The sequence below is a fragment of the Eucalyptus grandis genome, chromosome 10 (genome assembly GCF_016545825.1).
Source record: "Eucalyptus grandis isolate ANBG69807.140 chromosome 10, ASM1654582v1, whole genome shotgun sequence".
Lineage (NCBI taxonomy): Eukaryota > Viridiplantae > Streptophyta > Magnoliopsida > Myrtales > Myrtaceae > Eucalyptus > Eucalyptus grandis.
The window spans coordinates 6,590,997-6,658,121 of NC_052621.1; the positions used below are offsets into that span (position 1 = coordinate 6,590,997).

The following is a 67,125-nucleotide window of genomic DNA, read 5'->3' on the forward strand; positions in this document are numbered from 1 at the left end:
TCAAATTGAAATGTTTCGTGTGATTTCGAAAACTTACTAAATTGTTTCCCTCATCATAGGAAAAACCTAATCTTTTTATAAATCTCATTTGACTCTTCGCGGGAAGTTGACGTCTACAGCATTTTCTTTGAGTGCCATTCCTAAAATTACATCTTTGAGCGTGTGAACACAGCAATATTGAAAAGCAGGACATGCACATTAAACTTTATCGAATTTTCGCATATATCCTAGTGAATTTCCACCAAAGTAAAGAGTGCTCGTTATATTTCTCTTATGAAAAAGAAATTGAGTACAAATAGGGAAGGTCTATACTTATGAAAGGGGCGTTATTGATTCGTGATTTTTCTCTACACACGTCTTAGGCTGGCTCGAATTCTTCGTGAACTTGATTAGAAGCGAGGAAAGCGTTCGGAGCTCAACTCCGGAATTCTGAGTCCCTTAAATCAATAAATTAACACAGATGGAAAGAAAAACACGATAACCATGAGAGCGAACCCATCTTGTAAGAGAGTCAAGGAGGCGGAAAATGAGGGCTTACGTTTTAAGGTTGTTGTCTTGTGCTTTTCTCCTCCTTCGGCATGCTCGCCAAGTAGAGAGTGCGAGAAAAGAGTCCGATATCACGGACTTTTCCCCCATTCAATGCCGTAATTTTGGCAAGGGTCACACACCTTGTATATCGTACGTAGTAACAAAGAAATATTTGGAAAGAGTCTGAAATTGCTGAAAGATTTAAAATATTGATTTACGATCAAATAATGATATAAAAAAAAAAAGGCGATCGGGCGATTATTGAAAGGGAGATCGAGGGATGATAAAAGGAAGGGGGATCGACATAGGAAGTCGCTTGTATTAAAAGTAAACTAAATCAAATTAATGATCTCACAAAAAATGATAATTCGAAATAAAGATTGCTTAGAGGATGGAAAGATTGAAAGGGCAAAATAGAAGAGTGCATTTTAGTTTTTTAAAAGAAAGAGAGAGCGAGAGAGAGAGAGGCGCGCGTGAGAACACGCGAGGGTTGCGCGCGTGGCGGCCGCAAAAATCTCAATTGTCCCGCAGCATCAGATTAAAAAATAAAATAAAAAAATAAAACCAGTGACGTGGGGTCTACTCTTCCTCCTGCCCCAAATTATTAGTATTTTATTTATTCTATTTATTTCCCCGATTTCTTCCGCTATTAACTAATTTCCCCATTTATTCTCTCTCTTTTTTTAATTTTCCCCCATTTCTTCTTCCCTGTTTGCTCCGGACTATTCACACCGATCAGCAGTCCATCATCCTCCGCCGGAATCCTCTCCTCCTCCGCCACCGCACCATGTAAGCGAATTCCCTCCAACCTCTCCTCCTCCTTTCGTCTTCTTTTTTTTTTTTTTTGTCGTTTGGCTCTTCAATTCCCCGATCTCCTGCGGTCCCCTCGCTGTCCGTCTGTTTTCCTTCTTTTTGCTTCTCTTCCCGTAACGCCTGCCGCGCTCGAGTAGAAAAGCCGTAACCCATGATGGACGATGACCATTTCTTTTGTGCGCGCGTGTTTTTCGCTTGGTGGGTTCGCTCCGGTTCGGTGGATTTCAGGTGGGGCTTCGCGGAGGGAGATCTGATGCGCCTGGCGGTCGGAGGTCCTCATGGCCCTCGAGAATAATAAAGGTGCGGTTTCTTCTTCTTCTTCTCTCTCTCTCGCGCGCGCACGCCCGATCCCCCTCTCTCTTTTCTCCCCCCCCTGTTCTTGTTCGTCCGTTCGGGTGTTTGTTCGGTTTCGATTCGTGGGTATGATTCTGTTTTTCTTGGGTCTGCGCCGGAACCCCGTGATCGGGGTCGCGCCGGCGTTGTCGGTGCGTTTGGAATTCGATTGATCTCGGAGCGTTGCGGTTTTGCGGTTCTTGAATTTCGTACAGGATTCGGTTGGCGATGGGTGCGTGCTTGGTGTGGTTTGCTTGCTGAATTTCGGGCTCTTTCGTTCTGTCTCTGTGCCATTTCTTTGCGATTCCCTCGAGGCGGCGTAAAAATACGATCTTTTTGGGGGCCGTTAATTGCAAGGTCGTGGTTTGAGAGGGCTTGCGGTGGTAAAGCTCTAGCTAGACTTGCTCCTCGTCGCTTACTACAGAAAGGTGCTGTGATTAAGAGTAACATAGAGAAATAGAGTCCTGTAATCAAGATCTGGATTAGCAATTAGGATGGGGCAGTTTTGCGAATGGGACGGTTCTTGTGCTTGTGGAATTTGTTTGTGACAATAATGGTTAATTGGGGTTTAAAGCTGTATCTTGAATGCATGTTAACCGAGCACTTTTGGGTATGTTGGAGTTGGACTGCGTGTCAGGCAGGAGATTGTGCTTCTGGAGTTGGTGAGCAACATATCTTTCTACGTGAGAGAGAGTTTCTGGTTAGCTTAGAAAGCTACGTGCAGGAAGATCATGACCCACAATAATCTCAACCTACTGGTAGCAATATCTTTCTTTATTATTTGCCCAAGTAGGTGATTCATCTTCTTTTGATGTGCTTGGGTGGGATCTGCTCTCGAGTTGTGGAATTGTTGGAGATTATCTAGGGGCTTGCAGTGGTGTACACACTTGTCTAGATTTGGTGTTCACAGGTCATTTTCCTTTACAGTGCTTCTCAAGGGAACAGAATGAGATATTTTTTCAAGGAGAGAACTGCATCCATTGTTAGGTATAGACTGCATACTACTTTGGAGATGTAGGGTGAGTTTAGGAAACCTTTGAAGCAGCTTTGAGGACTCCTAAATCCTTTGACTGAAAGTTTTGGTGTTTCGTAAAATTATTCTGACTCTGAGAGCCCAAATTCTATCTTTTCAAAGCCCAAACCCGGAACAGTTACCCAGCTTTTTTCACTCAAAGTCCAACGTTGTTATGCAAGTCTTCCCAAACTCATCTTCAATATGTTGCATTTAACAATTTGCTTCCTCCTATGGATTGTGCATATCATAGCTTGTAAATAGATTTTTCCTACGTCTAGTTTGATGTTTTAACTCGACATGATTCCATAGACATGAAGCCTTTTACTTGTAATTATCAATGTCAGACATACATTTGCAACTATACTTGCGACAAAGAAACCTCTCTCCTGCTATGTTTTGGCTGTTACTATGGTACAAATGGTTTTTAGTTTCCGATTATTGCTTCAATTTTTTTCTGGAGTGAATCGGAAGTTGTCAATCTTTTGGAGTAATGGCTAATCTGTGCCCTTATTTTAGCAGGAAACATGCAAAAATATTGTGAGGCATCCACAGGATGCCTCCAAAATAATGTATTCCCTGGTAATTTGCATTACCAAGGGAATCGTATCCATGGATTTTTTCAGAGAATAGATGGAATAACTACCCATTCTGGAAGTGGTAATATGGACCCTAAAGACAAATTCAGCCAGACGTCCTTTACCCTTCCAGTTGAAGGTTATAGAAGTCCAATGCATCATCAAGATTTTGAGACTTGGCCAGCTTTTCATCCTGAATTTCATAAGGCACATCAGAACCAGTTATATGCACTTGAAGCTCAACATTATCCCCTCAATTATGAGTATGGTTTTCCTACTGACAACCGGTTTCAGTATGTACCCTTTAGGATGTCATCGCAAAGTTATATGCCAGATGCTCGGTCGCAAGAGTTCCAGTATTTTGTGGTTATAGATTTTGAGGCTACCTGTGACAGAGATAAGAATCCTCACCCCCAAGAGATCATTGAGTTCCCTTCTGTTTTAGTGAACAGCATGACAGGCGAACTGGAAGACTGTTTCCAGATATATGTGCGTCCTACTTACAACCAACTTCTGAGTGATTTCTGCAAAGAGCTTACAGGCATCCAGCAAACCCAGGTACACAGTGGATTCAGCTGTCTCTATTCGTGTTCCTATGCGCAAATTGATAATGTTTAGCTGGTTGATTACATGCTCAATTGCTGCATTACTTTTCATATGTGTATCATCTGCTTCGTGGGGAATGGTTGGGATAGCACAGTCTTTTTCATCTTTATTACAAGTTCTAGGGCTCATCACTTTGATCCCCTAGGGAGACTGTTTAGTATTATGCTGCCTTGGCCAGATATTCCATATCTTAGATGAACGATTTAATATGAGGAAGGGTTTTCAGATACACCAGGAGCTGGACATTTATTTGATGGTTTCTGTTCTTATGAAGTAGCATCCTGACTTTGGATATTCAATCTGATATCATTCACGAGCAGAAATTGTTTGAAACTTGTCATCAACATGGAGGTCATTTAGGTTAGCTGCACAATTTTGGTCTAGTGATAATTCTTCTTCTTCTTTTTTAAAGTTATTCTTGTTTGGGTGCAAGTTAGCATTCCTTAAGGAGATCCTTATGTTGCTATTTTGGAAGATCTTTCCATCTATTCACTCGAAAGGACGATTCCTTACATTTGTCAACCCTCCTTCGAAATGAAAATTCCTCAAATTCGTCTTTTTGAAAAATGACTGCTGATTGTATTACTTGTACAATGATCTGCTAATCTGCAAATATGTTGATGAAAATTACAGCTTTAGATTTTCCATTTGCTGTTTTGAATTTCTTAGTCCACATAGTTGCTACTTTGAGTTAATTCTGGGAAATATTGGCCTATGTAGGGTTGTTGATAGTAAAAATGCTTGGCTAATTACAAAGGGCATAACCAGACATTAAAGAGCGAGGCTTTTATTTCATAGGGTAGGCAGCCGACAGTGTGGTAAAAAATTCTAGGCTGTGACTTCTCTTTTCCAGGGAATCATGGTTAGGCATGTTTAGCCAGGCGTGTGCTTTGCACTGAGGCTATTAGGCGCAAAGCACCAAGGCAATCGCATGATATTTCGATGGGCTTGAGAAAATAATCTCTCTTTCAAGAAGGCCCTTCTGTCAATTTAGTTGAAAAAATTTAGCCATTGTGTCACACCAAAAAAGAAAGTTTCAGGACCGAAACATCTTCTATACTATTGAAGCAGAAAGTTGAGGTGTTTTCCGAACTTTTGCTACAGTAGTGCGTCAAGCTCATTAGTATTTTTGTGGATTTGTTTTTACTTGGACACTATAAAAGATTTAATCGAGAATAGCTTGCAATGAAAACTATGAGAAAAGCAGCAGCAGTTACTGGCATATCATCTGCGATTGGATTTGTTTTAAGATACTTACTACCTATTTTCAGTTCCCGTGCCTGGCATTTTGGTGTCCCAATGCTTTAGGTGCACCTTTTGCCTTTGACTTCACTGGTGGAAGGCTTATTGGTCATCCATCCTGACCGAGCCTTGTAGGATATTGGTCTTATCAAGTTAGATTGTCAAAAGCTTCCTTGTCCACAAGGTGTATTGCCTTTGTTGTATCTATAAGATTATCTCATAATTGAAGTGAACTTTATGGTTTTCTAAGGAAGGCATTGTTCATTGGCTGGTTTGATTATTAATCAGAATCACTCCCCCTTGTGGAAAACATCTCAATTCTATACCCTGATTACGTCCTGAATCAAGTTGTGTGGGTTGATGCTAATTGGGTTTTGATTTAGGGCAATGTTGATTGGAGAATTGACATAGGTACAGAGGCCTTTAACCTTTTGTCCCTTTGGTAGTGTTGAGGCTCACTTTCATAGTAAATTGGTGGATGGCCCATTTGACGCATTGGTCTAAATTATTAGTCATTGGCTCAAATTTGTGTATATAGTACCAAATTAGAAGTAATTATCATTTTTTTATATTTTACCATGCAAATGATAAATATGAAACATCCTCATCATATATGTTGTCATGATGGGTGATTTACAACATTTAAATTAATTCAAAAGTTATTTATCTTATGGATTATATTCTGAAGTGATCACCTTATCTGTCATAGTGATGGATATTTTTGCAAAAGTAAGAGAAGCATTCTCATGCATTTTATCTAGTAGTTTTTCCCTGGAGATATTTTATGTATATATATATCGATGCTCTCACACAAGCACATTGGCATTAATTGAGCTATTTTCAAATACCCGCCACCAATTAGGTAATTGAAACTATCACCCACATGTGTATGATGAATTTTCTATATTAACAAATAGTATCACATACTAAGAGATTGCCTATATGGTTTTTGCATTATTTTTTTTCAATTGGATGAAGGCTGCGTTTGGTTCAGTATTTCCAAGGGGCTTTCAGGCCGCCCCTTGGGGAAATGCTGGACCATTTGGTTCAACTTTGAAGCCGGTTTTCGGCTTTTAGCTTTCAACTTGCCTTCAAAATGCTTAAATTATTTTTTTCCTTCCAAAACTACCCTCACTAATTCTTCATATTTCCAATTTTGCCCCTGATTATTATTTTTCAATTGAAAAAGGAATACTGTATGTGCATGTTAAATTTCTGGTTAAGTACAGATTTAGTCTCTTAAGCTTCTACATCTGTGCAATTTGATCCACTTAACTTTTATTTGGTTAAATCAAGTCCTTTAATTTTGTGGGTTGTGCGGTATGGTCCTCTTAAGTTTTAAATTGTCCAATGAAGTCCTCTTACTTTCCAATTTGTGCAAAGGAATCCTCTGATCAGCCACTCTAATTAATTTGTGAAATTAATTAAAGACCTGGCACTGCTTATGTGTCAAAAAATGACACATCATGTTAATTTGGTGCCAAATGAGCAAAAAACAAATGAGAAAACAAGAAAAAGGAAATTGTAATTTAACTATATTAGTTCTAGTGGGTAAACAAAGCACTTGATTCCACAAATTAAGAAAGTTAGATGATTTATTGCACAAGACAAAAGTTAGAGGACAAAATTACTCAAATCCAGAAAGTTCGAGGACTTGATTGCACACCATACAAGTTAAGAGGGAGCAATTGCACAAATGCAAAGACTTAAAGGACTAGATCTGTAATTAACACTTCAATTTTTAAATGCCTTTCTATTTTAAAGTAGTTGACACAAATTATAGACCTAACTTGTTTCTTATGCATAACATTTGTGTTATAGGAGCTGGTTGTTTTGAATCCATCATATAGCACGATCATTTATTCGAAAATCATATTAGTAACTAGCTATATTGTTGTGTGTTTCGCATGAGAGTTAGAAAAAGTTAGTAAGAAGTTCACCTTCATATTAAGTTGCATAGAAGTAATTTATAATAAGTGAACATTTTTGTTTATTATTTGCCCTTATGATTAGGTAGGAAATGATTTTAAGTAAGAATAGTTCAGATATGTCTATAAAGATTTATATAGATTTTTTGAACTTATCAGTGATTCTTTTAATATCAAGAAGACTATTCAAAGTTGTGAATTTGAATATGATGCATCATTTCTTAATTTATCATCTCTATTTCTAATTGTGCAGTTTAGATGCCTTGTATCTGATAACTTCAATCAGAGTAGGCAATTTCCTGCATCACCGGACTGAATATTTATTGCATGTGTGGATGGGCTTTTGTCCCCTGACTTATGACAACGAAAGCTTTACATAACAGCTAAAAGCTCATCTCTACAATCAATAAAAGAAATTTATTTAACTTTACTTGATTATTCTATTTATTTTTGAAAATATGAGGTAATCATATGATGTATCGACTCTGTAAAGAGATTTCTTGTGTGCTTCTCTATAGTTGTTTTTGTATTTTGATTCTCTCTTGTTCATTAGTTGCTATTTATTTTAGTTTTCAGCCATTTTCCATTGTTTTAATCCCAAAAGGGAGGTTTCTTATTTAGTAGGACTATCCCCAGCTTTAGCCATCGCATACCTGCATAAGATAGTTTTTTGTACCTAAAGTATTGTTCTTTCAATTGAAAATTTTTCTATGGATTAACTTTCTGGCCAAGAGAAAAAGAGTCTTATATAAATTCTATCATGCTAACCCAACATACATATCCACTGCCATGCTTAGTGGAGAATCCTCTTACAGAGAATGAATGAATATCAACTCTTTTTTTGCAAAAATTTCTGTACTGTTTTAGGGGAAGGGAGGGAGGGAGGCATTGAGAGAAAGTAAAGCCCTGAGCTTCTCACATTATTTGAAGCAGGGCTGATAAATTTCCACAAATCTAATTGCAAATGTGTGTTTTTGTTGACTGCCTCCATGTTCACATGCACAAATGGCAGTGTACATGTCAGTGCAACTGTTATTACTTGTCATGGTTATGAAGCAAGACTGTATGACAGACTTTTATTGCTGCAGGTAGACAGAGGCGTTCTCTTAAGTGAAGCCCTACTTATGCATGATAAGTGGCTTGAAGAGAAGGGGATTAAACACACTAACTTTGCAGTGGTGACGTGGTCAAATTGGGACTGTAGAGTTATGTTGGAATCAGAGTGCCGGTTTAAGAAGATTAGGAAACCCCCATATTTTAATAGGTATGTGAGCATTGATTTTGAGAAACATGCTTTTCAAAATTGAAAATGTCTCTTGATGCTTTTCCTTGTAGACACTAGAGAGTGCACTGTGGCATCCGCACTCAATAATTAATTTTCATTTTGTTTGCTTGGCAGTATTCATTAATAAAGCAGCGGTTTAACGAAGGTGTACTGCAGAATAGCATATATGGTAGAAGCTTCTGTAGTTTCTTTTGATGGATTTTTTTCTTTCCTCACTTTTTCTTTGAACTGTACATGAATAAGATCAAGTCTCATTGTTGCAGTATCATCTGAATTACTATTTATGGAGTTTGATCTGTCTCTGGAAGTTTGTTCTATTTGTTGCATCACTGACTAGCTGGCTAAAATTTCATGAGAGCACACTATTTAGCCACGAAAAAGCTAGCTCTGCAGTGTTACTTGATCAGAATAAGGACATGATTTGATGTTTTATGTTGACTATTGTCATTTCGAATTCTGCTAGATGGATAAACCTAAAAGTTCCATTCCAAGAAGTATTTGGTGCTGATAGATGCAACTTAAAGGAAGCTGTCCAGCTAGCAGGCCTGGTCTGGGAAGGTCGTGCACACTGCGGGTTAGACGATGCCAAAAACACTGCCCGCCTTCTTACCCATCTCATGCACCGGGGATTCAAGTTCACCATAACCAACACACTGATGTGGGCATCCGCTGAATGTCCTCTGGCGATGCGGCAGTTCCTGGACAGCCGCTCAAGCTCGATCCCGCAGTCGCCAAAGGTGAAGCAACCTCTGATGCCGTTACTACATTTCCAACCGGTGCAAACTGACCCCACAAAAGACCACCACAATTACTGTTACTGTGGGGTGAAAAGTAACAAGCGGATGGTCCGGAAGCCAGGACCAAAGCATGGGAGTTTCTTCTTCGGGTGTGGTAATTGGACCTCTGCGAGAGGGGCCCTTTGCCCTTACTTTGAGTGGGCTACTCCCTAATAAGTTAAAAGGAGAGGATTCTCTCCATCAAAAGCAGAATCAGAAGATACTCGACAATTCTGGGAAGAAAAGAGCACAAAGAGACGGGTGGGACGGGTGGTCTCCTGGTAAAGCAAGTTTACCTTCAACGGTCTCAACAGGTAACTTTCTACCTTTCGCCACAAATAGTCGGCCTCCCCTAGGTGACCTTGGAAGAAGTCTGAGTATTACCTTGTATAGTTGGGACTTCTTTCACTAGAGGAGGATGGAGGAGGTATTCAGAAATATGCTTTGCATAGGAGAGTGGTTTTACGTGCAGGGACGCGATTTTTAATTATTATGAATAACCAGTGATAAGGGAACGAACTTCATTTATCGTGTTTGGATGGAGATGATTGATTTGTGATTGCGTTGTGTTGTCATCGTTCGCTTGCCTTTTCTTGTCGGGATTGTGCAATGCAGGTCTGTACAGTATCTGTGACATATTATCATATTAAACCAAATCGGAACCAAGTATTCTGGTGCATGGGTGATGAGTCAAGGTGCAGCTTCTCCTGCAGTCTGAGTTTACTCTAGTTTTCCTCCAACTTTTCATTTGATGATTTCACCTAAGTTCCAGAGTTTTCAAGATCAAAATTGGAATCTTATCATTTACATGGCCCGGGTCATGCCCTGCTAACCTCATAAATCATATCGATGAAAGAAGTTACCATTAGAACCTGGTGTGGACGAGTTGATTCTTGTGGTGGCATTTGATTCATAGCAGTTTGTGATAATTGTTCATGGAAGCACTTCGGTTCCTGTTCATCAGTATCAGGTAGTGAGTTTCAAGTTCTTTCGATGGGAAGAACGTTGAGCCTTCTGTGTCCTTTCGCTGAAAATAGAGTTTTTAATTAATGTGTCATGTCATCCAATTCTGGGTGGATGATCTTTTTCCTTACACATTATCTCGCAATTCTATGCGAGGGTACATTTTCTTTTATTAAAGATAGAGCTGAAATGCGTCCAGTCTCGTGAGTTCTGATTAGATTGCTCATGTTTCGTGTCGGATTACCGTTTCTCTCGAGAAGTTCAAGCCTTGTTATTATGTCATGTCGGGATGGGTCGTGTCGATACCATTGAATCATTCAACTTAAATCCCATCTCGACGGACGGTCTCATCACCGTTTAAAAAATCAGTAAAAAGTTGACGTTTTCTGTGAATACCTGATTTTTAGAGATTTCAACGATCATGCAGGCTGTCCACCATCTTTTCGAATCGACTTTTGCTACCAAAAAGTGGCGATGCCTTTATTTACAAAATTTTATGCGATGCTTTATGAAAAATTTATCCGACCTGACGAAAGCAAGCCCGTCGAATGTCAACATAATTGAAATGTACGACTTCATAAATATGCGTACTGAAATCAAACTCCTGGTGAATGCATCTGTCGTGTCATCACCATTTTCCCTAGGAAATATTACAAAAAGAAGATCAGAAAATGAAAAAGAAAAATAAAAGAGATGACGGGAAGAATCAGGCGCCAAGATTTTTCCAAGTCGTTGAAAAGGACAGAGAAGAAAGGACAGCGGCTGGGACCAGCAAATGTCAATTTCGGACAAGAAAGTCATAGAAAAGATAAATCTCTCGAGCGTCGAAGGGCGTACCCTCGTTTGCTCATCCACTAAACGGCTCGTCAAACTGAATATTCGATTGATTCCCATTTCAATGTCCTACGTGTATCCTTATCCTCAACTAATTAGCGTGAATTGCAAATTAAAAAACATCTCAATTTTCGAAGATTCAAAATATAATAATTGCATGAAGTTTCACCTAGAGAGACGATATACCCGCACTTTTTAGATTTTCCATCCCTGCAAACTGATGAAGTTATTCGAAATTGTCTATCTAGAACATCAATTTTCGATTTGGGCATCACAAGCTTAAGAAAAAAATTATCAAAAAAAGTCATAAATTTATTATACTTTAGTCAATTTATTTATAAACTTTTTGATCTTATCAATTTAGTTTTAAATTTTTTGATAAATTATCGATTAAATTTACACTATCGGTATTGATGTTGACAATTTTTATAATTTTTCTTTTACCTTTTTTCTATGGTGAGGAATACTGACCGGCGTTCATCTCAATGATTTTAGGAGTTGTTAGATAATTTCTCCCGAACTTAACACGACAACTCTTTCCACGTGGCGCGAATCATAACAATCTAATACTCTCGCGCGGAGTGAGCCCCGCGTGATCCGCACCGTTCGGATGAACGAGTCCGGTCAATGATCTGGACGGCGCGCGACGTACGGAGCAGCATGCGGACGCATACGCGAGCGCGCACCGTAGAGATGCCCTCAGTCCCTTCTTCTCCGAATTCTCGTAGTATATATCCATTTTTCTGCCACGCTCGGAAGCTCCATGCTTGCTTAGCTCCGTCGCTTGGGGAGTCGCACGCCGGTCGCCGTCCGAAGCCGGAAAACCGATCCATGGCGTCGCGCCGCGCCGTCAACCTCTCGCTGACGCTTCTCCTCCTCCACCTGTCGATCCTCCTCTCGCCTTCCGCCTCGGAGTTTGGCCAGGTACTGGTTTCCCCGCTCGTCGGCCCGTCCCGACCGTCGCCTGCGCCGTTTCCGGCTCGCGCGAGCTGGAAAGGAGCCGGCTTTCGATCCCGTTACGGTTCCTGCGGCCGTGCCGGATCGTTTCGTCCCTTGCCCATATTTTTGTTTCGATGAAAATGTTCGGCTCGTTTGCTCTCGCGTGGTCAACGAGTGGATTTCTGGGTCGTTGTTTGAGTGATTGGTGCGCTCTGCGTGCAGTTTTGCGATGCTGGGGTCGGATATGGAGAGTCCGCGTGCGGGGTTTCGGGGGGTTCGTCGAAGATTTTGATCAAAGGAGGGACTGTGGTCAACGCTCATCATCAGGAGGTTGCTGATGTTTATGTGGAGGACGGGAAGATTGTTGCTGTGAAGCCTAATATCAAGGTGATTTTTTTCGTCTCTGTTGATTGATGTTGAAATTGAAATGAGAAGAGTGATGTTCAGTTTATTATTTCTATAGTTGGAGGATTGGCGTGTGCTGTTGAAAATTGAAGAGTTAGTGGGAAGGGTGTCTGGTTATGTTACTGGTGGTGACGTTTTTGCAGATCATGGTGAAACATCTTTTTATTTCTGCGTGAACTGAATCGGAATTGTCTGGATAAATTAGAAAGCAGAAATTTGTCAAGTATTGTCAAATCTTTGAGTATTCAAAGATGGTTAACTTTTCTTTTCTCCTCCAATGATTGGGAAGTTGAATTTCTCGTTCTTTCTTGATATCCATGGAAGAATTTCATACAATTTGGAGTGCAAGGCATCTAATTTCTGAAATTTCCATGAGCAGGTGGGTGATGATGTCACCGTGCTTGATGCTACTGGTAAATATGTCATGCCAGGTATAGCTCATTGTGTGTCTACTTCACTATTTTACAAAATTTGTTTTGTAGAAATCTTTTCACTCTTTTAAGCATAATATTTATATCATTTTATACAATCTAAGCAATTTGTTTTGTAGAAGCTTGAACTTTAGAACAAATAACTGGTCTCTCGACTTAACGTGGTATTCCAACCAAAAAAACCCTTAACACGATATTGGAGGGAGTTCTTGAGCTTAATGTTTTCAATTCCTCAAACTTTCCGTTCACAATTAGATGGTTTTCTTATTTATACACCTCAAGTCTCTCTAATTATTCTTCCTTTTGCCCATATCTAGCTCTCACATTCATGGTTTTCCTCTCTGAAGTCCAGAAAAAAGCATGGCCTTAAGAACATGGACTGTTCACTTTGTTTGTCATTGCACTGCACCCGTGATGACCTGGCCCCGCTTGCAGAAACTTTCCTAGTTTCTAGGAGTAGGCAGCGGTTCTGATGCCAAAGTACCTGGAATAATCTGATGAGCTGTTCAGTCAATGTCTATCTGTTCAATCTGCTAGGATATCTAGGCTGGTCTACCACATGGCTATAATTTTCAAAAATTTGAAGCAGCAATATGACAGCAGTAGTAAAGTTCCCAAAAAATCCACAGTAATGAAGTCTCTCCTCCACAACGGCTAAACACTTATGCTATGCCAGCCTAACAGTTTCCTTGAATGGTGATCCTTCATGTTGATTGCAAACAATATCTTTGGTAATTAAGTTTATAAAATGCCCCTCGTCTTCGGCTCCGAATACTGTTCAATTTCTGGCCTTTTCTTATTGATGTGCGCTCTCACACACACTCATGAACTTGGATTTTTTATATTCATCCTCAAAAGTCTGTCTTCACATCTTAGTCGATGAATTTTTCATTGTAGCTTTTCTATTGCCGTTTCATCGGCAGTTAGTGGTACCTGTCCAAGTGTATATTTTGGCATAAATATGAGATTGGAACCATTCATTCAGAATGGTTAACTCCCATATAATCTTGTCAGGAGGAATTGATCCGCACACTCATCTTGCTATGGATTTTATGGCGAGTCAAACATTGGATGACTTCTTCAGTGGTCAGGCTGCAGCATTAGCTGGTGGAACAACAATGCACATTGACTTTGTAATACCAGTCAAAGGGAGCTTAATTGCAGGCATTGAATCATATGAGAAGAAAGCATCGAAATCTTGTATGGATTATGGTTTTCACATGGCAATCACAAAGTGGGATGATGACGTTTCTAGAGAGATGGAAGTTATGGTTAATGAGAAAGGTGAGCAGTGGCTGCTGGTGCTTTGTGCACATGGTTCTTGAATGTTGATATGTTCTTTTAACTCTTCTGAGTAATTGCAGGTATCAACTCTTTCAAGTTCTTCATGGCCTACAAGGGGGCTCTTATGATAAATGACGAGCTTCTATTACAAGGATTGAAGAAATGCAAGTCTCTTGGTGCATTGGCAATGGTCCATGCAGAAAATGGGGATGCTGTTTTTGAAGGTCAGAATAGAATGATCGAACTTGGTATTACTGGACCAGAAGGGCATGTCCTCTCAAGGCCTGCAGTGGTAAATGCTGGCATCTGTTTTCGCTGAGTGAACAGAGTGAATTTTTAACCACATCAGCACAGTCTTTTCCAATTTCTTTTCTGGTGTGGCTGCCTCTGTAAGCGAAAAAGTAAAACATGAAATAACTTTTTCAAAGTCAGATTAAAGTCATCCTGGCAAGTAGACTAATGGTATTTAATTTCCAGATCATCCTGGAAACTGGTAATTTTGACCTGTATTTTTGTTTTCTTAATCCTTGATTTCTTTCCTTCAGATTCTCAATTAATTTTTATTTGCAGGAGTCCTGTTTACCTTTGTACCAATGAATCCTGCTTTTGAGTTTGCATGCGAGTGTTTTGACTTAACCACTCATGTCTTATGGGATACATGGTGCTGCAAATTGTTCTCATATCCTTTTCTCTGTGTGCTGCTTATACTTCAAGGTCTTCTCCAATAAAGAAGAGGGATGTTGTATGCTTGTAAAATTAGTCTGGAGTATAGGGAATTGTCTGATCTTCCAGATGTAATGGAATCTTCTTAAATTTAGTCCTATATCGTGCTTGCATATCAAAAATGAAAAAGCTTGCATATCAAAAATGAAAAAAGTGTTGGCACTTTGGAACAAGATATTTCACTAAATGTACTTTTTCATCCTTTGCACATGCAGCTTGAAGGAGAGGCAACTGCTCGCGCTATTCGTTTGGCTGCTTTTGTAAACACACCTCTCTACGTAGTTCATGTAATGAGCATTGATGCCATGGAAGAAATAGCAAAAGCTCGTCAGTCAGGTGATTAATAATTTTTAGCACCACAATACTGTGCTTGCATAGATCTGGCAGCAGCAATGTCAATTCCTCTTTCTCTAAGATGTAGTAATCTGATGTGACATAATATGATGGTTTACCAAACAATCATTATGCCAGTATTTCTCGTGATGTTATCCAAGTTCTTAATTTTTGTATTCTGTGGGAAATTCAATCTAAGCAATTGAGCTATGTTCTCTTTCTGGAGACATTCCTTGAAGATCTTAAAGAGTTTGTAGAGGAAGAAGTTCCACATTCCTCCTTACTGCATCAAAGTTTGTCTTTGCTTCCAATTCCTTCCTGTTTATCAGGTTACACACAAGGGATGAAAATTGTTTCTTCTTGTATACATTATTGTCCTCAGCAGACTTCTGAGAGCACTGAATTTGCAAGATAGGCGTTGTTGATCATAATATAGGGTCACACAATTATTGAACTTCTCTTTGATTGCCCACATGTCTTATGGTTCTCTTTCCATGATTGAGGTGGAACATTTGTCCCTACTTTGTGAAATGTGAACATCTCCATTTAATCAAGAAGATAAGGTGCTAGTGCACAGATTAATAAAGAGATGAGTAGACGTTCTACTCAAATATTATTGAGAAAAAAGTTTTCCTTCAATAGATTTTCGGTCCTCTTTTGTTTTTTTTTTGTTTTTTTGTTTTTTTGTTTTTAGTACACTTCATACACACTAATGTTTTCTCACCCTACTTGAAAACGAAATCACCTAATTTTTTTTTTTTCTCAAACTATTCTCCTACTTTTAATCCTTGATGAACTGTGTAGTCTACTATGGGAGTCACAGGATTTTTTTAAACTGCAGGGCAGAGGGTTATTGGAGAGCCAGTGGTTTCTGGATTGGTCCTGGATGATTCTAAGATTTGGGATCCCGATTTCACCACTGCTGCAACGCAAGTTTCCTTTCTTTCATTTTATATGCTTAGTAGTTCTTTTCTGCACGTACTTGCCAGTTATCTAGCAATATCATTGAATGATGCTCTTTGAATTTTAGATATGTCATGAGCCCACCCATTAGAGCAGCAGGGCATGACAAAGCTCTTCAAGCAGCTCTATCCACAGGAGTACTGCAGGTTACGCTCTTAACTGGAAAGAGGCTTTCAAGATATTGATGCTGGGATAAGGCACAAAATATTTTCTGATATTTGGATTTGTTTTGACAATATGCAGCTCGTAGGGACTGATCATTGTGCTTTCAATTCTACTCAAAAAGCTCTAGGAATCGATGATTTTCGAAAAATCCCAAATGGCGTCAATGGTAATCATCATAAGTCTTCTCTCTTAAGTTCGTTCAAGCTTGTCCACTAAGCTGTTCTTCTGTCTCACATCTCAATTTGGTTTTTTTAAAGGTATTGAGGAGAGGATGCATCTTGTCTGGGACACGATGGTGGTAAGCAGCAATTGCTACCTGCCTCCTTTACTCATACTTAAACCTTTCCGACAAATACACTGTTTATGATGGTTGTAGGAATCTGGAAAAATTTCTGCCTCTGATTACGTTCGGATAACAAGCACTGAATGGTATGTTTTTATTCTCCTGTTTAAAAGCATGGACAAATTCAGACATGTCAATGGCTATCTGAGATGTATATTGTTTTTGTAACACGACCAGCGCTAGGATCTTCAATATATACCCCAGAAAGGGAGCGATTCTTGTGGGGTCTGATGCCGATATAATCGTTCTCAATCCAAATTCAAGCTTTGAAATTAGTGCAAAGACCCACCACTCTAGATTGGATACAAATGTCTTTGAGGGAAAGAAAGGGAAAGTAAGTATTCTCTTTGCTGGATTTTCTCTCCATTCACTGCTATGTTAAAAGTGTTTTTGTGTGCTTTTTTTTCTCCTTCCGCCCATGTCTGCTGTATATCGGCATCCTGAATCTGCGATCGTAGTTGAGTTTTTCTTCATGACATCTAAACCTTGTCAGACCATGTATGAGCTTAAGCATGCGCTATTGTGTTTTTCTAGGGAAAGATTGAAGTTACCATTGCAGGAGGAAGGATTGTTTGGATTAACGGGGAGCTCAAGGTTGCTCCTGGCTCAGGCAAGTATGTATCAATGCCACCTTTCAGTTATCTTTTCCAGGGAATGGACAAGGCAGATGCTGCATATCTCTCATCCCTTCGAGCTCCAGTAAAGAGACAGATATCTACAGAGTAACTCGCTACTACTTATCGGGCAATCTATGGAGAGACTCCATATAAGGTATCGGTGACTGAAGCTGCTTAGTTGTCATCATGCTCATTGCCTCACGCAAGTACTCGACTAAAAAGTTACCGGAAGGATGGAACCAAAAAAAAAAAAAAAAAAAAAAAAGGGGCCGAGACATGACTTGTATCTATAGGCAGTACCATTTCGCAGGCTTCTGTAAATTTCATAGTTGGAGGATGATGCATTCCTATAAAGCAATAAAGGCCGCGTTGCGAATGGATCCCTGACGAATTAGCAGCTTTTCTTCAAAGTATGTTTAAGATGTGAGCAATGCAATGGTACAATTATTGTGTTTATATGTAATGAGCTTTTTATTATGTCTCTATCTCCATGGATGCTCTCACTGATCAGACCTAAGGTTTCCTGTGTTATCTGTCAAGGGTCTACTTAAAGTGCATTTAGTAACATTTCCGTTCCGACACAATTTCTCTTCATAAATAGTTTTTTCTATTTCTATTCATTCGAACAATTTATGAGTAAAACAACGCATTTAGTAATTGCACACAATTTATATTCTCATAATAGAAAAAAAAATGCATTTTGTACGATCCATAAGTTTTTTTTGTAATATAGAATTTCTTTTAATTTTTTAATAATTTTTTTAGATTTTTTCTTTTCTTTTCTTTTTCTCTTTTCTTCCTCCTCTAGCCGTTGAGCAGCGGCAAACGGCGACAATGGGTGGCTATAGTGAGCGGCAGATGGTGGGTGGGGTCAGTGGTAGGTGGCGAGGAAAAAGAAGAAAAGATATTCAATTAAATTATAAAATTTAAAAATGATTCATTTCAAGAAATTATTCTCAAAAATAAGAAGTTACTTTTTTTTTTTTTACTTATTGTTTTTGTTCAAAATCTATTTCTTGATCACTAGTCTATTTCGGGAAATAGAAAAATTAAATGGATTTATGATATCTTATTTTTTTTTTTTTTTTTCCTATTTTGGGGAGCAAAAGAACAGACATAAAAATGTTGCGGTACAAACCCTTAGTATTACAGAGCACCGCGAGTGACAGAGCACCGCGAGAAATTGTTCTCTTTACGAGGCCTTGTTTGCCATCTACAATGGCCGTGTGGCAGGGCAGCCTTTCCTTATGCTTTTTGGTTCATTACAGGGGATAATCTACATGAGCTAAGCCCAGCCCGGGATACATACTAAATCGAATTTTTTACCATTAGAAAATATTGGGTCTCACGTGGACCTCACGCGATAAAATGCGAGGGCCCGTATTCAATTGAGTACACATATTTGATTCGTTTAATAATTTCCCCCCAGGTCGAATCTCCCTATTGGTCACATAGTAAAATATCAAAGTCAGAGGAAAAGCACGGATCGCATCTCCTGATTAATTGTGACATCTAGGAAAAAAGATGCTCGACGTGTGACGATTAATCCATTGAATTCTTTTTATCGATGAGATTCTTATTGGGTGTTGACAAGTAGCGCGATCATCATTCAATGAACAAGCAAAGAAAGAACAGCAACAAGAAAATATCTGTGGCCCGTGACGTGATGTCCCAGAAAATGAGGCCTGACCTGGCCTGGTCCCCGATCATGCGTACTGCGATCCAAGCAGGAGCATCAGGCAAGCGGAGCACTGAACGATGCAGCGGATCAGTCCTCGAGGCTGCGACCAAATATCTCTCACAACGTCCCCTGCACCTGCCCGTCCCACCTGCAGGGCCAAAAAGAGCGTGGTGATGACTGGTATGGAGTCGCCCCTCGCCGTGCTGCTTCTCGCAACATTGCTTGCCACGGCTCCGGCTGCCGCCTCGTCGGAGTCGAGCCAGGTGCGTACGTGCCACTACCGTCGTCCGCCTCGATCATCTTCTAAGTCAGCACGTGCACTTGGGACGTACGATGCTGTATAGTAGAGTACTGTTTTCTTACATGTATATGAACGGTTCGAGAATTGGTTCGGACACTCGCAGGAGCGCCGTGTCTGATGAATAACTGTTTGATTCGGTTCGGTGAGTGCCTTGGGACGAGAAATAAAGAAACCGATGTCATCACGCGACCGCGACCGCGACCATTTTCATCTTAGGATAGTGCTAGCCATTAAGATCTAGTATATACACAAGCATTATGGTCACCGTGTGCCGTGCAGTACTGCGATGCCGGAAACGGGTTCGGTGAGCCCCGGTGCGGGGTTTCCTCGGAGGGGTCGCCGCCGAAGATCTTGATAAAGGGAGGCACGGTGGCGAATGCTCATGGGGTGGAGGTTGCCGATGTTTATGTGGAGGACGGGATCGTCGTCGCCGTGGAGCCTCATATCGAGCAGGTGATTTCGAGTTTTAGTATTTCATAACTTCTCAGTGAATTAGTCTTTGCCCTCGATTACAAATTACGAAAAGACAAAGATAAGACATAACGCCTCGACGCATAGAGAAATTAGAGCAGAACTTATGGAAGCATCTATTGGCGTAGAATAGATTTTAAGAGATTTGGAGACTTACGAATTTGTAACTTGATTAGAGATGGTGGATAAGAGTAAAAGATGGGCAAGTAAAATGTTGGATAATTACTAAAAAGGCTAGAAACTTATTGTAGGAATGCAAATTCAATCTTAAACTTTTCAATTTTACCAATTGAATCCCTAACCTTTTGAAGATTTGTCAATATAATTCTTTAGCTAATTTTGGTTAGAAATTATTGACGTGACGTGACATGACCATTATAATTTTTTTGTGAATTTTTAGTTTCTTTTTTTTTCTTTCTTTCTTTCTTTTCTTTTTACCCCTAACAAGTCTTGCGAATTGACACTTGTGCAATAAGTTTAAGACTTTTTTGGTAATTTTGCTAGTGAAATGTTGATACATGTCCGGTCAAGAAAATAGGTGTGTGATTTATGCATGTTTTGATTTTTAAGGCATGAGCAATTTGAGACTAAGCAAATATTAACAATAGAGAATATCAGAGTAGCTTTGTTTTTCTTTATGTTCCTTTTTTAGAAACTTATAGAGGTAAAATTATACTAATTCCTTCATGCAAACAGTTGGAGCAATAGTACAATGTCAGCTAAATATATTGATGAATGTATATATGGGATACCGAACTGTAGAGCCGGTGCATAGCACAGTTTCTAACGCTAGTTTCTTTTATTTCTTTTCCCAGAATACTGTTAAATTTTTCGAAACATATGCATTTGGTCCATGAACTTGCAGTTTATTTTCAATGTGGTCTTCCAACTTGAAGTTCCTGCAGTCAAGTCTTTACTCCGTAGAATTTTTTCAATCAAGTCACGAAATCACTGATTTCGGCAAATTGAAGCTGATATATCTGTCGAAAACTACCAGCAGGCGGGTGACGATGTGACCATCCTTGACGCTACGGGGAAATATGTGATGCCAGGTAGAGTTTATAGTGACTGATTTTTTTTTTTCTTCCTGCATAATTCGTATGCAGTTCGTCAATGCGTTGTATATTTGAAGTCTGTAGAACAGTGTAAACGGAAGAAGAATTATGCACTGATAAACCTTGTATCTCACTGCATTCTGCTCATGATGGCCTGGTTCTGCTTACAGAGGTTTTCTTGTGCGTGTATTTCACATCTCAGTCGATTGATTGCACATCGTGGCTTTTTTGTTGCTGTTTCATGGATGTTTTTAGGCTGTCCAAATAGCGGGCATGCCATTTCACCTGTAATTTTTTGCAACTATCATGATGGTCATCTGTCATCTTAACCATATCTCAGGAGGAATTGATCCGCACACTCACCTTGATGTGGATTCGACGGGAATCAAAGCGGTCGATGACTTCTTCAGTGGTCAGGCTGCAGCTTTAGCTGGCGGGACAACAATGCACATCGACTTTGTGAAACCCTCCAATGGGAGCTTAATCGCAGGCGTTGAAGTATACAAGAAGAAAGCACAGAAGTCTTGTATGGATTACGGTTTCCACATGGTGATTCACAAGTGGGACGAAGTCGTCTCTCGAGAGATGGAAGTCATGGTAAATGAGAAAGGTGAGTGGTGAGGCTGCTGGTGCTTGCACGAACGTGGTTCTCAATTGTCGATATGCCTTTTCTTATGCTTCGAAGAAAAATTGCAGGTATCAATTCTTTCAAGTTCTTCATGGCCTACAAAGGGTACCAGATGGTCAACGATGAGGTTCTGTTGCAAGGACTGAAAAAGTGCAAGTCCCTGGGTGCATTGGCGATGGTCCATGCTGAAAACGGCGATGCTGTTTTCGAAGGCCAGAACAGAATGATTGAACTCGGTATTACTGGACCAGAGGGACACGCTCTCTCCAGGCCCCCAGTGGTAAAATTCAGCATCTTTTCTTTCTCTGCTGCGTGAACTCCAATGTGGCTTAGATTATAAATCCAAGAAAATCCCAAACTTTTGGGTTTATGATGTTCGGTACAATTAAGTTCTTTAATGGGGGAATGCGACTAGACATTTTCTGATTCCATTGGATCTGCTAACAACAGCAACACATTCTATTCCCGTTTATTTTTTAGCATTGTTACTTCTGCAAACAAAGAAATCAAATCGCAGTGTTATGACTTTAGGAAGTCAGGTTGAGTTATCCTTGCAAATCGACTCATAATTATGTACGATTCATCCTGGAAACCAGTGTTTTCTTATATAGTTATCTCCTTGAACGCTTGTCCTGCCTGAAGGTCTCAAGTTAAATAATCTGCAGGCTTCTGTCAATAGTTCTACCTAAAAGCCCTGCCTTTTAGTTTAGGTGCAACAGTTCAATTCTAACTACTAAATATGGTATAAACACGGTGCTGTGCTGCTCCCTGGGATGCTGTTTATCATGATGATGGTCTCCTTTTATAAGGAATAAAGATTCATGCTCGTGTAAGCTCAGCCTTAAATATGAGGAACCTCTGGATTTCTCAAATGCAATGGTATCTCAACTTAACTCCTAAATTGCACTTAAACTTCTGTGAAGAGAATTTCAGCACTTGTGGAAATGGAACAAGATACGTCACATGTGTGTATCATTATCTCTTGCATTTGCAGCTTGAAGGAGAGGCAACTGCTCGTGCGGTGCGTTTGGCTGGTTTTGTGAACACGCCTCTCTATGTCGTGCATGTGATGAGTATTGATGCCATGGAAGAAATAGCAAAAGCTCGTCAGTCAGGTAATTCATAATTTCAGGACGACAACATCTTTACGGCATTAGTATGTTGGCAAAAATATCGATTCCTCTTTCTTTCTCAGTGATCTCACGTTCCATAGGTTTTCAGACAATCATCATGCCAAAGAATCTTGGTCCCACTGCTTCCTGTTTTAGAGGCCCCTCTTTTCTGTTTAGATGCTCTTCAAATTTCTCATTTTTCATCTCTTTTAGAAACAAAATAATCTGATCCTTTTCCCTGATCTCCCACTTTTACACCCTTGAATGGAGAGATCTACATTCAAGCAGTCACAGGATAACTGTAAACTGCAGGGCAGAGGGTTATTGGAGAGCCAGTGGTTTCTGGATTGGTCCTGGATGATTCTAAGCTTTGGGATCCTGATTTCATCACCGCGGCAAAGAAAGTTTCTGTTCTCTCATTTCCATATGCTCACTTTTTTTAAATTCTTTTTTGGTCCTGAAGGGCTTTTATTTAGCCGTGTTATTGAATTATGCACTTGGAATTTCAGGTATGTCATGAGCCCACCGATTAGGTCAGCAGAGCATGGCAAAGCTCTTCAAGCGGCTCTTTCGACAGGAATTCTGCAGGTTCCTCTCTAAATTAAGCTAATTATCAGAAAATATTCAACTTAAGATGTGGATTTTTCTTCCTGATTGTGAATTTTCTTTTGACAATATGCAGCTTGTAGGAACTGATCATTGCGCCTTCAATTCTACACAGAAAGCTCTAGGAATTGATGATTTTCGCAAAATCCCAAATGGCGTTAATGGTAATCATAGGATGTCTTCTTCGATTTAAAAAAAAAAAAGACTGATCCAGCTAAGCTGTTTATTGTTCTGTCTCACATCTTGATTTGTGGTTTTTGGAGGTATCGAGGAGAGGATGCATCTTGTTTGGGACACAATGGTGGTAAGCAGCTACTGCTATTTGCATTTATCTACTCAATTGTGAACCCTTCCAACCCAAATACTGTTCATTAATGTTTGTAGGAATCTGGACAAATTTCTGTCTCTGATTATGTCCGGATAACGAGCACCGAGTGGTATGTTTTTGTTATGCTTCTTTTTCTGATGAATGAGTTCTCAGACACATCGATGGCTATCTTAGATAACCTATGTTCTTTGAACATGATCAGTGCTAGGATCTTCAACATTTACCCGAGAAAGGGAGCGATTCTTGCGGGGTCTGATGCTGACATAATCATTCTCAACCCGAATTCAAGTTTTGAGATCAGTGCCAGGAATCACCACTCTAGATCAGATACAAATATCTATAAGGGAAGGAGAGGGAAAGTAAGTTTTATTTCTGCTAGGATCTTTCTTTATTCACTAATAACACGTTCCATATCTTTCTGTCCAGATCCTGAAACTTTTTCTCCTCCCGCCCATTTCTCCTTCTGCCCATAATGTGACCATTACAAGCTTAAGCGCAACAAACTTGTGTTTTCCTTTTCCAGGGAAAGGTCGAAGTGACAATTGCAGGAGGAAGGATTGTTTGGATGGATGGTCAGCTCAAGGTCGCTTGTGGTTCTGGCAAGTTTGTAGAGATGCCACCTTTGGTTATCTTTTTGGGGGAATGGAGAAAGAAGATGCTAGATATCTCTCATCCCTTCGAGCTCCAGTAAAGAGACAATGATCGGGTGCATACCAGCAAGTACTATGAGCTCTTGAGAGACAAACATGTTTTTCAAACAATGAGTGAGCGTGAAACATTGTGCAGGTTTCAGCCGTGGCACAAATTTCTTTGACATATGTGAATTTGCTATCAGGCGCTGAGTGACTGAAACTGCTTAGTTATCGTGTGGCTTGACATGTCAAATTAGTGCTGAAACACTAGGTTTCCTGGAGCACTCATTACTGTAGCATGTGTATTGAATGCCTGAACGAGTAATTAACGTGTTCGAGTATGGCATCACTTGGGTATGCCTCATGATGTAATGCAGCAAACGATGTATGTTTTGAAACTTCAGATTGCTAATATGCCAAGCGGAACTCGTGTTTGAAATCGATGACTATCGGGGGAATTTTGTAGTAATACAAAAACTCCTTTCTAAATGAAATAAGGTACATAAAACTCTGTCAGAGATTACGGAAACCTCCGATGCGTCCCTACAGATGGACACAATCTCTCTAATGTTTTACATGGATTACTCGCTCCAAGAGAGAGTGGTCAGCTCTTAAAGACTGGTGTCGGTCAAAGGTTCGAACTGGGAATCATGGCTTTATGCAGCAGTTGATGTAGGTCAGGATCTTCTTTTTCCTCTGCACGCAGTAAACATGGAATATTAGAAGCATGTCATTGCATCTGTTTCTCTTCGAAAAAATATTTCTCCATGCGTCATCTGGAAAACAGATTGCAAGTAATCATTGCTAGTTAAAGCGCCGCCCTTTCTGTCAAGGTTGGTGTGCATTTGGAGGGAAAACAGACATGAAACGAGACGGAGTTCCCTTTTCACTGAATGAAGATCACTTTCACGAAGAGCATTGATGATACAGTACTAGTTAGTAAGCTAAAAGCAGCAACGGGAACAGAGTTTTGCATAGTTTGGAATTGGATGGTGTCTTACCATGACCGGGTCGTCCTGATGACAGGTGGCCATCAACTCTTTCTCGCTCCCAAGGCTTGCGCGGCTGATGTCGCTCTTGTGTTGCTTCCTGTTTGCGCGGGCGCGAGTGAACACCATGGAATAATCAGTTGTTCCAGGGGCCTTATGATCCCACCCCCCGAACTGAGGGACGGACAAATAGCCAGTGTTCTGTTAACAGGACCGTTCATCGAGTCAGTATGTCTATCCTCAGGAGATCATAGCAGTATATTCGATCAAACATAAAAAATTTCAAGGCTGTTTCAATCGATGGTCGTCTTCACATATCGAGTTTTGGTCATTCTTGTCCATTAATTGGTTAAGGCCCCCTCGGTGAATGCACATTCACAAATCCCCAACCCTGAGTCCCGCTCTCACAAGTAACTAATGCATGCTCCTTGACAGAAGCGTATCTTTTTTAACCAGAACTAAAGACCCAATCAAGCCAAGTCCTATGCTTGCTCATTACATCACTGAGATTAATTGTATGCAGAGCCATGTCTACGAGTTGATATGATCTTTTCACTGTCACCTATTGAATCTAATATCGAGCACATTGACGCGCCTGACATGACAGATTCAGTAAACCGCTTCAGGAGCAAAACAAAACAAAACTACTCTATCATTAAGAAATTGCAAAATCACTGAGATATACATAATTAGCTCTTAAGCCATTATTCGAACGTCGCAAGGACTCTTCAATTCAAGCCAATCATCCAATACCGCCAATGGCAGTAATTTTGTTCACAGAAATAAACCCGGATAGATCTAACGGCCAACCCTCGCATTTCTACTGGTCAGGATTGTAACATCCCTCAGCCGAAGGACAATTGACTCACGAATCTGCCTTAGAAATTCCGGAAAGCAGAAGCAGCACAATACCAGCGGCACGGAACGTGTGAAAAATTAAACAAAGAGAGCAACAGTCAAAGATGCCATTGGACCAAGCAAGTCGAATAAATTAAACATTCATAGCTAACCGCTGGGATTCAATGACGAGCAAGTCATAGCTAAATGATCAAATGAAACAATTCGTATTAATGAATGTCCGATCCAGCTCTGGCCTTACCTCCATTCGAGCTTCCATGGTGACAAAAGCCCGAGAGGGACAGAGAGAAGAGTCTAGATAGCAAAAGCAGCTCTGGTTCTTCTGTCTTCATAAACACAGGATATAAACACAGGATATATAGAAGAGAAACTATCCTTGAACAACAAGAACAGGAAAGAGACAAAGTTGGCATTTTCTCACGGACAAAACGCATGCTAAAAACAACATCTCGGCCCATTTTTACGCGCCAGCTTTTCCGAGGTTGTCGAGCAACGGAATTAACCGCTTTTCCGTTATGGATTCTCGGTGTATGTCTCCTAGAGAGAGAGAGAGAGAGAGAGAGAGAGAGAGAGAGCATCCGCTACAGTTCAGTGCAACCAAGATCACCTAAAATCAGCATAGAACAGACCAGTTTTATATACTTAATTAGAATAATTCGGGTGGGTAGTTTCCTTCGGCCAGGAATGGAAGAAGATATCGTCCGCGAGCTTTTCCATAATTTAGATAAGGAACGGGTGGGAGTCCGACTCCATGGCCCGAACCCGAATTCGCTTCTGCTCGGCTACGCAACTGAACAAACCTGGCCAGGCCGTGCATATAAAACCAATCGAATCTATTCATCGATCATCAAGCCAACTCATTGGCTGGCATACAAATTGTGCGTGCAATGTGATTAATGCGGTCGATAGAATCAATCCCAAAACCTCGAAGTGTCCTAGAAAAGGACATAAGCTTATGCCAAAGCAACAATTTTGGTCCAAACATGCCGAAAGAGGCGTATACTTGCGCAATGCAACAATTGTTAATCTATCAATTGGCAGAGAGTCCACAGTGAACAAGACAAATCCATTCGGAATACTCTATGCAATGGCATGTATCGGTATCATGTCGATGATGTAGTATCGTTTTGCTATGATGGCTATTCGATAAATTCGGCATGTAGATGTACATTGACGTGTAACCACCGCGTGCCACATCCATTGTCAAATACACAACTTTATGGACATCTGCAGTTTTTGGTTTGAGTGGTTGGTTTTGCTTGCTCCTAATAGCTGCGACCTTCGGAGCAGATTTGGCCATGGTGCCTGCAAGCTTTGAGCTCAAACGGCCACGAAGCGATGTTCGAAGCCATGGCAGTTGCGAGCTTCAAGCTTGAGCGGCTGGCCATGGAGGATTAAAGAACTAACAATACTCACCCATGGCCGCTGAGTGTCTCGCCGGCCACAGTAAAAAAATAATAATAATAAAGAAAGAAAAGAGAAAAGAATAAGAATAAGAAAAGAAATAAATAAAAATTTGAAAAGAAATTAAAATATTATTAAAATTTGTCCATATCAACAATTTCCTCTACTATTATTTGGATTGACTCATTTGATTTTTATGACTAAATTAGCAAAAATGAAATGGGTTTAAAACTTTTTGGATGATTTTCTCCTTGAAATGGTGAAAGGAACAACAGCACAATTTCATCCCTAAACTCATAACTTTCTAGTGTGATGTTCCTCTTGATTTTTTTCCAATTGAACCTCTTGGTTCCCAATTCTTACAAATAAAAGTTGACTTGTCGATCTCTGCCGACCAAAAAAGCTCGACAAGTTAAAAATCCTTGGCATCGTGGATTTTCGATTTGCACTGACCATAATGCAGCGACAACTGCTTAGGACCAAAGATTTTCATTGTGTGTAAAAATCCAAGCTAACGTTGTTTCCCAAGTTCCAGATGAAGTTAAAGTTTGAGGACCATATTGGATAGAGTTGTACAAACATGGGGCCAAATGTGCACAGTGGTTTCTCTATGGTGAAATTCCCTTGTCACGTCCTATCCATCACCACGTTGGAATGAGATTTATCTAAAGGGAAAACCAGGGCCAAAATCCTAATGAGATCAGGTCTTGACATGAGCGTTTCCCTGTTGATTAATGAAGCTTGATGAAATAGAGAAGTTTCATTGAACAAAATGCACCATCGACGAAAACTTACATACACGGTCATTAATGGCTTTGTGTATATTCTCTTTTCTCTTTTCTCGTAACGTTACCATTCCACCGGCTGCAAAAAAATCAATATTGCTTTTCCTCATCATTATGTCGGTCTTTTTTTTCTTTGGAAAGGGCAACCAAGGGGTTCACGTTTTGGAGTTAGTAAACAAAAAGGATTGCTTTTTATCCCCGGGGTGGGGGGGGGGTGTGGTTTGCTAATCAAAGCAAATAAACAAATAAAAATTGACGATAAAATACAAAAAAAAAAGAAAAAGAAGAAGAAGAAGAATTTGCAGTGTTTTAAATGATAATTGATATTCAAGATATAATTGGTAATAGGGATAAAAATACCACAAGTACCATGATTTTCGCATAGCGTTCACTTGAGAATCATGACTTTTTTAACTTCTAAAAAACATTCACATGTCATAACTTTCAATTGATCAATTAAGTGCCAAAACTTTTAAAAAATGTTCACTCAAGTGTTAGAAATTAGACGTGGCATAACATTTATGATGACTGTTTTAAAAAAGTTATGACATCCGAGTAATCGATTAAAAAGTTATACAGTATCCAAGTAATTTGAAAAAAATTATGGTACTTAAGTGAACGTCATATATAAGTTGTGGCACTCAAGCAATCGAAAAAAATGTTATGAAACTTGTATTGTGTTTTTCTTGTGAGTAATATAATCTAACAAAAATTGGTAAGTTGCTCTATTTTAGGTTGTTAATTTCATACAATATGGTATACTTGAAGCGTTAATACGTTGTTTAAATAAAAGTCACTAATTTGCAAATTATCAAGAAAAATTTGGTAATTCCACAAAAATATCGGTGAATTACCAATAGTTTACCTGAAAAAGAAAAAAAAAAGTCACCAGTCTTTTTTCTTTACAGAGACAACAGAATTGTGAGACTTTAATTTGTGCGTTTCTCATGCGTACGTTTCTCTGAGCGTGCAATGACTTATAAAGTTGATTGCTAGCCAGATCTAAATGGTTAGGGAAATAATGTTGGCCAAAAATTAATAGTTTGAAACATGACGAATTTGTGAGATTACGAAATCTCGCATTTATTTTGGGATTCAACGCATATGAAGTTGTATATAATAAAGTCGAGGTCTACTAATTCCGATCATTGTTTTCTTAGAAAAAAATCCTCTCGAATTCAAGCCGATCCTCGTGTATGTTCGATTTTTTTCGCTTGCTACGATTGATTGATCTTTATCACGCAACGAACCCCGGCCTTTATGGAAGTCCCGGTCCCAGCCTGTAAGCTTGGAGTTGTGTAGATATGAATCTAAAACAAAGGTACTAAGACAGACATTTCTCAAGTCGTTGTGTTAGAATTGAAATCTCAATTTCTCTTCTGGCGACGTAGAGATCTTGAAAGTCATCGGTGAATTTCGGGGAAAAAGCAACTATGATTTGCTAATTCTCCAGCTTCTTTTTCTTCAGTTAAGTCTTATAAATTGAATATTAGCAAAGGAGACAGATATAACACATGCATTATTGTCCATAGTTGCAACACCATACCCAGTTGATAAAATGGTGACTATAAACGAATTCCTTGTCGGCGAGATCGTCTCGGCCACGTTGGTCTGCATCATCACGCAGCTTTTCATCGGCTCATTCCTGAGAAACCGCTCTCGGAAGCTCCCCCCAGGGCCGAGAGGGTGGCCGATCATCGGGGCGCTGCCTCTTCTCGGAACCATGCCCCATGTAACCCTAGCAAAAATGGCCAAAAGGTACGGGCCAGTTATGTACCTGAAGATGGGCACCTGCGACATGGTGGTGGCGTCGACCCCGGATGCAGCTCGGGCATTCCTGAAAACCCTAGACATGAATTTCTCAAACCGCCCACCGAACGCCGGCGCGACCCACATGGCGTATAATTCTCAAGACATGGTTTTTGCCGATTACGGGCCAAGATGGAAGTTGCTTAGGAAGCTGAGCAGCCTCCACATGCTTGGTGGCAAGGCCCTCGACGAGTGGACTGACGTCCGGGCGGCCGAGCTTGGCCACATGCTCCGAGCGATGCAGGAATCAAGTGGGCAGGGCCAGCCGGTGGTGGTGCCGGAGATGTTGACCTATGCCATGGCCAACATGATCGGCCAAGTGATACTGAGCCGCCGCGTGTTCGTGACGAAAGGGTCCGAGTCGAACGAGTTCAAGGACATGGTGGTGGAACTCATGACCTCCGGAGGCTACTTCAACATCGGCGACTTCGTACCGTCGATCGCCTGGATGGATTTGCAAGGGATTGAAGGAGGAATGAAGCGGCTGCACAAGAAATTCGATGCCTTGTTAACGAGGATGATCGAGGAACATATGGCCACGGCTCATGAACGTGAAGGCAAGCCAGATTTCCTCGACATTTTGATGACTAATTGTCAAGAGAACAATACCGGGAGCGAGACACTCAATTCGACCAATGTTAAGGCTCTTCTATTGGTAAGTTTCTATGACTAATTTTCGGAGAGCGTTATCCAACCAGAGATGGAGGAAAATATGGTCGTTGTACTTTTACATGTTCTCGTGTACTTGCGAGTTAATTGAATCTCTCTTTGGTCCTTCGAGCAGAATTTGTTCACGGCGGGCACGGACACTTCGTCTAGCGTGATAGAATGGGCGCTGGCCGAGATGCTGAAGAACCCCAGCATCTTTCGACGGGCGCACGAGGAGATGGATCGAGTCATCGGCAGGCAACGGCGGCTTCGAGAGTCCGACCTTCCAGGACTCCCGTACCTACGAGCCATCTGCAAGGAATCCTTCCGGAAGCATCCGTCGACGCCCCTGAACCTGCCCCGCGTCTCAGCCGAGCCGTGCCTAGTGAATGGGTACTACATACCCGGGAACACCAGGCTCAGCGTGAACATATGGGCGATCGGGAGAGACCCCGATGTGTGGGAGGACCCTCTCGAGTTCGTCCCCGAGAGGTTCCTCTTGGAGAAGCACGCGAAGGTCGACGCGCACGGGGGCAGCTTCGAGCTGATGCCGTTCGGGGCCGGAAGAAGGGTTTGCGCCGGGGCGAGGATGGGAGTGGTGATGGTTGAGTACATTTTGGGGACCTTGGTGCACTCCTTTGAATGGGGACTACCAAATGGAGTCGACGAGCTAAACATGGATGAGACTTTTGGTCTAGCACTGCAAAAATCTGTGCCGCTCTCGGCTCTCGTTAGCCCTAGACTCTTGCCCAGTGCATATACTTAATTACTAAAGCTTAATTACTTATGTTTGCATATGAGCTTTTTGTTTTATCTTCATCTTTTTCAATGTAATTTTGATAATAAAGTAGGTTTTATACTAGGTTCCAGTATGCACCAAGGGTAACATGAAGTTTATCCGACACAAGCACACATATAAATGGTCGTATGAGGTATTTAATACTACAAGGTACGAAAGATTTGAATCTAAATGTTTTGAACAACATACGTATAACCTCACCAAAAAGTTAGTTTATCTTATCTTTCGAAAGTGATCGGTTCTTTCATTCTATATTCAAATATGTCCGAATTACAATGTTCAATGTGTATCGGTTATTAATAAGATCGACGGGAAAATAAATTTGGTATATTGTTTAACCCGACAAATTGCACAATCCAATGTCGAAATAATGCATTGAAAGTTGAAATTCCTTGCATATCCTCGTCAGGAGACGTGAAACATTGAACCTTTTAACGACGACGCAGCACGTCGTAGATCATGACTTGACAAGGCCTTCTTGAATTGTCCTCTTTGCTTTGCTTTTGTCATTTTTCTTATTTTAGGCGTTCGAAAGATACTTCTGCACGACCTCTTATTGCAATGGGAGTTGTTATTGGAGAAAGACATATCGTCCATCCACGTCGACTTGGCTCGATTTGATTACACGGCCGCCTTTGTTGGGGATCTATCCTGCCTTCGACACGCTGAACGAGTCGAGAGGCATGTCGTACCCATCAGATCTGTCCCATGCTCTTACTTGCGTCCCGGTCTCTGATCTAACAGATGGGATGAAACAGAAGAAGAAACATTCAACGTAATTCCAAAGAAATCTATAGACAACAGAAGTTTGTGCAGGTTAATTACAATTGACGTTGAGAAGTACAAAGGCAGAGCAACTTCCTATTCTATAAAACACCGAGAACCTCCGTCGTCTCCATCGTTCTCTCCATCCAAATCTCACTCAATTTCATCACTTCAAGACTAATATACAAGTGCAACGCTCTTCTATCACCAAACCTATCAGCATCGATTTCTTATATCTATGTGCCGGTATACAGTTGCCAAAAACTGACGATACCCGCCCGGTCGACTTGAATAATTGTTTCCTGCTTTCCCCTTCCCAAGCACCCATTTTACAAGATCAAACAAAGACGTCGCGCCTCTTCTTCGGGTTTGGGTCCGGATTTCCTTTTCTCATCATTGCCACGAACTCATCATAGTTGATCCGACCATCCTGCAAGACAAAAAGCATTGACAGTAGTTATGAGAAACTGATTTAAATGACTTCTACCCTAATGCTGCATAAATGACTTCTTTATGTTACTCACATTGTCGGCGTCAACTTCAGAGAGAATTTCCTTGATGTCCCTTCCGTCATGCATGCCGAAGTCTCGAAGAGCTTGCTCTAGTTCTTCAGTTGTAATGAACCTGAAAATAATCAGATAGTTATGAGAAACTGATTTGCATAGCTCACAAGATAACTACGGCCACAGGTAACATTGATTTCTATGTACAGATATGAGAGGGCTAATCGTGAATAAAAGATTCCGACTAAAAGGTGCAACTGATGATGGTAACCGAAACAATACCCGCTGTTATCTTTATCGAAGTACTGAAAAGCAGTGTAGAGATGCTCCTCTCTGTCCATCCGGTTCATGTGCATAGTTGCGGCGATGAACTCATCGTAGTCTATTGTCCCATTACCATCAGCATCGGCCTATTCGTCGTTCCCAAATGTTTGAAGGAGCAAGAAAAAAGTTTAGGAGTGGCAGTATTAAAAAACAATCTCAAGAAATACTTCTGTAGCATCTCAAAGAAAAAAATCAACCTGCTTGGCTGATTATTTCCTCGATAAGTAAACAAAACACTTACCGCTTCCATAAGCTGTTTGACTTCATACTCCGATAGCCTTGTCCCTTGCTTTGAAAGCCCTTGCTTCAGCTCCTCAAGTGTGATTGTGCCACTGTTATCAGTGTCCATGCCTTTGAACATCTCCTTCAACCCCATTATCTCCTCCTCTGACAGACAACCGGCGATGACCTTGACATTTCAAGAGAAAACTTGAACTTCAATGGCCATTCGAAAGTGGCTTACAATCATATCATTTTGCACTACATACATGTGAAAGATGTGCTGTCATGAAGATTCAGCCTGTGGTTTGTAATAAAGCTTATATGCATAGTACAATAATCTAGACTTAGGTGTACTAGCTTCATTTGGCAATGGTGAAGATGGGATACCCGAAGAGCAGCTTTCTTGAACTTGTTCATGGCTCTGAACTGTTTGAGCCTACTCAAAACTGCATTGTCAAGAGGTGTATCTGGTGCTTCTCCATCCTCCTTAATCCAAGGATGACCTGATGATATAAGAACGAGAAGGATGGTATGTTAGGAAATGCTCTGGACGTTTGAATGGAAACTTCATTGGGCAAATACTTACTGAGAACTTGGAAGGCAGTCAGCCTCTGCTTGGGGTCAGAATTCAACATCTTCCTCACAAGGTCCTTTGCTACTGGCGAAATCGAGGGCCATGGATCGCTCGTAAAGTCGAGTTGACCACGTAGGATCGCATTGAAAATCCCGTTTTCGGACTCTGTTGACCAGCATTATCATATTTTAGACTCAAAGCAAGATCTATTTCCAAGCATTCATCTGGAAACGTACTTAAAGAAAGCGACGTTGCTCGAGAGAAAGGCAGAACCTGCCCAGAAGGGAGGAACTCCAGAGAGGAGAATATATAGCATGACCCCGATACTCCAAATGTCAGCCTCTGGTCCGTATCTCCTCTTCAAAACCTCTGGCGCAATATAATATGCGCTACCGACGATTTCCTTGAACACGTCTCCTGTGGATGGAGTAGAACCATCACTACTGATTTGCAGATGGAACTAAACGAACATTATGAACTCTTATTGATTAGATCAAGACTTGCAAGCTTTATGATGTCGCGTACTCTCGTCCAGTTTTCACGATCGTTGTGATGAAACTCAAAGATAGTCTATTTTGGAAATTTCTTATCTCATGATGGTCTATTTGATTATGAAAAACAACAAAGAGACAGGCATTTTGTTCTATCATTTTTCATGATCGGAACTCGTCTTGTCGGTCAACTCACTTGCATTTATGTAATGCATCAGCAGGAAGTTTGTGCTCTGAAACTTAATTGAGATCCAAATTCAAAGCCTGGCAGACATTATCAGCTATGCAAAACAAAATCCTCGAAACAGTCATATTTAAGAGATTCATAAACGAGGAATTAAGTATTGACCTTGCTTGAAGAAAACGGACAGCCCGAAATCAGTGGCCTTGAGCGGCGAGTTCTCGTCCTTGTTGAGCAGAAGAAAGTTCTCGGGCTTGAGGTCCCTGTGTATGACCCCCATGGAATGGCACGTGTGCAGGATCTGGACGATCGTCCTGAGCAATGAGGCCGCGGCCCGCTCCGTGTAATGCCCTTTGGAGATGATCCGGTCGAACAGCTCTCCCCCGGCACACAGCTCCATCACCAGATGCACCGAGTGCTTGTCCTCGTAGGCACCCTTGAGCTCCACGATATTGGGCTGGCCGGTCAGATGGTACATGATCTGGACCTCCCTCCTGACGTCCTCAATGTCTTCCTTGTTCACCAGCTTTCGCTTGGCGATCGTCTTGCAGGCGAACTGCTGGCCAGTCTGCTTGTGGGTGCAGAGGTGGGTGACCCCAAACTGCCCCCGGCCGAGTTCCTTCCCGATCGTGTACATTGACTTGACCTCCTCCATGGGGCGGCCAAGTACCGGGCCAATGGGGCTCGGCTTGGAGGGCTTGGAGGCGGACCCGGGCGGGGTCGATGATGGGGTAGGGCTCTTAGTTGGGGCGGTGGGGTTCCCTGCTGGGGCAGCACCATCCGGAGAATGGTTGTTCCGGCTAGCGGCCATGGACAAGGCCTTGGTGCTCAGGGGATTGGCAGGGCCACCGCGGAAGCAACAATTGCCCATGGTGGCGGTAGCGGCGGAGCAATTGTGGGGAGGAGGAGGAGGAAGTGGTGGTGGTGGAGTTGGTTGGGCGTGGAGGGGTGAAGAGGAGGGCTATCCTGAAATGGAGAAACATGTACCAGAGAGAAGGAGAGGGAGAGATGGAGAGGAGAGAGGAGGGAGGAGAGAGAGAGAGAGAGAGAGAGAGAAAGGAGAGACAAGATAGGAGACAGCTTGGAATGTTGAGGAGGGAAGATGGACGTGCAATGTACGGACGTGTTGTGTGATAGAAAGGACCCTCTCCAAATTGGGGATGTTCGGTTTTGAAGTTTTTAGGGAAGGGACCGACTCTTGTTTTGGACCGAGGATTCCGCGGGAAAAGTAAACGGTTTTTTTTGTTCCTGTTACAGACCGTTGGCCTCATCACGTTTCTCTCTCTCTCTTTCCTTTTCTTTGATAAATCGAAAACGAAAATGTTCCCTGGTTTTACCCCAACATTGGTAAAACAGGAATGCTTCCTGTTTCCTTATGCGTCATATGTAGATATGGTTCTAGCTTTCAAATATGACCAATTGACTCATGCGCAATATGCTGGATAGAACTTCACGTCATTACCTCCACTGCATGTCTCATTCGAATAAAATACCTGAGAAGAGCCTCAATATACACCAGTCCAAACAAAAAGAGGAAAATCTTACATCAAATTCGTATAGTAAAAACCGTATAGCTTTTCGAGCCGCCTTGGCATATAAGAGATTCTACACGGAAGGCCAAAAGAGGGTATATTGCTGCGGCTGAAGATACCAAAGTTTTTGCCCGAACAAACTAGCAGAACATTGTGATGGCCAAATCTCAGACAAGAGAACGGTACCACAGCTGAAAAGGAAGATGGAGAAACCTCAGAAAACCCGGTCTAGGCGCTACAAAATTCCACTGACGGCAATTTCAGTAAGTTGGGATTGACGGATCAGCCTTGACAGCATATTCATGAATTCCCCCAGACAAGTTGAATACTCTCTTAAAACCCTGAAAATTTTTGAGATCGAAATAATGAGAATAACTTTAATTTTTTCCTCGACTCAATGCTATGCTGGACAGGCACCACAAATTCGTACGGCTCAATATAGCTTTCTACATCACACGCCATACACACACGCATATATAAAAGTAAATAAACATTGGAGGGAACGGATTTTAAGTTTTACCTGTGCCTGCAACCACTTGGCAACTTGTAACGATCGCATTCCATGGTGACACTGCATTATTAGAACATCTTAACACAAGGATAGGGCAGTTCAAATTTCTAAAAGTGGAGGCATTACATGACATCCAGCTATACAAACACATAGTGAAGCAAGAAAATCAATTGGGCCCTAAATTAAAGTGAATAATTTCAAACACTATTCAATTTACCAGAAAAGGCTAGTATGCTTTTACAAAGTAAAACTAACCTAGACAATTAACAAGATTGATTTTGTTATCAAGCAGATTAGCAAAAGAGAAAATTTTTGATGACTTTTCCCTCTGAGATTAACCATTCAATATTGGGGGGGTGTTGAGGAGGAGCAAGAGCAGGAAGATCTTACAGAACAGATTGACCTGGCTGAAGAATTTTGAAAGAGTAAATCTATATAAACTAGCAACTGAATACACACAAATGAACATCTCCAACCATATGAGAGGCTATTGCCTCATCACTAGCCAGTCGGTAAATCTATATACACTAGTACACTAGTCACAGAAGGACAAGGATTCATAATATATTTTAAAAAATAAATGAGACACCATTACTCTAATTACTACACTGTTAGCATCTTCACTGGAGTACACAATACTAACAGTTGGCAGAAGCAAAGATTGAACTGACCATCACATAAGTATCCTTCTCAGTATCTAACTTTGTAGTAATTTCTGGTCCCCAACTGCCAAACTGACGAAGTGGAAGAACTTGAAAACCAGGCAAAGAAGCCTTGGCCCTGCCACCAATGAGTGACCAATCACTTACAAGCAAGGGGTTAAAAGAAAATGAAATAATATTGAGGACTAAAATGAGCAGAAAAGTTCACAAGTGCAAGAAAAACTGAACAACGACAGTTGAACGTGTAAATCAAGAGAAAAAATTCGAGAAGGGTAACAGCAGAGAATGACTTTCAACTTGGAGAGCATGATTATTCATGTCTCTGCTTTGGCACGCCAGGTTAATGGCAATTGTGATGTGGGGAGAATGTAATTTTTGAAAGGAAATTCTGAAAGCCGACAATAAATTTAAGATCACCGATTGCCTGAATTACAGAAGTTTGAAACCCTATATGCTATCTCACAGCATCTACTCCAAATTGGTTGCTTCACCATCCACTGAATAAGTTCACCTTCTTTTCCTGTATTGTTTTTTTCTTTTACTTCCAACCATCAATAGCCCAACTTTATCAACACACCAGTCATTTATCCACTCAAAAAGACGAGCTGATAATTTTGTCAACGTTACTAAAAGCTATTAGAAGATGAGAACATACACTTCCTCAGGCTCTCTAACATCAACGAGTTGAGCTTCTTCAAGGAAATTGGGGTCTTGCATTTTGGCATGAAGCTCATCAGGCTGTATGTCTTGAAGAACTGACCCTTCCCTATTTGCAGAAATCACAACTGAATCAGAAATAATCCTGAGCCTCCCACCTTAATTAATAAAAAAGGTAATTGAGAGAGAAGTCCAGGCCACCTCTCTGAAAGAACTTGCAATAAATGCCATCCAAATTTAGTCTTGCATTTTACAACTTTGTTCATAGGCGCACTAAAAGCTGCCTCCTCAAATTCTGGCACCTGCAGCGCCATATTGAAGATATTTCAATCAAATAAGGAAAGGGCAAGAGATGCTTTCAACTCGGTCACTTCTTTGATATCTTTTAAAATCACTATAGAACATGTCTCCTCATAGAGCAGCACAAGAATGCTGCAACTTTGGGATGATCGCTGCTCATATCCATCAAATCCAGTGCGAATGCCATATTTACATAAAAACCATTAAGAATTAGATCAAACAAATAGTTGACAACTTATTTGCTTCTTACAGGGATACATTAAGAAGTTGCCCCAGAGTAATGGTAAAGCTATAATCAATGTGTTTTGAAAATGTAGAGAAGTTATTTTTTCACATTTAGTTTCTTGTAATGTGTGCAAAACGATTAGTCAATTTCTTTTTCTTGAAAGTACAAGTTCTCGTTATTTAATAGGTTGAGAAAGCCAGAATAGATACCCTGTAATGAACAGAACATATTCCTAAAACCCATCAAGGATAAAAACTTCAGCATACCATCTGCCCCATTGTCACCCACCCTAGCATTCCACCCTGTTCTTTTGATGGACAAATTGAGTGTTCAACTGCAAGGTCACTCAGATCCTCTCCTGGAACAATAAGAATCAACAGCAATGACATAGCATCAGGCTTGCAGCGTATTATCTCCGTCCAATTGGTTCGCAACATGATTGTGATTCAACCAATGAAACTACGGAACATTTTTATGTCACATAAACATGCTCTTTTTCTTTCTTTCTGCATGTATGAGATAACAATAAAGAAAGAAAGTTTTAGAAAAGTTCATGCTTGAAAATGGACCTGCTGAAATCCTTTGCTGAAGCTCAAGCAGGAGATTGAGGTCGTTTTCCTTGATAAGCAAGTGCTGCACTAGTAATTCCCTCCCATTGCCAGAACTTGACTGAGAACTAAATGAAGCCGAAATACCTACAAAAATACTTCTCATATTCAGTACATTCAGGCGCACGGCAGACTACTTCATAAGGCCCTGTATATTTGTTTCGAACACCAGCTGAAAGCACTTATCTTAAAAAATTCTGATATACAATCGACAAATCTAAGCAAAATACATCAACAAGTATTCGGAAGTTCAAAAATGCAGTAAGCGAATGAGATCCGCACGCGACACAATGACAACAACCACTACTAAGCCCTTTGTCTACCCCTTTCCCACCGGCTGGGATCACATCTCGAGCCGTCGAATACCATCCGGCGTACGACTAATCTATCCCCTCGCTACTTCGAGTCTTCAACTGACATCAGATCCCGAGGAGACAGAAAAACTACAGAGAAAGGACAATTCTTTTCACTGAAAACAGTGGTCGGACTCTCCTTATCCGATGAGCCGTCGCACCAGAGCAACAACGACAGTAGCTTACCACGTTTTACAGCCTCCCACTGCCTCACCGCCAATTCAAACACACCCTAAGTCCCACCCGCTCCTCAAAGATCAACGGCTATTTTACTTCACTAGAAGGACGAACGCAACGGAACGCAACGCAACGCAACGACTTCAAATACGTTTCGTAACTGCGAAAGAGTAGTCGTCGTTAAGAAACCAATCATGGGTATGATCTTTTGCGCTCGACCGGACTCCATCAAATCGTCAAAACTCGTTCTTTTCCCGGAAATCCTTCGCGCCCCGATTCGCCCGCTCATTTCCATTTTCGCTCTTCCCACACCGCTCCACTTCGGAATAACAGAAAAACCAAATAAATAAGAAAAACCGCGGGGGCTTCGCCGGGGAGCGCTTCCGCGCGCTTTACCTGCGAGTCGGAGGCGGGGATGGGGCGACGCCGGCCGGACCGGCCGCAGCTTCCGGCCGCCGAGAGGAGGAGGGAGGAGATGATGCGGAGGAGGAGTGGAGATGCAGCGAGACTGTGAAGGAGGAGGAGGAGGAGGGGAAGAAGAGAAGCTGAGGGCGGGGACCAGAGAGAGGCGGAGCGCGGTGGACGCCATTGGTGGGAAGTGCGGAGCTCTTCTTAGCATCGCTTCTTCCCCTTCTTCCTCGCCCCCAGCGAAGAGAGAGAGAGAGAGAAGTTACTAGCTAGCTTCGACATGGAGAAGCCGTCCGAGCTCGGTGGGCGGGCCCGGGCCGGAGCCCGGAATCGGGCCTACGACGCGGCGCCTGTGCGGATTGGGCGGGCCGGGGCTTATAACTAACGGGCCCTTGTCGAGGCCCGTCTAGGAGTCGCTCCATTTTGTCGTTTTCGTTCTTTCTTTCTTTCTTTTTTCCCCATTGTCTGTGTGTTGGTATCCGACGCCTGATGCGCAAATGAGGAATCTTCATCGGAAATGGCGGCCAATCGTCCGACACGAGCGTGCCAAGGTTCTTATCACAAACACGAGAAAATGAGATAAATAATCCCTCCACTTTGATTTAATATGTAATTCAATCGCTAAGACTCTGTTTGGTAATGCTTTCGGGAACAATTGATTCTATTCTTTTGTTCCCCAAACCAAAAAAATAACAAAACATATTTGATAAATTTTTTGTTCTCAAAAACAAAAAATCTTTTTTTTTCTTTGAGGAGTAAATTTAAAACAGAATCAAGATGTAAATAAATAAATAAGAACAATTTTTGGAATCAAGAGAGAGAGCTGTCCTCAGGACGCGAAATTCATAAGAGTCTGCCGCGGCAGAACCAGAAGTTGCTGTCCCGTCCACAGCATCATCCCAATTTCTTACCATGTAAGCTGATAGATAAAACCACATTTCGGCGGATCCAAACATGGACTCAGTACAACGTACAATTAGACTATTAAGCCTCGCCTAGCGAGACGCATGAGCTAGCCCCTGCCCACAGAACTCACTGAATCAGACTTCGAGGTGAAGTCTTGTTCAACAGCGACTCGGATGCACGGGAACGGCTCTTCTTTCCCCATCTACCTAGAACATGAAATCCATTGCTTTTGACACATTTGGTGCTTACAATGGCAATTGGCAATCTTCGTCTTTGTTATTCGTCGCCGTTGGTCAGCTAAATCAACCACTCTTGATTAGTGCCCACACTGCTGATGAAGATGGCCGGTGGCATGTCGTCGAATTATGGATAAGAATAGTCAATGGCTAGCAGGCGTTGTTAATGGTGACCACGCATAAATGAGTAAGCCCAACACAAGGACGATGGCACCAGCAACAAAACCCGGTGGGAGTGAGGACGCAACCCCCAGGTACGGCAATGGCAATGTGAAGACATACACGGATATGGGCACTGCCATGGAGTAGACCAAGAAGAAGAGTAATTAATAACTGCAATGAACCAGTAAGTCATGAAGAATAGTGAACGGGCTTCTATTTACTAATGACAGTGTACATGATGCATATCGTTCCGAATCATCAGGCTTCCCTTTGCCGATTTCATGCTAAATTAATGGACCATATGGTGGAGACCGTCGGGCAAATTAACAGTAACAGGTAGGCTGATGAAGCTGAAATCCGCTGTACACTCCAAAGCTAACAAAAAACGGGAGAGAGAAATTTTGATTTTGACTGATGTGGACTTCATCATTATGTTTCCATATAAATCCTTCAACTAAAACCCCTCACAGTATGATGCTAGGTAGTGGTAGTAGACAGTGCATTTTTTCATGACCACTGCTATACCGTCCCATTGCATCATCTTTCATGCTACTTTACGAGGCTTTAACCAGGAGGTCTCTCTACATTGACATTTAAGGAAGTAAAACAGCATACCTGAAAATGTAGAGGCCAGCGAAGATACCAGCGCGGACGAGATCTTCAGAAGATGCAACAACGATATGTTAAACCCCATGTTCACCACAACAAAGAGTAAAGGTAGCAGTGGAGCTCCATCACATCCTGGGGACCAATCAAGTAAATAATTCACTTTACTGTAAGAGACCCTCCAAATGGAGCAATGCGACAATAGAAACTTTCGTAACAGGGCATCTTCTAACAGAGGAATGAAAATTGGATAGAAAACCCCATATCACAATGACATCAATTTACACACAAGCATCCATATGTTCAAACCAATATAATTTTCTGAGTGATTAAATGCAGACAGACATGACTGCCCGCCCACTAGGGCTTCCATGAGCACACAAGGATGCACGCTCATGAATGCATTCACCTCTACGCACAGCCAGCTGGGGCTACACAGACATTTGACAAAGGGTATCATGCTCAAAAAAGAAAGAAATTTCACAGAACTTTGTCTGGGCCATGTTAGAATTTCGCTACCAATCTGCTTGGCCAGAGACACCATAACATCTTCTGAAGTAATACAATTGAAGTACAGTAGCACTCACCACTTGATAATTGGCCAATGTTCAAAAAACAGGCTGTGCCATCTCTAATATAATTTGGCAGCTGACTAAAAGGAACACCCCATAATTTTGACAAGAAAGGGAGGAGGAGGAATATGAACAAGGCCTGTGCTACACAAAGATAAGAAAAATCAACTGAGATATCAAAGGTCTATTTATACTCCAAAAAGCATACCTTAGCTCAGTGTAGGGTATTTACCTGGAAAGCAGATCCATAAGAATTTACAACAAACAGATCAACAGACCCTCCCTGCACAGGATGCAATTCAGTAATCTCAGCGTCATGACATATTATATTTGAGGAAATAATCAATTATATGTTCCTAGCATCTGTTAAAGACCCATTGCAAGAGAGTTTCTGGACCTTCCAGTTAACTCATTCCCAGATCAAAACCCTAATTAGAGGGAGCCAAACTCAATCGCCAAGTACTAATTATGCTATGCTAAGTTTCAAATGCTCCTGAGTATCACTAGTTGTTATAACATCTATCCTGAATGACACCATCTACAGATTTAATAACCCTTACAGCAGAAGAAGCACCGGTTACTCTCAGTAGAGCTCAAGACCTGCTTTTATAAGTCAATTTAGGTACCGACTAGGCATGTTGATAGGAGTATGAGTGTTTAAACTTAGGTTTGCTACAAAAGCATGACAACATGAAACTTTTATGGCGAAAGGACTAACAGGAAGAAGGAATCCGCCCAGCCCCAAATAATCTTCAGAAACTACCGTACTCTGCCTACTTAAATTCAGGGTCATTTTGCAAGCTTTGAAAAGTACAATTGGGTAGTCTTTCATCGGACATACCTTTAAATCCTTAGCTGCATCCAAGAAAATTATTTCCTACAGAGTAAAGAAAGAATAGCTGTTACATAAAATAAGCACCATAAGAATCAAAAAACTTTAATGGAAAACTTAGGAACAAACAAGACTTCAGAGGGCAACCAACCTTTAATACAGTATCGGCAGCTTGAAACAGAAAAGAAGCGATCATTAAAAGACTCCAAAATATACCGGCTTCCTTCAGCGAATGACCAGGACTAGATCCACTGCGGAATGAAAATTATATCACTTTATAATACCTCATGGAATCAATAAATACAACTAATCTGCCAGAAAGAAAGTCAGTTCTCTTTTGAAGACTACTAGGGTTGAAACTGATTTGGTAACTTCTACGACAGGCATCTTATCGAGGAAAATCCATTGCAATAAAGATCTTCTTAATAACACGGGAAAAGTGGAGAGATGATCCTTATCTAGCAGGACTAAAGCTAGCAAAGGAAACGACAGACGAACGAAAGTAAACAACAAAAGCCCACGCTGTATGTTTCAAATCCTAACAACCATCATCAAAACCCGTCCTAGAAAATCTCGTGGCCCTCCTACTGCTAGTGTTTCTGATGCGGGTTATAGTAAGAAGGCATGGTGTTTGTTCACCAGAGAACAACTAAATTTGATGAAGAGTGAATCGACCCATACATAAGTTTTCATTGCTTTGAAATTCATTTGAAGTAATGTCAGAGCATCTAATATGCCAAGAGAAAAGAAACAATCAAAATTCTCTCAATAGCTCGTCAAAGTATAAAAAGGTGTTTACATAAAAGTTCAGTGACTCACCTTGCTACAGTAATGATCACACCAACAGCTACAAGGAAGCACCCAAATATTTGATTGGCTTTGTATCTCCTCCCAAGAAAAATAGTGGACAGGAGAATTTGCCACACCAGAAATGTCTGCAAATATTGTTAGAGCTCGGATCGGCATCATACTTATACATTAGACATTAATCACACAGCTTTCAAAGAGAAGTTATCAGGAAAAATCAAGCTTGCTTGAATTATGTTTGCTTGGACCACTCTTTGAAATAGATCAGTTTATTGTGAATCAACTGGTCCAATTATTTTCAACAAACACCACGAAATACCAGGGTCCAAGCCTGTTGCTCTAAAAACCAAGCCAAGCAAGCTTGTTGATTATAAGGACAATAAGAATACTTAAGAGCACTCCTCAGATATCAATACAATTACAAAGCAATCCAGTGGACAATACCACATGCAAGTGCGAACGTACATCTCAATGACTATTCATCTATTTCGAGCAAAAATGCATTGCAATGCAAAAGAATACTAGAGAGCGATTATAACCTGAGACAAAACCGGAATCGATGCTCCAGAAAGAATTGCTGGTTGAAGAGATAGAAGAACAAAAAATGAGCATGTGAGATCATACTCGAGGTCATTATGCTCAGAGAGGATTTCTAATTAATATGTGTATCTACCTCCAGCTGCCATTCCGGTAGCAGCAGCCAGAGCCTCCAACATGCCAACTGCAACAAAAGGAGCTTTTGGCATCGAAAGCATCTCATCCGTGACAATGCCAGCATGGTACCGCAGATACAAGATAGAGAAGTAGACAACTACATACCTGGAAAATAAACAATTAAATGCAAGATACAATGAGATCTCATTGCGCAAAAACAACCGTGTTGGAAGAGACATGACAACATCCTAAACAGACAAGATTACGGTAGTACATCGAATCAAGTGATCAGTAAATCGACGCCACGCTAGGATTGGTTCGCGGAGTATAATTTATTTCTTTACATTTTACAAGCTTGGTGACGATAACGCGCGCGTCTTTTGGCAGTACAAAGAATTCTTCCTGTCCAAGGTCTAACACATAAACAAGACTCCCCATAACACCCCCAGCTCCAACTTTTACCCAGAGACATCTCTCTGTCGTCAATCCTCGTGCACAGCATAACCCCAACTTCGTTTTACATCCAAAAAGATCCTGGGCAAGGGTAACGAACGCCTAACTTCGCTCGGTTCCAATGCATTTCTCGGGTGGGACCAAAAATATGAGAGAAAAATCCAGGACGACACCCCCCAACCCCAATCATTGAGTGTAATAATTCCCCACCTGGCCCACCCCGGGAAGAAACTAAAAGAAAAGGAAATTGGCAAACGGCCGAATATCGTGAGACTATACAGTAAAGGAGAAAATTTTATAATAAATTCAGGAAGCAATGATTCGCCGCACCACGAAAATGATCATGAAAAGACTGTTCCAAAGAGGGCACGACGGAAAAAGGAAAAAGGAAAAAGAGGAGGAGAAAGAAAGAGAATCTATGGTGCGTGGTGGCGCGCCGCGGACGGCTGTTGCTCGGCCCCACGCTCAGCCGCTCGGAAATCCTCCGTCGACCATCATAGCTAAAGCTAAATCTAAAGCTCTCGGTCCAGGCGAGTGGGGCCCCGGACCCTGAACTTCTGTGCATCCTCGCCGTCGTTCTCCCTTTCAAAAATGGCCCCCACCGGCCACCATATGGTCTACAATTCCATTTTCGCCTCCTTGTCGAACTTCTTCACCTTTTCCCGATTCCCTATCTTTCTTTCTCCGTTCAACATAATTAACTAATGCTCCCTTATAATATTATCATATGATCGACAATACCAAAGAATTGCACGTGAAATTACGTGTCGAAGTTCCCCGTGTGCTCCGGACAAAGGAGATGTCCGAACACGTGTGCCGCAACGTTATGAATGGAGTGAAAAAAACAAGGTATCGAAATCCATCCCGACCTCGTTCAAAAAAAAAAAAAAAAAAAAAAAATCCATCCCGACAACGACGGTTGCCCCGTGGTGTAGATCGGATTCCCGCCCTTCCATTTCCGGCACTAGCTACAAACTAGTAAAGAACGATTAACGCTGCCGTCATCCTCGTCCGCATGCACCAAGCTGGCGCGGCCCCGCTGACGTCAGCTGGGACGGAAGGAAAGTGCCTCGGTAACTCCGGCGGCTCGAGGGAGGAAAAGACCAACTCGCTCTTTTCTTCTTCGGCAGTCGGAGCGTTTCTTGAAACGCTTGTCAAGAGCACTCAACAATAAATAAATAAATAAATAAATAAATAGATTTTCTACAACGATAGGGGCTGTACAATTAAAAAATTACGTTATTTCCTTAAGTAGAAATCGACGATATATCCCGCGATACTTGCTAACAAAATCCTGGAAAAGTCGCCGGTATTATAAATTTTTTTCAATCCTTGGGCCTCGTAGTTATCCATGCTTTCTGCATCATTAGCCATCCCTCTCATCTATTTTTCCAGCGAAGAGGGATCGATGTTTCTCAGCGCTCGCGTCAGCGACTCAGCGGTCTGCTCATTTTCGAAGAGGTGCGACCGTCCACGTCTCCCGCCGATGAAACGACAAAAGACCCGACCAGCGCCACCGTTATGGGGCGCCAAAAAAAAATGGCAAAGCTAGTTGTTTCCTTTGTCCGTTTGTTCCTAAAAACCCAAATCCGGATCCAATCGACTGTTTAAAAAATTCCGGGGAGTACAGAAATGTTAAAAAATAAAATAAAGACGCTGAACGGTCAATAATATGTTGGAAAATTCAATTTTTCTTTGTGTGCGATTAATCCTTTTTCGAAAATCAGAATCCCGTCTCAAAAACGGTCATGTTCTACGCATACGAGTTCGCTATACTTATTAAAAAGAATGCCCGATTAAAATAAGGTTAGAAGTGCCCTTTGAAAGGCACCGATTCGAGAACAGTTAAAATCAAAATCTCTTATTTTAAGATTTTGAGATTGGTGGAAGAAAGAATTCGAAACTTAAAAAGCAAAATACCCATAAAAAAGCATGCACTTCTGCTCGAATCGACACAATTTTAATAATTTGCCCAAAGAAAAAAAGCCGTTTTTAAGACCGAAAATTGAACAGAAGAAACTGTTAGCTGGACAATTTCTGATTTTTGGACGCCGAATTATTTTTTTCTCGTATAATAAAAAGAAGAAGAGTTAATGCAAGTGCGATAACAAAATCCCCGAGAACAAGGGCACGAGAAAATGTCGAGGGCGACCGGAAATGGAAAATCGGCAGCGGATAAACGCGACAGCTCGGCCATGCATGTGCTTGATTCCAGAAAGGAATTGGAGTGGCAATAGCAAATGGAGGCATTGGCGTTTCAGATTTCGCTACTTCCACGCTCGTTTAATTGCTCGTTAATCACCGCAGAGGGCGATCGCCAGAAAAGAGAGAGAGAGAGAGACTGACCCGACGGTCGCAAGCTGCGCGAGGAAGAAGGGGTAATGCTTGAGAGGCACCAGGGCCAGCTTGTACAGCACGCGGTTCCCCACCCCCAGCACCACCGTCGCCGCCGCCGCCGCCGCCACCTCCGCCTTCCTCCTGTCCACCCCCACCTCCACAGGCTCCCCACCGCCCGATCCACGCCGCCGCTCCCGCCCCCTCGCTCTCCCCACCGCGTAGCGGCACGGCCCCGCCGCCCTCGGCCTCTCCTTCCCGATCCTCCCGTCGTCGCCATCGCCGTCGCCGGCGCCGCACGATCCCTCCCCCTCCCGCCGCGCGACCGCCGCCGCGAGCCACGAATCGGACCGGGACCGGCTCGGCGATCGCAGGGCGATCCTCGGCCACCGATCCGTGTGGCGGGGACGCAGCCACGGGGGGGGCTCCGTCGCGTGGCGCCACGAGGAGGTGGACGGCGCGGCGAGGCTCTTCGAGGGGCCGGCGGCGGCGGGTAGCCGCCTGTAACACGACGACGACATGGTTCGGCCCTCGTGGAGCTATGCACGCTCGCGAGATGTCGAGTGTCGAGTAATGAAGAGAGAGAGACAGAGACAGAGGTGTACAGAACAGATCGATTCACTGTCCGATTTTAAAAGCTCGATGCAGATCATGGTTTTTTCGGGGCAATGAGAGTGAATTTTATTTTGTATTTATTGATTTTCGCCAGCTGAGTGAATGAGTTTTGTTTGTTGAGGGATAAAATAATTTCCCCCCCGGCAAAAAAAAAAAAAAAATTGTAAAAAAATAGAAAAAAGTTAAATTGAGTGGCGATCGGGAGAAGTCAAATGTAGTGGAAGAAAAAGCGTGTCAAAATGGGATTGGCTGTCGCTTTCCCCCGGTCAACATCGCGCGAGAGGGGAAGGAAAGCTGCATGAGTTTTTCGGTTTGGAGAGATGGAGGAAGCTGCCCTTCCGCATCCAGCGAACGTTCTCTTTAGTCGCGTGGATTTTGATGATGCAATTTTGTCCTCTGAATTTGTCCTCTTTGGCAATTTGCTAAATTTTCGTAATAGGAAAATGGCACAGATAATTCAAAAGTTTTGACTTAATATACAATCTGATACCTATAAAATCATTGGATATTTTTTAGGGATTAAATTAAATGCATTCCAAAAATTAAATAGCCACGTAAAATAAAAATAAATTAGATATCATGTTACACATTGAATTTGGTCGAGGGCTACATTTAGTATTACTCTTGAATAATATATCAAAGTTCATGGATCATTCGTAATCCAAAAGAGAAAATGCCGTATATGTTGAGCTTAATTATATTGCTTTTTGAATGGAGGAGTTAAGAGAAAAAAAAATAGCGTTGGATTAAACGCATAATATGCATTTGATTATTGATACTATCATGTGTAAATAACTATAGGGTCAATTGATTAATTTTTTACTCCCATATCATTTAGCTTCACTATTTTTTTTTTTATGAATATATGATTTCACGATGTTTTATAATCGACATGTGGATTGTATCTAATATTATTGAGAATTAAATATACAAAACACATAATATCCATCCACTAGTCAAGTCATTGTGCTATTAATTTATTGAGTAACTTTTAAAACCATCATTGCAATAAAATATTCTCTATGCTATCCCAAGGAAACGATTTATTACAGTCATTTGTTATTTGGACAACTAGATCGATGCAATTTCCTGGTAATACTTAAACTTTGAAGACTCGATAGTTAATGACCCCCCGAAAATAAAAACAAAGAAGACTCGGTAGTTACGCACGGTAAAGAAACTTAATTTAGTTAAGCTTTTTACCGCAGTGGGCCCCACGAGAAGGTGGGCCGGCCTCTATATTTGACTCGCCCGGGTTCCCTCTTTTTTGAGGTCAATTCATGTGCCCGTGTTCTCTTCTCTCTCTCGCGCCCTCGCGCACACGTGCACGCGCACGAGCACGAGCGCGTCTTGTTCACTCCCTCCCACCCACGCGCCAGCCCTCTCCCTTCTCTTTCCCTCCTCCATCTTTTCTTTCTCGCTCCCACGGACGCGCCCAGCCACGAGAGTAAAATGGAAATTGTAGTCGCTCTCCGCGTGGGCCTAGGAAAGGTAAACGTCACCCGCGCTCACTTACCAAGATTCGAGCGAAGAGCGAGTGGGTGGATAGATGTCTTGGATCCATCAATAAATAGTTCCATCAATCATATGGACTTCCCTCCACCTCCAAACTAAGGGTGATCATAGTTCGAGTGGCAATTCTCATCTTAAAATCAAAAAATACCCGCTCAAAATTGATTTCAAAAAATTGAAATCAAGATCCGTCTATTGATTCCATGAATCCATCCACGAGCCGGACCACTAGTTCAGTCCGATTCTTAAGTGAATTCATGGAATTGGTCCCTAATCCTTAAAAAATTACATTTAATAAATAATTTTCATGGTGAACCTAACTTCTATTTAAAGCACCGAAGCTTGTTTGGCCAAAAACGTGTGGAGAATTGAACTCCATATTAAAAGTCCTAATCTCTACGGAAGTTCAAATATTTATCGCTTGATCTATCTATTTTTAACATCAATTTAATTTAATCATGGGAATGGCCAAAACGACCCATTGCCTCATAATTTTATATCATGATGACAAAGCACCTGAATATTTATGGAGATCTCCAATCATTTCTCTACGTTGTTTATTTTGTCTTGGATCCATCAATAAATAGTTCCATCAAGCATATGGACTTCCCTCGACCTCCAAAGTAAGGGTGGTCATAGTTCGAGCAAGTGATTCTCGTCTTAAAATAAAAAAATACCCACTAAAAATTGATTTCGAAAAATTGAAATCGAAATCTGCCCTTTGATTTCATGAATTCATCTCCGAACCGGACCGCTTGTCCGGTCCGATTCTTAGGTGGATTTATGGAACCAGTCCCTAATCCTTACAAAATTACATTCAATGAATAATTTTCACGATGAACCTAGTTTCTATTTAAAGCACCAAAGCTTGTTCGGCCAAAAACATGTGGAGAATTAAACTCCATATTGAAAGTCCTAATCCCTACAAAAGATAAAATAAGTATCACTTGATCTATCTTTTTTAATGTCAATTTAATTTAATCGTGGGAATGGCTAAAACGACCCATTGCCTCCTAATTTTGTATCATGACAATAAAGCACCTCAATATTTATGGAGATCTCCAATCAGTTCTCTCATTTCTCTACTTTGTTTATTTTGTCTTTTGTTGAGAAAGCAAGTAAATGTTTATTAAAATGACAAAAAGAAAAGAAAAGAGGGGGCTAATCCTATTACACACCCAAGAGATAAACTTAGTCAATAATGTCCAATAACTACGCATAAACATATATTTACATATTTTACCAAAAAAAAACATATATTTACATATATATATTTGGTTGAAAAATTACAAAATAATTAAGCAATCGAGATGAAATTTCTTTTTTTAAATAAATATATATCAATTTGGTCGAGTAGGTGGGTGGGCATTGGGAGTCAGACCATACTCACCAATCTCACTTAATTGAAATTGGGAACTTGACTAGCCTCAGCGAGAACCGTTGGTTCCAGTTTGGTCCAATCTGGTTTTGGGTAAGCCAAATGGTTAATGGTTCTTTTGCACACTCTTACTCTGAAAGGTTTAAGGGAATTTCTTTCCTCGACTTGATTTCACTGGTCCCATTGATCTTCATTGTGTGGACCACAAAGCCAAATGTCATAATGGACTTGATCCTATGAATCGAGTCAAGGCAAGAATTTATTGTAGTCACGAGTCCACAGTTACTTTCAAAATCTTTTCGAACCACACTCAATTTATATCATATCACTTGTTTCGTCTCCGATCATTATTGATTGAATCGCTGTGATGCTGATATGATTCGACATAAGTGGTTTTTTACTTGTAAAGCTAGCCTCGCTCTAATTACATTACACCAAAAATAATAAAGGGACAAATAGAAAATCAAGACATTGAAGGTCTCCTCTCTATATATATATTATGAATAATTACGAGTTACGGAGAATTTGATTGCACGGAATAAACAAAACTGTGGGTACATGGATGATTGCTATGGTCCTGTAATAAATAGGCATAGAGTGTGCACTCATGCGAACATGTTGATGATGTGGACCTGCAAACTCGGGACTCGGCTCAACTAGGCTAGAACTTTGAACGACCCACCCAAGCGCGACCTCATTGGCTCGGTCAAATGTGTAGGCCATGATAAAAAAATAAATTAAACAAACGGGAAAAGAACTGTGTGTAGATCTAATAAAAGATATATGGCCAGGGAAAAAAATTAAAAGAATGAATAACATAGGAAGTGATGAATCCTACATTATTCGTTTTTACTATTAAAGAGTTAGTCAAGGATAAGGAGCAAAAGGGGACTGCCTGTCTCAATCTCACCCGAGCCTAGCGTTTACGCCAAGGAAGGAATAGCCTAAGCTCGTTTTCTAGTGTCAAAACAGAATAGGAATAATGGCTCAAAATTCCCTCTGGATTATACCCCCGAGCCTTTGAAAAGTTGCAAATTATTCCCATAAATTCATCATTGTTGCAAAATAGCCCCTTCGACCCGTGCTTTGAATTTGGTGTATCTACTCAATCTTGCACCTGCATGAACAATAACTGGTTACTTGAATGTCGACTAGCTCATTCATTGGACCAAAATAATCTCTACTGAGTTTTCTCAACTTCATTAGCCATGCATTACTCTCTCCACAGTCGACATTATTAACCGTGTAATGGAGAATATTTTAGTAAAAAAGATGAATTAGTCAACTAGTCCATTTTATAAAAAAACACAATGACTACATCGAAGGAATTGAAAGTGCCATAAAATTGGTAAGATTGGTTTTTTGTAATAGTATGTCATTTTGTTCTTGATATAATGGGGAAAAAGGTTTTATTGTCCTTCATACATTCAAGATGCTTTCTCCTTAATGTTTTGTCTTTTGAATTTCATACTCAATAAATGATAAAAACTTGGAAATAACAAAGCAAATTTAAAATTACGTAAGTCACATGACAAAACTTGTACTCTTTATATCTTGTCACGTGATAATCATAAAGATAAGTGAAGTGTTGCGTGGCTATTATAAAAATGAATATTCTCTCAATTTCGACTTTAACTGTATATTGATATAGATTTATGTAAATGTACATGCTAATATTTGAGTATTACGAAAATTTATATGTTAACCCATTTGAGTATTAGAAATAGGCGGAAGCCTAGACGTATTAACAAGTCTAGGCACATAAGTCAGCGTGCATCTACCGACGTGCTCCGGACAGGCGGCCCGCGGATCTGATCCTGGCCGAACGTGGTTGGATCGGACGGGAATCACAGCACTGCACTCTCCCTTTTGACTTCCTCCCTTAAATCCGCTCGTTTCCAGTTAGGGTTTTCTCGCCTGTGCCGGCTTGCCCTCGCGTCCGCTGGTTTCCGCCGCCGGAGCTCTCTTTCCGCCGTCGCCGCCCCCGCCCCCTCGCGCGACCTTATCGACTCGTCAGCGAAGACAAAAAGGTAAACCGGAAGACGACGCCCGAGCTTCATTCGCGGACTCGTCCGGTATTTTTTTTTTTTTTGTTGAAATTCAGTGACGTTTCGAATCGAGTCCGTTCCTCTGAGCTTTTGAGAGCTGATGATGCGAACGAATTCGGCGGCGGATTGTTATCGTGTTTGCCCGGCGATAGTTAGTGTTTTTTTCATTGCGTTTGTTCCACGGATTGATTTGGAAATTTCGGCGGCGTTTGCGACGTCGGTCGGCCGCAGATCAGGGGGATGGCCAGTGGAGAGCCGAAGAAGTCCAATAAACCCAATGCCGGCGCGGGGAAGAAGAAGGAGGTGAAGAAGGAGACGGGGCTGGGTCTCTCCAATAAGAAGGATGAGAACTTCGGGGAATGGTATTCCGAGGTACGTTTCTTGGTAATCCGTAGCGAGGCTGCTCCTGTTAAGGGTCCTGTCTCGTGAAGAGGAGTGTCTATTTTCGAGGTTTGTAGTTTGTTTCGGTCGCATTCGCAGAAATTAAGCTAAAAAGCTCGGTCCAATTTGGAGTCGATATATGTCTGACGTGATTTTGAAAGCTAATGTCTGTCAAACCGGATATGATTGAATTAGGAAAGATAATTGAAGTTTGCTGTTAATCATCTAAAGAATAATAGGTGCATCCAAGTAGTTTCTGGTTGGTTAATTCCAGTTGGGACTGAGTCCTCGTTTGCGTTAGAGGTTGCATCTAGAAATGAAATGTCTTCTCTGATTATATTTGGTTTCTTTTGGTTGACATAGGTTGTTGTCAGCGGCGAAATGATAGAGTACTATGATATCTCTGGCTGTTACATTCTAAGGCCATGGGCAATGGCGATCTGGGAGATTATGCAAGTGAGTTCGAATCCTTTTCTGAAGTAAATTCACCTTCAGTCTCTGTGCTTCCCATGGCCTTCTCACCTCTGCTAACTTTAATTGAAAATGGTGGAAACACTTGTAATGCTCTGATTGGCATAGAGTTCTTACTGCTACGGCCTTTTATCCTAGCAAGCTAGTTCAATGGTATGATTGTGTCTGTTGGATGCTCTGCTTCAAGGTAGCTTGTCATTCACACTAAATGGATCTACACTAGTAGTTGTGCTACTTATTCTTGGGCTATTCCAGCTCTGCAAATGCATTATTTCACTATAACTATACCGATGCAATGGTTTAGAATGATTCTGTAGTCAAACATCATTTGGGACAAATATGCGTATCTAAATTGTTTCTGGTGTTATTGTGAAATCAGGTGGCTTGAGAATGGATTATCTGTTTTGATTCTGTGATGTGGCTAAACTCGGATTGTCCAGTTGTTTGATGATAAAATATGTTGAACGGTCCAATTCAGATGCAATAAGTGTTGCTCTTCTCTCTTTCCTCTTGCATGAACAACATATGTACCTTAGAGCTATACTTGCTTCCAAACTGGCCTTTAATTAGTGGGTGACACATTGACCCCTCATCTGACTTTGGTAATAACTATAAGAAAATTAAGACACATTTGATTGGTAGGTTAGAAGCAAAGTTGTTTAAAGTATTTTGTTAAAGTCAAATGGGATTCACATTGAAGCATGTAATCCTCCACTTAGAGGCCAGTTGGAAGAAAAGTATGGCTTCAAGCTATGTTCACAAACTGCAATTAATGTCCTCGCTAGCCAATCATTCTATTCTCTGGCTTCTGTTTGTTGAATGTTTTTCTAGGGTTGACACCAATTTGCTGCTTTTTAAAATTTTTCCGTGGCAATTGCATAATTGTTATGTCGGCTATGTTAATCTACAGGAGTTCTTTGATGCTGAAATAAAGAAGATGAAAATTAAGAACTGTTATTTCCCTCTTTTCGTATCTCCTGGGGTTCTGCAACGCGAAAAGGACCATATAGAGGGTTTTGCTCCAGAGGTGAGACAGCATCTAATCGATAACTTGTTTAATCTTGTTCCTTTTCCCTTTCTTTACAGCATGATGTAAGGTATCATCGTGTTCGAAAAGTTGCTAGTTATTAGTGTAGTCGAGATGGTTAGTAAGAAAAAAATTTCATGTTTGTGGACAGTATGTATTCAAACTGTTTGATGAGTTGGTCTTGTTCTCAACTCAGTAGACCAGCTATGAACAAATTGAAGCATTACAAAATTGAAAAGAGGGCTGTTGGTGCTATTTCTCATTTGGTGAGCTGAGAATATGTTTTTTTGCATCTCAAAGGTGTCTGACCTATAAGTAGAAAGGCAGTTTACTTTTCTTCAGGGCAACGTGCGGATCTGAATAATCTTACCTGGAATATGCATGATTTCATTAAATGCAAATTTAATGGGCCTTTCCTCCAGCTTCCAAGTAGCTAAGTATGGAATCACGAAGTGTGGAGCTATGCACACCACTAAGAGTGACATTCAATAGAACTAGACAAAGGCAATTGCCAACTTCTAACCAATCAAACAACTTGCCGAATGGGCAGGTCAACTTGTATGCAGAGTTTTGTAATTTGTTTATGTTGATTGGGAAGAAATTTCTAATATTGAAGACCCTGAGAGTGAGGTATGTGGCTTGCATGAGTTCAATTTCAATAGCTAGGTTTGGGATACCAAATGCTTATCAAAGGCATGATTCTTGGGGCATTTTATTATTATGGAATCTTTTTAAAAGGACCTATGGATAGGAATTTACCAATAGGTGACATTGTTTCAAATGTCTTAGTCAAAACGTTTGTATGCATTACTGCTGCCTGGCTTGGTTACTATCCATGTAGTCATTAGTGCTGTTATTGGTTCTTGGGTCTTTCAGGTTGCTTGGGTGACAAAATCTGGGGAATCTGATTTGGAAGTGCCCATTGCAATCCGACCAACAAGTGAGACAGTGATGTATCCTTACTTTTCTAAGTGGATAAGGGGACACAGAGACTTGCCTTTGAGACTTAATCAGTGGTGCAATGTTGTTAGATGGGAGTTTAGCAATCCTACACCCTTTATCAGGTATTCATATTCTTCCATCTTTCAGTGTGCTTGTTCTCACAGGTTGATTTTGATTTCTTCCCCCCCCCCCGGTCCTCTCTCTCACTCGCACGTGCGCACGCACAACAGAGATGATCCTCCGATTTACATTGATAGGATCTGACGAGAGATAAATGTTGTGGCATTAAGTATTCATATGTTTTGTCATGGAGGAATCTTGATTACTGTTTGGAGGAATCTTGATTACTGTTTGTTTTCAACTTATTGTATAGCCAAGAGACTAGACCGGCTTTTATAAATTGGGTCAGTGCTTAAAATGCCACAAGTTTTTTAACACTTAGAAGCTTAATCTTGCCTGACTATATATATCTGGAATAGTTTCCAGAAGAATGACATGTTTATGAATTACGTGGTGTTTGGATCAGTGTCTCTTGTTTACTCCTTTTCACCCCCTATTTACTGCAGGAGTCGTGAGTTTCTTTGGCAGGAAGGACATACAGCTTTTGCTACAAAAGAAGAAGCAGATGCAGAGGTTCCTTTTCCCGCTTATTTTCTATTTGAGTTTAGATCATGTTGCTGAAAGCGAATTTGTGGATGGATGTTGTATAATATTTTTCTCAGTGGTTGGTTTTCATCAGAGTTCTATGTTGTTACTCACCCTTCTCCTACCTTGACTGCAAGGCAGGATAACTTATGGGTCCTTCAACATTTCTTTTTATTTCTTTTAATCCTTCACACTCAAATAGTTTTCAATTTCAAATCAAGTACTATCTGTTTCTCTAAGGCTGTGTATTTTTTTATTTAACTTGGTAGACTTATTTATGATCTTTTAGTTAATCTCACTGCAAGTAGTGTTTTTTCATACCTTTAATTCTATCAAGTGCTGTGTATCATGTCACAGACAGTAAGATAGTCCAATCTCTAAAATAGAGCTTCTCAATGCTAATTTAATAAATAGAGTTAGAAAACCTTTTCCATAGGAAATGGTGTTTGACAACTATCATTTGGCTTGTCAGTATGTTCTAAGTCTTGTTATATTGCAGGAAGCAGATGTTGAAGTATCTGACAATGATTTTGTTTCAGGTTCTTGATATACTGGAACTATATAGACGTATATATGAAGAGTACTTAGCTGTTCCAGTAATAAAGGGCAAGAAGAGTGAGTTGGAGAAGTTTGCTGGTGGTTTTTATACAACTACTGTAGAGGTAAATTCTTAAAGTGGAAGTGCATACACCATCTTTTGTGTATTCTAAAGCCATTCACAGTGATTGGTGAATGTACAATTGTTCCCATTACGTGTAACTCTATCATCATAGTTGCTTATGTATTATGTGCCAGGCATTTGTTCCTAACACTGGGCGTGGAATTCAAGGGGCAACATCACACTGTTTGGGTCAGAATTTTGCAAAAATGTTCGAAATATTCTTTGAGAATGAAAAGAGAGAGAAAGCCATGGTCTGGCAGAACTCGTGGGCCTATACCACTAGAACGGTATTTTTCCCTGCGAACTTGTTTCTAGTTTCTACAACTCATTTTAGGATGTTCTTAAATATGTCTGACATATGCCTTTCCATGTTTTCTTAAATATCTACATGATTATTTATTTATTTATTTTTGGTGTGGTCTGAAGCATCAACATGGATTTGGGTGGACAACTTTTCGTTACCTATCATCATTTTGGATAAATGAAATTTAACCATTTGCATCATCCTTGTGAGACTGGCTGTAAAAAATTGCTGCCATTTTCCAAATTCTGTGCAGATTGGGGTCATGGTGATGGTTCATGGGGATGATAAGGGGTTGGTTCTCCCTCCCAAAGTGGCATCAGTTCAAGTTATCATTGTACCTGTTCCATATAAAGATGCTAATACTCAAGGTATTTTTGATGCCTGCACAGCCACTGTTAATACCTTGTGTGAAGCAGGTATTCGTGCAGAGGCAGACCTCAGAGATAACTATTCGCCTGGTTGGAAGTACTCACATTGGGAAATGAAAGGTGTTCCTCTTAGAATTGAAATTGGACCAAAGGACTTGGCAAATAATCAGGTAAGAGGCAACTTGCTTCTTGACTATTCATTTGTTTGTGGCATAATCACCTGCTGATTGCATTGGAGATGACACCTTGGTATTAACAAACAGGTCCGAGCTGTTCGGCGTGATAATTCTGCTAAAAAAGATATACCGAGGGCTGACTTAGTTGAGCAGGTGAAAGAATTGTTGGCCAACATTCAACAGAGCCTGTTTGATGCTGCAAAACAAAAACGAGATGCTTGCATTCAAGTTGTGAAAACATGGGATGAATTTGTGGAAGCACTGGGCCAAAAGAAGATGGTTTTGGCTCCTTGGTGTGATGAGGAAGTATGTTTCCAGTACATTGCTTTCCATCCATGATTATCTTGTGCCGAGAGTTCTTTCTTCATTTGGTTGGCATTTGATGCTTTCTGTCACCATTTTAAATTCTTAGCTCTAAAGCCTGTGTGGCAGTTGTTTTTTCGATAAGAGAAAAAGGGCTTTTCTTTCATTTGCATTCGTATTTATATGGCTTTCTGGGGAGAGAAACTCAATAGCTTTAGAGAACCTCTAATGGAAAGCTTAAGACATAGCTTTTGCTGTACTTTGGGTTAATTTTTTAATCTGCAACGTGCTTTCATTGCATTGCAGCAAAACTGTGAATTTGTCCTTTAATGTAAATATAGCTTGCAATCTTCTTGGGATACATTTCCATTTAGTGTGGCACTATCTTTTTCTTTTTTTTAACCTGAAAGCTTTTGCTTTCCTTTAGGAGGTGGAGAAAGAAGTAAAAGCACGGACGAAGGGTGAGATGGGAGCATGTAAGACACTTTGTTCCCCATTTGAAGAGCCCGAGCTTCCTGAAGGTACCACGATTCATTTTCATAACTAGGACATATTGATCTTTGCCACTTGAGTTCATGATGTCTGTCCATGGGAGAAGCCAATCTCTCAGCAAGGGTGGAAGCTGGACAAATGTCTTGTTTTTTGATTGTCTCCGACCATTTCATGAGCTTGAAAACCTGAAGTTGCATTAACGTGCTGGGATAAAATTCTATTTTTCTTGTCAGTTTTATGAGGTGTGGTCGGTATTCTTATGTTATTCAGGAAGTCTTGCTGCGGGTTGCGCTTCATGTCACTTCTCCATTGTGGTTCATGCAGGTACTATATGCTTTGCTTCTGGAAAGCCAGCAAAAAGGTGGAGCTACTGGGGCAGGAGTTACTAGTTCTACCGTCGGTCCTTCCTCCACATGAAGATCGGATCGGCCCCAGCTTGGAGCAAGCTCAGTCAAATTCAGACCAGTAATCTTATGGCAGTGCTGATTTATTTATTGACATCGACTCGAGCCACCCAAGTTTTCTGAATCATAGTTTGGCGTTTTCCTTTTTTTCAATACACAGGTGATGTTTGGAAAATGCTTTGAAACATGGAGCAATACCACCCAAAAAAAAATAAAAAATTGATATTTAGTAACACTCTTCTGCACTGACTTAGAATTCAAAAGATTGCGTGCTGCTAGGATTATTTATTTATTTATTTATAGTTAAGACAGACGGTTTTCTTATGTTTGTTCGTGCTCACGGGCGGACCGTGGTTCACTGGTCAAGTGCAATAAAGGCCGACGGTTCTTGTGGAAGTCTACATGGGATCGGCCGTGATTTATCCTAATCTTATGGACCCGGGACTAGGACGAGGATACATCCTGGTCTTTCACTGCCGTCCGATGAGCGGCCGATCCTCGTTGGAAGCTAGGGACGAACTTCGATTTAGATCTCATGGTACAGGCGCATGTTTCCACCTAGTGTCCCTCAACGCCACATGAACCGGGGTAGGACGATTTTTTTGGGTCGAAGAGGTAGACGATTTGTTTGTATTCTTTTTTTCTCTTTTTTGGTCAAATGTGGACGATTTGGCTAGTGGGTACGATGTGGCGTTTATATATTAATGCTGTAGTATCATATCTTTTTGAAACTGGTGTATTTATTCTAATTAATTTTCGTGTCATAAAAATTCTCAGACTAGTGTAGTTTTTATGTGACGGAAAATCCTAAATTGGTACGGGCATATTTATCTTAAATTGGTTTACTTATGCTATATTTACCTTGAGAAAAATTCTGGATGTACCTTAATTTTTGGGATAAATGTAATGTCAATTAATCAGTTTGCAGTAAATGTTGTATGGTTATATCGATGTGATATTAATATTAGGGAAAATTTCAAATAAAGACCCAAAGTGTCATTATTTTCTCAAAAGAGAACTAGTGAAGTTTGTCTCAAATAAGGACTCAAAGTGCCATCATTTTCTCAAAAAGGATCTCAAGTGAAATTTGTCTCGAAGAAAGATCCAAAGTAATCATTTAGTTTCAAAGAAGGATCTCACTTGCCGGGTGAATAGATGCATTTTCGATGTATGTTCCGATGGCCTGATTACGGTATTTTCGTTCATTTTTTTTAATTCATTTTTGGTTGCCTTGTTCATCGTCTTCTTCGTCCCCTGTTTATTTCTTCTTGCCCAGATCAAGAACATCGGACTTGGGGAAAGGCCAGCGAGCGCCAGCCGTTGGTAAGGGTCGGCGAGGGCTCAACGCCCATCATCGGCAGCGAGTGAGGGCTCGACACCCATCGCTGACAGCGGGCAAGGGCCATCGAGCCCTCGCTAGTCATGGGGGAGGGGGCCATCCAAATCAAAGCCCTACAAGAAGGCCATCCAAAAATGTGCAACTAATACACTTATGATAAAACTAGTCTTCATTAAATTTTTCGGTCAAATTGTTGAGTTAGATAATATATGACAGCTGACAGATATACAAGTTTGGAATTTTGAGTGTTTAAAAAATTAATTCAAGATAAATTTATTACATATCTACTAATTTGGAGATTTTCGTGATATTAACCCTACTTTTAATATACACCATACAGCCATGGCAGTTAAATTTTAAATAAAGATAGAAAAAAAAAAAAGATAAGGAAAATAAATAAATGGACTACAATTTTAAATTGTAATTAAAAAAGGGACTGAATTTAGTGAAAATAGTGTGGCCCGAGACGAAATATAAAAACTTCTTCCCTCGCCGTCGCCAAAAGGTTGTCGCGCAACAGAGCAGAGCTCAATGGAAGGAGAAGCGCCTCGAGAAGTCGAGCAGGAGGAGCCGCCGGCGCCGGCGCCGTCGTCGCCGTCGGTCGCCTACAAGTTGGTCCCGTGGCTGAGCTGGGACGAGTGGGACTCCGTCCGAGCCTCTCTCTTCTCTCCTTCTCCGGACTCCGTCGCCGCCGCTCTCCGAAGGGTAAGCAACCTCGAGCGCCGTTCTCTTCAAGCCCTATCGTCATCCATCGTTGCTTTTTCCCGTTCTCGGTATCTGGAAAGGCTAGTCCGAAGTAGGTTCTCGTGTCCGGGAGCAGTCGCCTGAACTGACGGTGGAGGATTGGTTCGACGATGCTTTCGGTGGATCGCTTGTTGCTGGGGAAGAGGGGGGAATATAGGCGTTCGTAGGAGTATTTTGAGCGTCGGTTTGATTGCCGGGCGGCTATTGACTGCAGACATTGTGCTTCTTCGTTGTAGCTTTTTTTTTGTTTGGTCCCCTTAGAAGAGCTTCGGTTTGCAGATAACAGCGTGGAGAAGCAGAGGATGTCTTCCCGTGGCAGTCGAAGTCACGGCTTCAATCGTCGCAATTCAGCAGAAAGATCCTTTCTTCAGGTACTAAATTCGCATTCCGCTTTGCCATGTATGTTTTTTTTTTTTTTTTTTTTTGGGGGGGGACGGTGTTTAGTTTCCTGTTAGAGTTATTTTGATTTTGCATGACATGTTTGCTTTTTGAGATTTGGTTCATTTTCCATGGGATTATTGGCTGTGTTATGACACTGTGATTCATCAACGCGGTTTTATTTATTTATTTATTTTATTTATTGCAGAAGAGACCTGCCTCCCAATGCTTTCTCAGATTCTGATGAGATCCTGGTTATGCTCTATTGCATGGCGATTATGAGGTGAGGGTGAGGCCTTTTCAATTAGCTTGTGATGCTCAGTTCAGTCTTTTGCATTATCTTCAGCTGAGCTCAAAAAGTTTGAGGTGGAAATAGTGAGTTTTGTCTCTTTAAAGCATGCTTCATGTCATTTCCACAGCGTCTTATCTTGCAATACTGGAAGCATTGGTTGTGTCTGCATTTAACAACTTTTGTGCATGACTACCATCTGCATGCAAGTAGCAGTAGGATGTGGGCTTCAAGTGTTGTTCTGGGATAGGCTTATATTGCTTTTTCATTTGAATTTTGAAATCTGAGGTGATACATTGCGAAAGTTACAGATAAAGTACTCAGTTTGTTTGAATATTTCTTACTTCAAAGTCTCAGCATCCTTGCCTGGGGATTTACCTAAAGTATTACCTGCCAGCTAAGTATTTCAACGAGTTAGCATTCATCTTTGCTGATTTAGAAGTTTTTAGTCAAGTCGTTTGAACTCATCTAGTGACATTCACGTGAGATTTTAAATGGTCTTTTTCCCAGCTATTGTGGTCTGAGAATCATTCTTCCATTGGATGTAAAACAATTTTGTACAGGCTGCTAGGCCTAAGCTTCTAATGTTTGAATATGAAAAGCATCACTAGTTAACATCAGATGTGTCCCCATGTGCAGTAGCTTTTGGCTTCTTGCTTAGCTTAATGCAGTGAATTCCACTTTGTATATTAACCTCAAATTACATTTTCAAACTCCTATAGGACCTGCGGATGTGTGCTACCTCTGTCCTAATTTATTACATTGCTTTGCAATTGCAAGAAACTGTTAACATTTTTTTTCTTCATACAACCAATCTGCAATGCTCTAAATAAGCAATCTTGTTTTCTTACATCTCAAGGCTCGTGAATGGTGTTATCGAAAAGACACGGAAGAAAACAGAGGTGTCAATTGCAGAGGCTGCTAGTGCAATTGGTATTCCGCGCATGCTGATTGATATTCGTCACGGTGAGGGATCAATTGCTGATGTTCTAGAGATTGCATATCTTTCCGGTCTCAAACCATAGGGAGAACCTAGCTTGTAATTTCGGCCTCCCGTTTAATAATGACAATCTAATTTTTGAGATCTTCTGCTCTAGGATTTTAATATACAGTGTTTGGTTCTTTTATGTGCTGTTGTTGCAGAGGGTTCTCATCGTGAACTACCTGCGCTTCCCTTAGTTCGTGATGCCTCACTTCAGGTCTGCATTCTTGACCTTTTCTACTATCTGTCGCTGTAATAAGTGACAAACTTCCATCTCTTCTGGATTTTGCTTGTTTTTGCAGCTTGAATAAAACATTAAGTGGACTCTCAGCATTTTTTGTTCGAACGAATGTAAATTCCTCTGCGTGAGATCATAACCTCTTTAGGCAAAGCGCTGTCAAGATGTAGTATAAGTCTCTTTCCTGTCATAGTTGTTCCAACCCAACTTTGTTTATTATATAAAGATGAAGATTAAAGTAACACTTCATATTCATAGAATCATAATTGATAACCCATCAAGAGTTGGCAATAAATTTTTTTCATTTGGGAATATGTTAAGCTTGTAAATTAGTGAGGAGAGCCTTGTCTTTTCTCATGACAATTGCATAAAAGTTTCACCTCTGGCCTTTTGAGCATAAAGTTATGCATTTTCTCGATTTCCTTTTGATGAATAAAAAAACTTAAGAAGTTTGGCCTCATAAAGATGATGGTATTGATTTTAACTGCGCAAAGGTTTGGCTTTCTTTCAAACTTATCAGACAAAATAGTATTAGCAGATTTGACATTTCTTTTATTTCTACAGAAGATCTCATTACTTTAGAACCTAGCTCTCGTTGCTTTATGATCATTTTTTTTTTCCTCCTGAGCTTGTGTGTTTGCTATGACATTGATGGTCTGGACTTCTAAGTTATTTCTTTTCACACAGGCCCTTAGTTGGCTAAAGTCTTACTACTGGGAACCTCAGAAGAAAGCAATGCCGTGTAAAAGATTTGGGAGTATTCGAGCCAGAAAAGAAGTCAAGTCTAAACTTCGTGAATTGACTATTTACTTGAGAAATAAGCACGGTCCACCATCAACATCACTGGTGAAGGAAAAAAGTGCGTTTGATTTGACATCCTTTTTCCCACTTCTTTTGGGCACTATGTAGCAGAATGTATCAATGGCTTCCATGGAAATAGCTCCACCACCACACCCCTAATTCTAGTTCAAAGGTTCAAACCCTTAGACCTCTCTCTTTCCAAAGAAGAAAGATGCCTTTGATGCAAGAGCCTCTAAGCATCCCAATGGCTTTGTGATATTTATTTTTAAAGAAAAGCATTGTAATGTTGATTGAATTGCCGAAGGAGGGATCATGGGATTGTAAACTTCAATGGTAGCATGTAAAAAATTACACCGATAGGACATTAGTATCCCATGTGTTCAAGAGACCTTTTCTTTATCAGTTTCATTGGGGACATTGGCTTAAACTCTTTAATATATTCTCACTAGACTTGATGATTTTATTTTATTTGTTATTTTTCATTTGCTTGATCTTTCTTTTTTGCTTTCACTTTTTTTATAGGCATGAAACATTGTGGCCGTAGTAAGGTTTTGTTGCTCATGGCTGGAAGGCTTCATACATCTAAATCTGGAGGTAAGAATTTTTTTCTGGTTTACTTTTCCCAAATCCCATGGATTTTTTTATCTTTCCTAATTTTGTCAATACTTCTAGATATACCGAGAATATATAGATTCCTGATTCTTTGTCCACTCGGGAAAAATCCACTGAGAATCTGTAAGTGAAAACATCCACTCTGCAACTCTATCTGCTGGTCAAAAAGCTAATATGTTTAACTCGCTGTGTTTTTCGAGTTCTTGGACCTATCATCATTACCTTCTTTGCTTTGAGGAACAATCTGCAACCCCCACGTCAAGAATTGGGTCCTGATAAACACTGAAGAGTGTTTGAGACTTATTAATCATTAATTCTTCCAGGCTGGTCAAGGAGGTTGAGTAGTAATCTCTTTAGCTAATGTGGGCTCTACCGCTCCTATAAGTACTTATTGCTGCTACTCTGGTATCTAGACACACAACTTGCAGAGTTTTAGCGTAGTGGGCAGCAGTGAGTCACAACAAATTTTCTATTGTGTAAAATTGTTGATAACCGACTTCATAATTTTCAAAGCTCGCGGACTTACTTCTTTGTAAGTCAAGTGTGAAAATTTTCCCCAGCATCAGTAAATAGTCATTTTGAGGTGCCTTGGTGTTTCAGCAGTCACATGCACAGTGAGAGCTCCATGTTTATCATGATTGTAATTAGCTGTATTATTTTCATTCTTCATGTTGTAAGGCACATATGATTTGATCAGAAATCTTAATGTCTTGTCCAAGAGGAAACAGTAGAAAGCAGCAGCAGCATAGAAATCTGCATTTGTATTCTTATGTGGATGCACTTTATTTTCCAGGATCCAAAAAGACAACGAGCAAGATCTCGAAAAGTTTGGTGCAGTTATATGCATCCTTCTCCACAGAAGTAATCTCTGTATTGTTGGAGTTTCTTCTTAAGGTTGTCAACTCTTCTGACACGTTAGAGCTTCCACAAGAAATCCATTATCCACATGGTAATCGGACTTTGCTGGATGACTGGATGCTTTTGATGACAAAATTGACAAGTAAGGAACCAAAAATACTTCTGGACCTTCTCAAGGCAGTCCTTGATATGATTGAAACAGAAGAAGCAAGCAACAGTGAAACTGGTAAGTGTTGACCGGCAAACATACCTTGCTGTCTGTGAAAAAGTTTTTATTTTGCCTTTTCTGTGATTTTTTCCTTAGAGATATATATGGTTTAGGATTAGGAGTCAAATTACTGTTCTTACCCTTCTCCCATGGTTCATGCCAACCCAGAACTAGAAGGTCGTGATATGATACCGACCTTCAGCTTCCCCTACTTACCCTTTAGAATGCAGGGGTGGGGACTTTGGTCTTGCTGCTTGATTGTTCTTCTCGATCCTTCCTAATTAACACAATGACTTTTGCGTACTAAGAATCTTGTGTTTGCCTACGAGTCTATGACTTTCATCTTTAATCTGCTGATACAGCTGTAGTTTTCCTCCCAGTTTTCATTACTCATCTTTTCAAGTTCTCTAGATTACTTATTTGTTTTTCCTGGTGAAACCTCAACTGCTTATTCACAAGCATTTCATCTTTTTTGGTTGCTGATCTAGTTCTTTGCTCAAGTTGGAACATCAAAATAACCTAGTTGGTATGACTGCAAAATATTGGATTCAGGATTACTGGTTTACGAACTCTCACTGCAGGCTGCATCTGCATAATTCTTCTGCTATAGGAAGAATTCATCTCTTTACATACTGTTCAAAACTTCAACTCCTGGTCTTCACTACATCATAAAGATATCTGCCAACTTCTTGTGTGTGTTTCTCCTCTAATTTTTCCCTCTTTCAGGAGCGCAACAGTTGATGCCATCCCGACATAGAGTAAAGACCTATGAAATTGCACCCCTCTCCTCTTTGTTTGCATGGCTTGTTGCCATATTGAAGGAACTGAAGTCTTTCCGAGATTTAGATTCTTCATCTGAAACTGAAGTTCCTGTTGCACGGAGAAGTACATCCAGGGAAATGCTGATGAGCATCCTACGTAAATGTCTTCGGATTGGAGCACTGGGGAACAAACAGCTCATGGACTCTGCCTTTCAGATTTCTGAGGTCATCGGGAACAATTCTTTGGTGAACAAACTTAACAAACTCACTTCGGTTTCGATTACAACTTTGGATGTCATTAATGGAAGCTCTTGTAAGACGAGTTCTGCGACATTTGCTGAGCAAGAAGACTGCCTCCGTCAAGCTGCTCAGAAGCTCGAATTGGTGAGACTTAGGCGAGTGAAGAACAAAGCTTCGAGCCTGACAAACACTGATGGACACAATAACTGCAGATGGGCCATTGCCAAATCATGGAACCCATGTCCAATAGGCACGTTGCCGCTCGACTTCGGGTTCTCTGGTCGTCTTCCTATTCTTGATTGTAAAACGGGCAAAGCACCGGAAGCCTTAGAAAGAAGCTCAACAAGGGAACTGAGTCAGTGTCCTGGGAAGAGAGAAGCCAGCTGTGATGCTGATTCACTGCGCGATTCAGGGAATAAGAAAACGAGGGAGGCGGTGGCGGATTGTGGATTGGAAGATGGAGGTGCGTCCAGAGGTGCTGGTGGCTGTTTGATGATGGGAGGAGTGTGGAAGAAGGTTGGGTTAGAAGAGCTAGAAGCCATCAAGTCATCCATTAGGATTTTGGTTTGATCTGTATTCTTTTGTTGATGATGTAACCTTAATTTAACGGACTCGAAAACAGGAAAAACTTTTTACAGTTTGTATTGTTTCGTTTTTGGAATCCTGGGTAAGATGAAAATGAAGT

General features: G+C 41.0%; 10 protein-coding genes across 13 annotated transcripts in view; 6 read left to right on the forward strand and 4 right to left on the reverse strand.

The window, feature by feature from the left end:
* The first annotated feature begins 1,162 nt into the window (after window positions 1–1,162).
* Window positions 1,163–9,787, forward strand: LOC104421455. 2 transcript variants are annotated; one of them, XM_010033405.3, is made up of 5 exons: window positions 1,163–1,317; window positions 1,570–1,641; window positions 3,206–3,822; window positions 8,129–8,304; window positions 8,789–9,787. In XM_010033405.3, the coding sequence occupies exons 2-5, from the start codon at window positions 1,620–1,622 to the stop codon at window positions 9,273–9,275; spliced, it is 1,302 nt and encodes a 433-aa protein (XP_010031707.2). In that variant the 5' UTR covers window positions 1,163–1,317; window positions 1,570–1,619; the 3' UTR covers window positions 9,276–9,787. The 2 variants fall into 2 exon arrangements, with proteins under 2 accessions (XP_010031707.2, XP_010031708.2); XM_010033406.3 differs by having other exon boundaries at window positions 3,209–3,822.
* A 1,855-nt stretch (window positions 9,788–11,642) lies between these two features.
* On the forward strand, window positions 11,643–17,584 carry LOC104421456 (dihydropyrimidinase). The gene is made up of 13 exons (XM_010033408.2): window positions 11,643–11,822; window positions 12,060–12,224; window positions 12,622–12,673; window positions 13,688–13,957; window positions 14,038–14,249; window positions 14,896–15,016; window positions 15,855–15,942; window positions 16,044–16,122; window positions 16,220–16,307; window positions 16,399–16,439; window positions 16,518–16,570; window positions 16,662–16,818; window positions 17,019–17,584. Exons 1-13 carry the CDS (start codon window positions 11,730–11,732, stop codon window positions 17,208–17,210), a joined length of 1,611 nt encoding a protein of 536 aa, XP_010031710.2. The 5' UTR covers window positions 11,643–11,729; the 3' UTR covers window positions 17,211–17,584.
* A 1,190-nt stretch (window positions 17,585–18,774) lies between these two features.
* LOC104421457 (dihydropyrimidinase) lies at window positions 18,775–24,354 on the forward strand. The gene is given in 14 exon segments (XM_010033410.3): window positions 18,775–19,045; window positions 19,363–19,536; window positions 20,555–20,606; window positions 20,950–21,219; window positions 21,306–21,517; window positions 22,232–22,352; window positions 22,662–22,749; window positions 22,859–22,937; window positions 23,032–23,119; window positions 23,219–23,259; window positions 23,340–23,392; window positions 23,486–23,642; window positions 23,807–23,903; window positions 23,906–24,354. Coding segments are annotated over 14 exon segments (1,698 nt in total). The 5' UTR covers window positions 18,775–18,859; the 3' UTR covers window positions 23,986–24,354.
* A 209-nt stretch (window positions 24,355–24,563) lies between these two features.
* Window positions 24,564–26,021, reverse strand: LOC104423469. The gene is made up of 3 exons (XM_010035956.2): window positions 26,004–26,021; window positions 24,917–25,105; window positions 24,564–24,611 (listed from the first exon to the last, which is right to left on the reverse strand). Exons 1-3 carry the CDS (start codon window positions 26,019–26,021, stop codon window positions 24,564–24,566), a joined length of 255 nt encoding a protein of 84 aa, XP_010034258.1.
* Window positions 26,022–29,509: 3,488 nt separating this feature from the next.
* LOC104421458 (flavonoid 3',5'-hydroxylase 2) lies at window positions 29,510–31,174 on the forward strand. The gene is made up of 2 exons (XM_010033411.2): window positions 29,510–30,415; window positions 30,545–31,174. Exons 1-2 carry the CDS (start codon window positions 29,510–29,512, stop codon window positions 31,172–31,174), a joined length of 1,536 nt encoding a protein of 511 aa, XP_010031713.2.
* An 809-nt stretch (window positions 31,175–31,983) lies between these two features.
* On the reverse strand, window positions 31,984–35,593 carry LOC104421459 (calcium-dependent protein kinase 34). The gene is made up of 8 exons (XM_010033412.3): window positions 34,436–35,593; window positions 33,869–34,012; window positions 33,608–33,760; window positions 33,409–33,524; window positions 33,041–33,208; window positions 32,758–32,885; window positions 32,497–32,596; window positions 31,984–32,402 (listed from the first exon to the last, which is right to left on the reverse strand). The coding sequence occupies exons 1-8, from the start codon at window positions 35,136–35,138 to the stop codon at window positions 32,310–32,312; spliced, it is 1,605 nt and encodes a 534-aa protein (XP_010031714.1). The 5' UTR covers window positions 35,139–35,593; the 3' UTR covers window positions 31,984–32,309.
* Window positions 35,594–35,739: 146 nt separating this feature from the next.
* On the reverse strand, window positions 35,740–39,960 carry LOC104421460 (rhodanese-like/PpiC domain-containing protein 12, chloroplastic). The gene is made up of 8 exons (XM_010033413.3): window positions 39,690–39,960; window positions 38,725–38,850; window positions 38,422–38,513; window positions 37,831–37,931; window positions 37,628–37,738; window positions 36,982–37,090; window positions 36,320–36,370; window positions 35,740–36,140 (listed from the first exon to the last, which is right to left on the reverse strand). Exons 1-8 carry the CDS (start codon window positions 39,910–39,912, stop codon window positions 36,060–36,062), a joined length of 894 nt encoding a protein of 297 aa, XP_010031715.1. The 5' UTR covers window positions 39,913–39,960; the 3' UTR covers window positions 35,740–36,059.
* A 565-nt stretch (window positions 39,961–40,525) lies between these two features.
* On the reverse strand, window positions 40,526–47,958 carry LOC104421461 (protein CLT1, chloroplastic). Of its 2 annotated transcripts, XM_010033414.3 has the most exons (10): window positions 47,276–47,948; window positions 44,496–44,641; window positions 44,362–44,399; window positions 43,835–43,950; window positions 43,167–43,266; window positions 43,025–43,060; window positions 42,416–42,466; window positions 42,199–42,322; window positions 41,621–41,746; window positions 40,526–41,138 (listed from the first exon to the last, which is right to left on the reverse strand). In XM_010033414.3, exons 1-10 carry the CDS (start codon window positions 47,782–47,784, stop codon window positions 40,987–40,989), a joined length of 1,398 nt encoding a protein of 465 aa, XP_010031716.2. In that variant the 5' UTR covers window positions 47,785–47,948; the 3' UTR covers window positions 40,526–40,986. The 2 variants fall into 2 exon arrangements, with proteins under 2 accessions (XP_010031716.2, XP_039159387.1); XM_039303453.1 differs by lacking the exon at window positions 40,526–41,138 and having other exon boundaries at window positions 42,199–42,327; window positions 47,276–47,958.
* Window positions 47,959–52,557: 4,599 nt separating this feature from the next.
* On the forward strand, window positions 52,558–59,314 carry LOC104421463 (proline--tRNA ligase, cytoplasmic). 2 transcript variants are annotated; one of them, XM_010033415.3, is made up of 12 exons: window positions 52,558–52,798; window positions 53,048–53,188; window positions 53,561–53,653; window positions 54,579–54,695; window positions 55,572–55,759; window positions 56,204–56,270; window positions 56,822–56,944; window positions 57,078–57,230; window positions 57,501–57,785; window positions 57,879–58,097; window positions 58,522–58,615; window positions 58,911–59,314. In XM_010033415.3, exons 2-12 carry the CDS (start codon window positions 53,057–53,059, stop codon window positions 58,973–58,975), a joined length of 1,536 nt encoding a protein of 511 aa, XP_010031717.2. In that variant the 5' UTR covers window positions 52,558–52,798; window positions 53,048–53,056; the 3' UTR covers window positions 58,976–59,314. The 2 variants fall into 2 exon arrangements, with proteins under 2 accessions (XP_010031717.2, XP_039159514.1); XM_039303580.1 differs by having other exon boundaries at window positions 53,053–53,188.
* Window positions 59,315–60,835: 1,521 nt separating this feature from the next.
* LOC104421464 overlaps window positions 60,836–67,125 on the forward strand; it is a 6,312-nt gene continuing 22 nt past the window's right edge. Inside the window, exons 1-9 of the mRNA XM_010033417.3 lie at window positions 60,836–61,034; window positions 61,353–61,444; window positions 61,660–61,734; window positions 62,600–62,706; window positions 62,884–62,939; window positions 63,648–63,819; window positions 64,284–64,355; window positions 65,167–65,457; window positions 66,166–67,125. The exon at window positions 66,166–67,125 is cut by the window's right edge and continues 22 nt beyond it. Coding sequence (XP_010031719.2) covers window positions 60,861–61,034; window positions 61,353–61,444; window positions 61,660–61,734; window positions 62,600–62,706; window positions 62,884–62,939; window positions 63,648–63,819; window positions 64,284–64,355; window positions 65,167–65,457; window positions 66,166–67,010 — 1,884 coding nt within the window. The 5' untranslated portion in view covers window positions 60,836–60,860 and the 3' untranslated portion in view covers window positions 67,011–67,125. The remainder of the gene's footprint in view (window positions 61,035–61,352; window positions 61,445–61,659; window positions 61,735–62,599; window positions 62,707–62,883; window positions 62,940–63,647; window positions 63,820–64,283; window positions 64,356–65,166; window positions 65,458–66,165) is intronic.

What these genes read in the sequence shown, in the direction of transcription:
- LOC104421455 (XM_010033405.3), top strand. Translation starts at nt 1,620, where the DNA reads ATGGCCCTCGAGAATAATAAAG. An exon ending in GGCCCTCGAGAATAATAAAG is followed by an intron (nt 1,642 to 3,205) that starts GTGCGGTTTCTT and finishes CCCTTATTTTAG; the next exon opens with CAGGAAACATGCAAAAATAT. An exon ending in CAGGCATCCAGCAAACCCAG is followed by an intron (nt 3,823 to 8,128) that starts GTACACAGTGGA and finishes TTATTGCTGCAG; the next exon opens with GTAGACAGAGGCGTTCTCTT.
- LOC104421456 (XM_010033408.2), top strand. Translation starts at nt 11,730, where the DNA reads ATGGCGTCGCGCCGCGCCGTCAACCTCTCGCTGACGCTTCTCCTCCTC. An exon ending in TCCTCTCAAGGCCTGCAGTG is followed by an intron (nt 14,250 to 14,895) that starts GTAAATGCTGGC and finishes TTGCACATGCAG; the next exon opens with CTTGAAGGAGAGGCAACTGC. An exon ending in AATCCCAAATGGCGTCAATG is followed by an intron (nt 16,308 to 16,398) that starts GTAATCATCATA and finishes GTTTTTTTAAAG; the next exon opens with GTATTGAGGAGAGGATGCAT.
- LOC104423469 (XM_010035956.2), bottom strand. An exon ending in ATCAGGACGACCCGGTCATG is followed by an intron (nt 24,612 to 24,916) that starts GTAAGACACCAT and finishes TACTGCGTGCAG; the next exon opens with AGGAAAAAGAAGATCCTGAC.
- LOC104421458 (XM_010033411.2), top strand. Translation starts at nt 29,510, where the DNA reads ATGGTGACTATAAACGAATTCCTTGTCGGCGAGATCGTCTCGGCCACG. An exon ending in ATGTTAAGGCTCTTCTATTG is followed by an intron (nt 30,416 to 30,544) that starts GTAAGTTTCTAT and finishes TCCTTCGAGCAG; the next exon opens with AATTTGTTCACGGCGGGCAC.
- LOC104421459 (XM_010033412.3), bottom strand. Translation starts at nt 35,138, where the DNA reads ATGGGCAATTGTTGCTTCCGCGGTGGCCCTGCCAATCCCCTGAGCACC. An exon ending in GTCCGTTTTCTTCAAGCAAG is followed by an intron (nt 34,013 to 34,435) that starts GTCAATACTTAA and finishes CTCCATCCACAG; the next exon opens with GAGACGTGTTCAAGGAAATC. An exon ending in CTGAAGTTGACGCCGACAAT is followed by an intron (nt 32,403 to 32,496) that starts GTGAGTAACATA and finishes TTTGTCTTGCAG; the next exon opens with GATGGTCGGATCAACTATGA.
- LOC104421460 (XM_010033413.3), bottom strand. Translation starts at nt 39,912, where the DNA reads ATGCTAAGAAGAGCTCCGCACTTCCCACCAATGGCGTCCACCGCGCTC. An exon ending in GTTAGAGAGCCTGAGGAAGT is followed by an intron (nt 37,091 to 37,627) that starts GTATGTTCTCAT and finishes CATTGGTGGCAG; the next exon opens with GGCCAAGGCTTCTTTGCCTG. An exon ending in CCAAGTGGTTGCAGGCACAG is followed by an intron (nt 36,141 to 36,319) that starts GTAAAACTTAAA and finishes AAAAATTTTCAG; the next exon opens with GGTTTTAAGAGAGTATTCAA.
- LOC104421461 (XM_010033414.3), bottom strand. Translation starts at nt 47,784, where the DNA reads ATGTCGTCGTCGTGTTACAGGCGGCTACCCGCCGCCGCCGGCCCCTCG. An exon ending in TACCGGAATGGCAGCTGGAG is followed by an intron (nt 44,400 to 44,495) that starts GTAGATACACAT and finishes CTCTTCAACCAG; the next exon opens with CAATTCTTTCTGGAGCATCG. An exon ending in CTTATGGATCTGCTTTCCAG is followed by an intron (nt 42,323 to 42,415) that starts GTAAATACCCTA and finishes TGTGTAGCACAG; the next exon opens with GCCTTGTTCATATTCCTCCT.
- LOC104421463 (XM_010033415.3), top strand. Translation starts at nt 53,057, where the DNA reads ATGGCCAGTGGAGAGCCGAAGAAGTCCAATAAACCCAATGCCGGCGCG. An exon ending in AATCCTACACCCTTTATCAG is followed by an intron (nt 55,760 to 56,203) that starts GTATTCATATTC and finishes TATTTACTGCAG; the next exon opens with GAGTCGTGAGTTTCTTTGGC. An exon ending in GGGCCTATACCACTAGAACG is followed by an intron (nt 57,231 to 57,500) that starts GTATTTTTCCCT and finishes AATTCTGTGCAG; the next exon opens with ATTGGGGTCATGGTGATGGT.